Source organism: Pipra filicauda, unplaced genomic scaffold, assembly GCF_003945595.2.
Source record: "Pipra filicauda isolate LSUMZ 115617 unplaced genomic scaffold, ASM394559v2 scaffold144_size1929842_pilon, whole genome shotgun sequence".
Classification (NCBI taxonomy): domain Eukaryota; kingdom Metazoa; phylum Chordata; class Aves; order Passeriformes; family Pipridae; genus Pipra; species Pipra filicauda.
Window position 1 is genome coordinate 2731 of NW_024103929.1, and position 72089 is coordinate 74819.

General features: G+C 40.5%; 1 protein-coding gene across 1 annotated transcript; it reads right to left on the minus strand.

The window, feature by feature from the left end:
• Positions 1–48179: 48179 nt before the first annotated feature.
• Positions 48180–56017, minus strand: OSR1 (odd-skipped related transcription factor 1). The gene is made up of 3 exons (XM_027750416.2): positions 55967–56017; positions 49916–50608; positions 48180–49406 (listed from the first exon to the last, which is right to left on the minus strand). The coding sequence occupies exons 2-3, from the start codon at positions 50560–50562 to the stop codon at positions 49271–49273; spliced, it is 783 nt and encodes a 260-aa protein (XP_027606217.1). The 5' UTR covers positions 50563–50608; positions 55967–56017; the 3' UTR covers positions 48180–49270.
• Between the last annotated feature and the right edge of the window lie 16072 nt (positions 56018–72089).

The following is a 72089-nucleotide window of genomic DNA, read 5'->3' on the forward strand; positions in this document are numbered from 1 at the left end:
AGAGTTTTATAGCTGAATCTCAGTTATAAATCTATCTATTGCTTCTCTTCTCTTCCTCCTGTCTCCTTTTTGCTCTCTTTCATAAAACTGGCTTCATCTGGAGTCTATTTTCATCTCACTGGAAAGGCCTGTCCTGTAAGTTAGAAGTTAATTCTTAGGTTGCAGTTACCCTTAGCGAGTCAACTACTTCTTAAGAGTGACTAAAACACACAGGTTTTTTACATTATTTCCAATATTATACTGTAGTATTTCTAGACACAGTAGCTAAATTAATGCAATCAGTTGAGCTTTACTACCCAAAAGCAGAAATCCTATGGTATACTTACTAGTACTAACATGTCTTTCTCTGCGGTGATGAAAGATCTTCTGAAGACCTAAACTGTCAGGAGATATAGAGATGAATCTGTCATGTGAAGTAGAAATATATGCACCTTCCAGAATAAAAAGAGTAGGTACTTTTCTTTACAATGGATAACTCCACTGTAACTTGCTTTGCATACAGGCAAATGCCTAAGGCTCCTGGGAAATACAAAGACTCTTAAGAAGGCTTTGCCTATACTCTGTCTTCATTACAATAAAATGCATTGTTCAGAATTTTTAATGTTAAACTACTCTGACAAATCCCCTCACACACATTTTGAGACTGAGTGTAATAAGTTGATGACGTTTAACAAGGATGTTTTCTCTCTATTCAGGATGTATGAACATTAGCTCTTGTCTATACATAGAGAGTTTTTTTGGTATAACGGTGTAGGTGTAAATGTGTCAGCAAACCTTTTCACAGTAAAGCTATTTTTTAAGATCTTAACTCATTTTTTTTCTGGTTAACTTAAGCTCAGAGAATAAAATGAAGGGCTTGTCAGAATAACTGCAGATGGAAAGCAAACAAACAAACAAAAAATGTATGTATGCCTGTATCTGACTGTTGTCACTTTTAAGTATACACAAGATCCGCTCATAAAAGCAAAATGATGACTAACTAGGGAACATTTCTGTTCTCAGCTACATCAGTGTAAAATCTCAGCACTTAGTGTTGATATCTGTATCTGAGTCATATTTCCAGAGATTCTGTAACTCTGGTAAGAGGTATCTTTATGAGAGAATTACAGTAACAAACCATTTCTTTCACAAAGAGGTATAGAGGAGGTAGAATAGAACTGGAAAGTGGTCTTTACCATTTTTTTTCCTTAAGATGTTTTAGGCCTCTTAAACTGTAGAGTCAGCATGACTGCAAAGGATTCAGGCATTGATCTCACTTGTGATATTTTGTGAAGAAAAAAAAAAACATCAAAAAATTGTAGGTAGAGTCAAAATTAAAAGGGGCTTGGGTATGTGTGGGGAGTATGTGTGGCCTTGGAGATATCTCCTCATTCCAGATCTATGACTTTCAGAATCTGTTCATAATTCTGATCTTTTTATTGCGTCTTGTACAGTCAAGTAGATGAGAAACATTCAGATATACCAGAAATGGTAAATATAGATTAAAATATTTTCAGAATAGCAATCTCATGAGCACTTGCAACAGACCAGCTAGAAATCTTTCCAGAAAAACAGAGTCTAATCTGTAGCATAACTGACTCTATGTGTGGACAAATCTTGGAAGTTTCAGGTAATATCTGCATCAGTAAACTAAACAGAGCCAAGACCCCTGGGCTGGCCAAGTGGCACAGTTTGGCCACATCTGTGTAATTAAGGACTTTTAGCTTAAATTATAACTCCACATAGACTGCCTCCTGGCAGTGATTCCCCGCCAATGCTAACTCCTGCGTTTTATCTAGGAATGCTTGGGAAGGGGTTAGCTGAAGTGGGTCAAAGCCATTCCAGGAGCTATGCTAACAATTCAATAGTGCAGCTTTGAGTTTCAGTGTCTGAGAAGGTTTCCAAGTAGTCTTTAACTTGCCATTATAGAAGCAGTTTCAGAGCTCCAGAAGATGGGATCCTTAGCCAGATGGTATCTGGCTAAACCTTCCACCATATTTGCTTTTCTAGTATGTTTTTTCTGTACTACTAGAAGGGGAAGAGGAAGGGAGAAGAAATGAAGGGAAGAAGTTATTTCTTAAAATTTATTCACTCTGACATCATTACTCCGTGGACATTAGAGCTGAAGGAATTCTGCTGTTTTCCACCTGTTCATATTACCACTTGAACAGGGAAAGTAAGTGAATAATAGAAAAAAAGACTTTCTTTCTTCAAGGCAGTAAGTATTGTTAAGGTCTTAGGATCACATAAATGAAAACCAGATATCTACACCTACATTTTTGTTAACATTAATCTAAAAATGTTTTATTTGATTGGCTAAAATTAATAACAGAATAGTTTTATGTCAAATATACGTGCATGTATGTAACTGGAACAAGTGTTCCTTGCTTGCTTTAGATGGTAGTAACAATTTCATCTCTATTATTCATAGGAAATATAGGAAGTTCAGCCCTTTAACCAAGAAGTTTTGATGTTGCTGGTGGTGGTGATGATGTGTTTCACTTAGAAATGTTAAGAATACCTTTTTTCTTTAGTTTTATAGATTCCACTGATTCTACCTTCATAGAAGAGTCAAAGCAGAAAACAATCCTAATGTTAGCTATTTAAACATTAACATCGAATAACATTTTTTAATTCTGAATGACTGCTAATGGATTTCTGAGAGAAGAAAGAAGGAATGCAAAGTGACCTATCCAAGACAATCTCTAGCCATGAAGCTTAGTGTGATGGAAAAAACCACTTGTGTATTTCTGAGGACTCCTAGCTTTTAAAGTGGGGTGGCTGTGCCCAAAGCAGTTACTAGGAATAGTCCCTTATATTTGCAAACTCCAAGAGTGTGCCCAGGAATCATTTTGGGAAATATGAAATGACCTAGACCAAATACATCAGGCACCACCCTAGCATTCAAATACGATAGGTGAGGAAATTTCTGTGCTGAAAACATTATCTGTCATTGTTTAATTTACTAGTGAGTCATAGCCAATAAGATTGACATGTTTTAGAATTTTCATAACAGAAGAGTTACGATGCCAAAAAGGAGAGGACTTCAAAGAAGGTATAAATAAGGTGTGAGTATTGGTAATACAAAGAGTATCGTGATACAACACAACAGCCTTCAATCCACTAAGTAATTTCAATACACTTATTTAATCAGCTGATTAATGTTACATCTTGGACTCCTGGTTGGGAATAACTTATACGAAATGCTTAAAAAGACTTCAAATTTTAAATGCCTCTTGTCCTCAGCTTCCTTTTCTCCTCAGTACAAATATTAAGTTTCTTGTGAAATAGCAACTGAACCGATGTAATCTAAATTTTTACAGACAATTAAAATTACAGCTAGTTTACCTTGTAATGTTGCATTCTTAAGTGGAGCAATTCAGGATTTACTTCATAAAAAAATTCTTCTTTCCATACAAGAAGGCAGGATAGACCATTCAATGTTACAGGTTTATAAGATACTGTACTTTTGCCACTTGTGAGTGAAGCCTTAACAGGTGATATATATGGTAGTCATACCAAGTGCTCACTAAGTGATAGGTGGTGACTGACGGGGAATGTGCTCCACTACATGTTACACTGTAAATCTTGTGACCCAAAACTCTGTTCTTGAGTACATAGAACTCACTACTCTATTACCATAGTCACTCTATAGCTTTCACTTATGTTTCCAAAGCTTCAAATGGAAGCTATAGCTTCCATGAGACTTTTAAACAATGAGATAAAGCAATCAAGTCAGAAAAATTGGTTGCAGCCAATCAGAGGGGTGGACATGAGAGGATGGAAAGTCAGACACACAAGAGAAATCCAGGACTGAAATTTCCAAGAGAAAGAGATGCATATTTTCAGTAGTAATCTTAGAAAATCTGACAGATAAACCAGATCTTTGTGACCCCCCTGAAGTATCATCCAGTGCTTCCTGAATACTAACATGACTTGACTTACTCCTATTTCTGAAATAAATCTTCTAATGTTGCTGTATGAAAATGCTTAAAAGCAGAAAAAATCTTGATTTGCTTGATCAGCCTCGCCACAGAGAATTCTGGTAGCTTTTACTGGACTAGGAAGTCCACATCTTAATGAAGCTAAAAGCTATAGGCTTCAGTGATGGGAAACCTGCTTCTGCATGGAGCCATCTGCCTGAGCCATGCTGAGCCGTAGGATTGTTTACCATAGATGGATCTACGATGCACTACACAGTAAGATACTGGCACAGTGTTCACAGTCTGGTATGAACACTAGGAAGCCATAGCAATATTGGTCAGTCCTTCATAACTTCATTTCCCAAACGTTCATAATTAAACAGTTTTTATTTAAGTAATCAGCATGAAATCCTTAGCTTTGTTTTTGCAACCGGTATTGTGTTTATGGAGCCAAATATTGAAAACTTTGATACTGAATACCTTGTATGTGTTAATTTTGGCAACCTTTAAAGATTCTGTAGATGCCTTGCTATGTTACCACCACCCACTCTTCAACCCCCTGGCCATCAGTCCCTGCAAACCACAGAGACATGTTTCTCTTTTAATACTTTCTTACAGTATTTCTCATGAAAATCACAGGGAATCGTGTGTGATTTCAGCAGAGTGAAACTTGATCTCAGAGTGTCTGTAGGACCAGAAGTTTTTAAAGAAAACATTTCTTAAATCTTGTGTTCACTGCTGCTTCAGCAGGCCAATTAGACTTGATGGGAATTCTAGAAAGCTGTCGCCAGGCATTGCAGCAGGAATAGCAAACAAGGCCCAAAGCAAATAAACGAGTGGGTAAAGTGTGGCCATCCTCAGAACCTCCTTGCTGATGACCTTCTTGTCTTTGCAAAGGGATGGTGAAGGTATTGGATGAAGGGAGTCCAGGTTAATTAGGTTTGACATTAGTTAACAGCAGCAATTACTAGAGAGTAATTAATCAGGGAAAGTCTCCAAACAGAAGGAGAATAAATAAACGGGCAGTAACATTCTGATCCATTTACTCCTCTAGATAAGGATGTGCCCCAGGTGTCAGGCTGAGGTGGGACTAATCTGTCTTGCTCAGTTTCTCCCTGGAACTTGGGTGACTCTTTACACATCCATCTTCCTTCACGCGGAGACAAACAAGCATTCACTAAGCCGTTAACAGCACCATTCCTATAAAAAGTCAGGAGATAAAAACATTAAAATTCCTCTGTCCTTCCTACATCTTTTCTTCAATCCCCCTTTTTAAAGAGCTCTTCAACAAAGTCCTGCTCATGCAAATGAAATTACCTTCTATTTTCATTAACTAGAATAATTTTGATGCTCTAGTAGTAGTGGTTTCTACATCCAGAGCCATCAGTTTTCGTTGCAGCCAATACTAAAGAGTTTCAGCTGCCTAATCTGCGAAGAGCATGTTCCCTGGTTTTCCTTTTCATCCAAGCCAACAGGAATAGGTCATGTGAAGTATCCTGAAAAACTACATTGAGCACCACCAACCTATTTGGGAATCAACCATGGCTTTACCAAAAGCACAGGCAGTTGCACTACCCCAGAGGCAGCTCACCAGACTGTGATTCATTTGTAGAGCAGGACCTGCTCCCTCTGCACTGATCCATAGGAGTCCTGTATCTGGCACAGGTTATTTCCACTCCCATGTGCCAGCTCAGTTCTGCTGGCTGGTACAGCATGGGAATCAGGTGCAAATCTCAGAGTGATCTCACTTAAGCAGACCAGGGTTGACACTGCAGAAGGTGCTCTCCCCCACATAGCCAGCCGACACGAATACTGCTTGAGAAAGAGAACTTCCAAGCTTTTTCTGCCTTAGTTGGGTATGAACTGAATTCTAGCATAATATTCAGAGTAATATTGCGTTTGGTTCTTTATTCAATAAGACAGACTTTCTTCAGGTAACGTATTATTAATGATATTGGGTTTTCTCCATGAAGATATCTTCATCTTCACCATAAAAAAACCCAAACCTGAAATATTGATACAGAACAAATATACTGATATAGTAGTCTAATATTATGGGTTATAGAACTTTAATGTAATTCTGAACAATGCTAGGTTTAAATAACTTAACCTAACAAACCCTCCAAAAGAGCTACATAAAATCACAATAAAATAAGTATCACTTGAAGTATGTAAGTAAGTTTGTAAAATTCTGAAGAAGTCACTGAAGCCACCATGTAAAAGAAGAAAGGGAAGAAAGGAAGAAAGAACTTAGCTAAAAATAAACATAACAGACCAAGTTATGAAAATAAAGGGTAATATGTCTAAATCACTGCACTGTAATTTGGTATTAGTTTTTGAACCTATGTTCTACCATCAAATTAAAAAAAAAAAGCAAATAAAAAAGGAATGTGGACTTTTGGAAGATGAGAATATATCACATAGAAAGTCTGAAAATATGGATTTTCTGAAGCCAAAGGCAAAATTCCTATTGACGGTATCAGTGCTGGAGTTTTCTCTATACATTGCAACTGCCACTGACTTGGAGTACAGAAGCTAGTCCATATTCCTTTTTGTCTTTTAGATTTTTTTCTTTTATAATATTTGTCATTATCAAAACTTCTGATTGTATGTTGAACGGTAACTTAGATAATGTGTATCAAAATGGTCTGCAGCACATGAAGATTCAACAGTTGACTAGTGTTCACTGAGTTTACACAACTTCCTGCCAAGAACTGCAATTGGGCAACTCAAGTTTTATCCATGTTCTGAACAAGTAAAAGATTTGATCTGTATGCTGACACCTCTTTATAACCTGGCAGAAGCAAAGAAAGAGAGTGATAATCTGAAGATGGGGCAAGGTATTTGAAGCATTTAATTTGGCGTGACATGCTATTTAAATTATTTGGGCTCTGCTGTTCACTACATCAGTGGAATGAAAATGGGCATCTCGAGGGGTTTGAGTTAGATGGAGTTAGATGCTTCAAGTTACATAAGGTGACTGCACCTTTCCTAGACTTTCTCTATGACCATAGGTACATCACTTAGCCTTTCTTTGCCTCAATTCTTCATTGATAAAATGGACTGATATATTCTCTGCCTAAAGGGGAAGTTGGATTAATGTAAATGCAGAAAAATGTGTGAGATTTTCAAAATCCTCAGTAATAAAGACCATAAAAGTACAACGCATGATAGCTTATTGTAGATGTGAAAGAGTTCCATGCATATTGGTGGAGATGTGGAAAAGTGCAATGCAGTGACAGCCCCACTGCTTTGCAGAGCAGATCACTGCAATTATGCAAGGCTGCATTGAGAGTAAAAGGTCTCAGTTTCAAAGAGATATGGTCACAGCAAGGCATGAACATGGCTGTCCCCTTTTTGGATTCGTGTCAATATGTCTGCAGGATGCTGATACGCACAGAGACTTTACTGACTTCCATTTCTGCGAGCACAAGCATATTTGCCTCCTTCCACTGCAAATGTTGATATGCCCTTAGGTTTAAGGAATGAGTTATCAGAGATTCTAGGTGTAAAGCAGTGTGAAAGAAAGGGATTGGAGAATTTTTGGGGGTATTTGTGGGTACTGTAAGATGATTTTTTTAAACTATTTTAAGTGCACTGTAGCAAAAGAAAAATCAACTTCTCTTTTCCTACAGCAGTACAAGTTGACACAAGGCACAAATACAAAGCTTGGTTTGTTGTTATTTAAACTTCTTTAATCCTGATTACTGGGGCTTGTGGAGAAGGGAGGCATAGTTGGAGAGAAGCCACACTTTTTCAAATTGATTAAAAACACCTTTTGAACAATAAATAACTTTAGCTGGCTGACCTCTAAAGCAAATGATACTGCAAAGTTCTGCAGTATAAAATAAGATTCCTTTTCCCAGCACTTTTGAATGTTGGCTTGTCAAGTGTACCTTTGACAAGCTTCCGGCTTAAAGTTCTGTTGTCAAACAAGTATGCTTCCAATAGACTTTACAGGTTAAAAATATTCAAGAGAAAACAGAGTGTTTTTGCTCTGTGTGGGTAACTACAGTGCTGTTTGATCATATATAGATAACACCGAAGAAATTGCTGGCATTGTTTCATGTCATCTGATAAAACAAGGCAATAAATTTTCCTGCAAGTTGGCAGCAGGAAGAGCTGCTTCAGGTCAGGTCTGAGGTGAGCACTACTTTTATAAGGATTAAAGGAGACAGTGAAATGAAGTCAAATTGCAGGAGCTTTAAAAAGCAAAGAGTATAAAGCCAAGGGTTTGGACCCAGATTTTTTTTGGTTTCTTTCTTTTTATTTTCCCCTGCAGAACTGGCTTATAAACTGGTGCCATCGACATTCAATCCACATCTGTCAGTCATTTTTACAAAAAATAGTTCAGAAAAGCTCAAAAAAGTAGACAGGGTAGCAAGAAAGTGACATAAATGAACAAGGGGAAAGGAATACGATATGAAGGCGCATTAGTTTACACTATGAAAGGATCTCACTCTGCAGGGATCGCACTTGCTTGTACAGCTTGGCTGCCTAAATGAGGAGTCTACAAATGAAAAATATTGTTATTTTCACAAATATCACCAGGCTGTGAGTGCTTGCCTACTGTTAACCCAGTTGACTACCCAGCTCTGCTTGCTCCATTTTTTTTCGGCTAAAAATAAATTGATATAAAAGCTCTCCTCAGAAAAAAGTTTTGATGTTATTTCTCCTCAGACCTAATGTATCAAGTTTCTAATTGTTTTCTCAATGTCCGAGACTACAGTAGAGCTCAGCTCTTCAGCAAAAATTTTGCTGAAGCCTTTGTATTTCTCTTTAGATACTCCTTTAGCAAATAGTTCCCATTCCCAGACCAGATGCAATTTAGGGTGAAGGAAGGAAGGTCCTTTTATGTTTCTTGTGAATTTCAAATTGCATTTGAAAACATCAACCACAAGCTAAGTGTTGAGTTCAGTGTAGCCTTCTCTCTCTAAATTATAGATGAAAACATTGGAGTTGCAAATGTCTTCCATGGGTTACCATGTTCCATTGCAGTTTACAAAGAAAACACAAACATCATTAAAGCAAAGCATTTTCTTCAAAATAGTTTATTCAAGCTCACAAGAGTCCTTTACAAGACGTGGCAGAGGATCTAAGTTTCAAAGACGAAGCATACGAATTCTAACCTAAGCCATCAAGTGCCCCAATAGGCCCATTGCCTCCTGTAAGAAATGTTATTTAACTGATACTGAAGAGTTTAGTTTGCCCTTTGAAAGGATGCAACACTCTTTAAAAGTCAGCTAGAAACTTAAATCTAGTATCAGCCTTTGCCTGTGGTACATGAAGCAGTAATGCACCAAGTCCAGAATGCTTAAGAGCCAATTCGTTATTGTACATATGTTGCATCTTCATACCTTGCAGTGAAAGACGGCATGTACAGAGAAAAAGCAAATAAAAAAAAGGAGGCATATCTGCGATTATGACAAACTTTTTCTGAATATATCTTCTTTTCATGATACCAGAGAAGAAATAACCTCAAGCAAATGCGATGCATCTTGAAGTGCAACATTACAGAAATTGGGGCATCCTTTTACTTACCCCTCATGGTGTTGACACTTAAATTTTCAATACTTCACATAAACACAGGTTTCTTTAAAGTTATATGTCTCCTTTTATCGGTCACTGGAGCATTTGTGCTAGACATTCTGAAATCAGCTTAATTGTGTTAAAAATTAATTAATTTAATTGTACTATTGTATTAATTCTATCAAACTTTAACAGAACAGAATTACCAGCTACAAAAAGGTAACATTTTATACCATCATCATAATTTTTTATGAACAGGTGAGCATTCTAGAAGGTCTAAAAACCACCACAGTCTATGATAATTTTGTCTAGCATTACACAAGCTTCACATCTATTTAATAGAATGCAAAAGACCATGATCCTGGAAGCTCAGATGTACAGTATATTACACTGAGTGTGTCCACTGCAAAAGAACAGTCTTCTGAAAGCTCCTTACAACTACCTTAGATTATGCATTATGAAAAGAAAGGGAAAAAGAAAGGTAAGATATTACTAATTATTTTTTTTTACTGTAATGCTCAAAAGAGAAAGTAATAGTTACTTCTACTTTTTTAATATTACAATTTTAGGTGAATTCGCTGTCTTCTTTAAAGATGTACATTAAAATCCACAATTTTTAAATTCTTGATAGGGTGTTTTTAGTTCTAATTTGATTGTATTTTTTGTCAACTCAGCAAATTTCAATGAAAAATAGGAATACTTTTTTTTTTCCAAATTAAAACATTTCAGACAATTATTTCTAGAAAGTTTGTGTTTCAATAGAAATTCTACTGTCTGAACACTTGCAAAGCTAGTCAAAGTTCTGACATTCTTGTCAATTAAAAATTGAACTTCAATATAGAGGGATTTTTTTAGAAAAATTAATGTAAATCATTGCTATTTAAACCAGCTTAAATCTGCTCCTTCTTGAACTAGAAAGCATTTCATTCTGTTTTATAGTACAGCCATGACTTATGTGTCAACATTAGGATAAAACAAGTTTAATACTTCCTTTGTGGAAGAAAATCACTTTTCTTTATTCTGCAGTGTTAATTTGAGGCAACTCTAATTTGAATGTGAAAAAAATAGTCACTGTAATAGCTGTAAACAGAAGGTATTCACATCCATCTCCACTTGTGTCTTCATCTACAAGGAGATTTGTTCACTTCATCTAGAAGTAAACAAATTATTTATCAAGATAAGTTTATTAGTGGATTTACCCACTTTTCCAGTCTCAAACTGTGACTCAACCACTTTAAAAAAAAGGAGGATGGACTTTTTTATAGTTAGTTTTAATGACTGGAGGTTATTTGTGTAACCCTTGAGAAACTCACACTTTCAGGGTGATCAATCTATTGTCCAGTGACCCCCAAGCGGAGCATTATCCCAAGGTCAGGGAGGACCAGGAGGGTTGCCAAGAGCTCAACCACTTTTTGTGGGATGTGGGTAGCATCCAGAGAGGCAGTCCTACTTCTCAGGAACAGAAAGAGTATGGTTGCCATCGCTGCCTCAGTGTTATTCTAATATTGCCAGTAGCTAAGAAAATAGGGTTGCTTAAGTCTTCTGGGGGCTTCAATTCTTCCTGCTAACAGGTTTTTCTAGGTGACCCAGTGGTGCTTTATATGACACATGACACTCCATTTCTAGCTGATATATAAGCTCAAACTGAAATATTTTTAGACAGTAAAACTGACCTTTCTAGGTTCAAAACAGCCCAGCTTATATAAAAATACTTGTACTGTCCTTCTAGCCATGAATAGTTCTGCCTTTTTAAGTATATACAAAAAAAACCCCTGCTTGGTTAGTTCAAATTACCATCTAATTCACCATATCTCAAATATCAATAGCATGGATATTGTAACTAAAGATAGTGGGAATAAGACATTTACTTTCTTGAAGGAAGGAAGGAAAGAAGGAAGGAAGAATGGAAGAAAGGAAGGAACGAAGGAAAGTCCTTAAAATTAGCTTTCTATGAAATTATATTCCCTGGGAAATTATTTTCTAGGCCGGTTAATATGCCTTACAAAGAATAATTTCTGAAGACTTTATAATTAAAAATAAATTTTAAAATAAGTAACATTAAAAAGACGTATTATTCACCTGGAAATTAACAAAATTAATAGTTTTGAACTTATCAAAATAGTTCTATACTTTCCCTTTTAAAACAATTTCACTAAAAACTGTTTCCCTCTGTGAAACAAGTTGGTTTTGGTGAATCAGTAATTTTCCAGTGCAAATACATTCTTTTGGAAAATTTCCAGAAAAGCTCTGGCTGTGGATATTATGTTTTGAGTTACCTGTACAAAATAGCAAGCAGTAGGTGAGAGTATACATATAAACATAGGTAATATACAATTTACTTGTCTTGTTTTAACAAGACAAGGATTTTGAGAGAAAATGAGTCTTTTGATCTTTTTATTTTTTCCCCTGGAGAATATTCACTGAATTCATGTACATTATATTCTCTTATCTACTAATACTTTTACATGCATCTTTTTTTAATAAAAATTATTGATGCATTTCCGGAACCCACAGGTTTATAGAAGTGTTATCAAAATATTTGTCCACATTTCCTGTGTTATGAGGTTGAGAATCCTCTGTTCACACAAACACACACATGCACAATGGTGAGTTCAGTAGTGAACCTCTGAGAGTAAGCATTTAATGAGAACTGAAAACTCACTGAGATCTACTGAGATGAAGTAGGAATCATAACAAAGTTGATCAAAATAAATAGCTCACAAGCAAATTAAATGAAATTGAAATGTATTTACGTGCCAAATTCTTTTTAAAGTAGTATCTTAACCTGAAGGAAAGAGGCAATGCATCAAGTTTTTCCCCCACAAATAGGTCATCCAGCTGCAAAAAGCACCACCACATTTCTTTCCAAAGGCCCTTGCCTGCCCTGCACAGAGCAGTAAGCAAATTTAGATCTCTACCAAACTGGAAGTACCTGAACTGGCTCCCTCTCACACCTCAAGTCCCATGAGCTTCCAGGTGTCTTAATTTTTTGCATTTTATAAATCCTTTAAACATAAAAATAGAAATGATGAAACAAGCTTAAAGATGTCAGGAGAACATGGGGGGGGAGGGAGGGGTTTTAACAAGTTTTTAAGCTAGAATGTTACCACATGGTTCACATTACAGGCCAGTGTGTTAAGAGTAGACCACCACAACACACAGGTGGAAGTGTGAGTCTGGGAGCCATTGAAGTTGGAACACTGAGAATTTTCCCAGTATATCACAATTACAGGAACATCTGTGCTAAACAACTTCGTGCCAATCTGCTGTGAAAATTTGGTGTTCAACAGCCATCAACATTTCTAATTTCTTACTTGCAGTGGGGTGGTCTCATGTGACACAGTATCATTGATTTCAGAGCCATTTCACACCTTCCTTTTATATGTGTCCTTACCAATTCAGAGCACTGTATGTTTTCTTATAGGGAATGATGTGAAAAAGTTATTGAAAGTAACTGAAAATTAGTTATTAAAACAAAAAAAAAATCTATTCAAGGGAAAGATATTGTACTGGATTAAACATATTTACACCAGCTGAAAATACTAATTCCAGGGTTCAAAGCAAAACCATAGTTCTCATCTGATCTAAATTGGTTAAGGGAGTGAACATGAGATCAAAGATAAAACCTAACTCCTTTTTAAAGACAGTATTCCTTACGTTATAAAATATCAGAAAGTGGCCTCTGTGCCAACTTGGATGCTTCCAGGTATACAATAAATAACACTAACAAGACTGCAGCAATTTCCACCTGCAATGTAGCAGAAGCAAGACAAAAGTTTTTCTGAGAAGCTGCTCCTAGGTGTGTGAAGCATATACAGCTTCCTCACTCATCACCACTCCCATCTCAGGAACACTTCTGGTAAGTGGCATGGCCAAGTCCTGACATTATTTGAAAGGATTGAAAAGGATCATTTAATAAACTGCTGAATTCGAGCAATAGATTATGTCAGCTGATATTAGAGAATCTGCTCTGGGAGTTGTCTCACTGACTTTAGCAGTTTAAGAGTTAGATGCCTGCAACAATGCATGAACATCTCTCCCAATCTCATGGGATCAGAAAGGCACCTTCAAAGGAAAGTCTGTCCTATATCACCACCATTGCCTGAGAGCTGCGATGCATCACCTTCCAAAAAACCTAATATCTATTTCTCCACTGCTTACAGAATGAACTTCAGTAACCAATTTAAGATAAATGTCTAACATGTGAATGGTTAACATCAGGTGTAAAAGATTTTGCTGTCAATAATGTTGATGGGTCAGAATTTATACCAGTGACAATTTTCTTTAAGGCATTGTTCAGCTTCTCTTCCAAGTCTTTGATTTACTGTGCTAGTCAGGTGGTTGGTAAAGCCCACAACCTAAGTTTGGAATTAACCCTGATCTCTTCCTTCTACAGACAACCAGTACAATTTTGCCCAATAATAGATGCATGAAGACAGGAACAGCTTCTCTAAAAAGCTTTATTTTTCTAAAATAAGTGATGCTGAGAATGTATCTGGGGCAAAATCAAACTATTTGGCTTACTTGCTTAACATTCCTCTCAAAAAGGGGATCTGATTATTTGCACTGTATTTACAATTACATGTTTGGTCAAATTGAATCCAGATGTCAATAAATGCACAAGTGTAGAGTTAAGAAGAAAAAGGTAGCAAAATGAAAAATTCTACTAGTGGTGATCACTGATCATTAAATCAATATTTAAGCTAAATTTCTGTTATTAGTTTAGAGTATGTGCAAAATCCACGCAGTAATTAAACTCTGAAAGATCTCAAATGTGACCCACTAAGATGCAGCCATCCGTTCTTTTTAGAGAGGTATTTTAGTGATGTTGGATACTCTGTGTGTCAAAGTCTTGTTTATCTTATAAGTTTTGGAAGGCAAAACTTCTGTTTAACCCAAATTTCCAAACTGTTTCCTGCTCGCTGAACAGTTAGATCACCTGTTCACTGAATGACAGCCCACAGCTACCTTCAAGAAATATACTCCATGCGAAGAGAGCTTAGTTGCCAAAGATTCCCACTCCGGTCAAATGTAGCCAAGGTTTAGCAAACCACTTCCTCTCAAAAGAGGCCATTTTCATAGCAAGTCATGTGCCAAATTTCCTGCACATGAAAATGACCACAAGTCCTGTTTTTCCTATCGACATTTCCCCATTTATAACAACAAAGTATTTGGCTCCTCATCCTCCTCCTCAAGCTATCTTAATGAAAGCTGTTCTTAAAAGACAGACTTTTTTAGTTATTCTTTTTATGGGAAAAATAATGGCTTTGTGGGATTGTTTTGAGTTTTGTTTTGTAGTTCTGTTTTTCTCAAGAATTGCTAGAACATTTTTTACATAGATTTCTACCAAAAAAAATCACTTACAGACAGAAACTCTGAATAAAAACGTTGGGAATGGATAGTGATCAATTAAGAAAGCTATGAACGAATTAAAAGGCGGATAGAATGGAAGAGTTATGCAACTTTAATTATATTTGCCATTGCTCTTCCAGCTATCAGCATCACTAAGGAAAAGTAAATTATTAATCTTTTTAACATTAATTTGTATTATTGTTTCATATTATTCTTGTTTGACTCAATAATATAGAAGATAAATACAGAGGAATCCATTTGTGTTTGAAATATTGATTATTGAAACTAGCATATTACTAATCCAAGAATATCCAGCCAATCAGGAAATTAGTTTGATATTTAACATCAATTAGCTTCACAATATCCATTTTGGCTAATAAGCATTCTGGAAATGTTCTAAAGGGATTGTTAGGATACAATATACAAAAGGGGGCATAATAGCAGCTTGAATGAATGTTGGTAGGAAGATGCACAAAAGGACAAATGAAAACTAACTATGCTTTAGGGCTAACTTTTCATCACCTTGCTTCTTACATTCTAATTTACAGGATTAACTTGAAGAAAAAGATGAGAATGAAATGCACATCCCTATATTCCTGGCCCATGGCAGTGGGGTTGGAACTGGATGACCTTTAAACTTCCTTCTGATCCAAACCATTCTATGCTTCCATGATCATGTAAATGCAAGTTGTAGACAAAGTATGAGAAAAGAAAAACTATTTTGAGAAATACAGAAGCAAAACATCATTACCAAGAAGAGCAAAAAGAAAGGGGTTTTTTATCCCTCTCCTCAATGAGAATGACATTGGTGTTCTTTTTATAGCTCCAAGGACAACAACTTGGAGGAACTCATGAAGAGTACTATAGGGTTTTCCTTCACCTACTTCAGTGTTAGCAAAGAGTCAGTGGAATTCACAGAATATTCTGAGTTGGAAGGCACCCACAAAGATCATCTGTGATTCCAACTCTTAAGTCAATTGCCCATTTGAGGGTTGAACGCAAAACCTTGGCATTAGTAGCACTGTGCTCTAACCAAGAGAGTCAACCCACTCCCCCTTGCTGTAGGGTAAAAATAGAATCTCACACAGACAATAGAAAATCCAAAGTTGCAGAAAGAGGCACTCATGCAATCTTCTTTACAGAATCAGAGCCTAAAACAATAGTAATCTGAGGTGTTCCTGGGCGGGAGGGGGGAGGGAGGAAGAATAAAAAAGCAAAGAAGAAATAAAAAGAAAGAGAAAAAAAAAAAAAAAGAAAAAAAAGATAAAGGGAAAAAAAGGCAGAAGGCAGATAGTGTGATTGCACCTCCTCAAGTAAATAACAGAGGCCAGGACCCCGTCTCTGGCAGGGGGCCAAAAGGACGTGGCATGACTCACACCCTCACCACATCAGCATTGCTGCAGCCAGATTGCTCAGGCAGCTCCCCAGACCTTGCCAGGCACTGTGCCTGAGATCCTTGCTGGCCAGGGCCAAAACTATGCCCAAAAATGTGCCAGGGACCATGCTCAAAATTTAGCAGCATGCCTTGGCAATGTTTCACTCACCAGTACTTACACTGCTACAGGGAACTCATTTGAGGAGGACTGTTGGAGGAAGGCTTGTGCAGAAAAAACCAATGCTGTGACTGTATGGGGAACTTTGTCTGTGAGTTTTTGTTATTCAGCTGAAAGGCCAATTTCCAGGGCAAAGCTGAACACATTTCAATAGAAGATCAAGTCTCACAAAGGGTTGCCCGAGTTCTTACTGTCTAATAAAGAGTCAGCAAATTTATGTTGTAGTAAAAACAATTGGGAGTAAAATTCCTTAAAAAAAATACTCCATTCATCTGACTACAAAGTGAGTTGCAATAAATACAATATTGAGAAACAGAACAGCTTAGCAGGGTTTTAAGTAGTCCCTGCATTCTCACTGCTGCTCCCACACATGCACACACATACGGGCTGCCACACTCTCCTCATCGTGCTGCTAAAAGCAAACAGTGGATATGACAGACAAACATTGTAAGCACAGATGTGTCCATTATAATCAGCATGAACTATGCTCATGAGGAGCACTGTCACTTCTGAAAATCCAAGTGTGTCCGGCTGCGAAAAAGCAGTGGGGTGTGAGAACAAAAGAAAGAGATGTTGTGATTAAGGCAGGGCTAATGGTTCATTAACAATATCCAAGGCCTGGCTTTACAGCTTAGAAGTTAAGGATTTATTTCAAAAATTACCTTTTGGCTTTTTTTCTTCTTGTTGTTGCTGCTCGTTTCTTTTCCCTGACTTTTGAAAAGGATTTGTAGCTTCCTTTCCTACCCTTTTGTCTGATGGTTCCTAAAATATGGAGCAAATGAAAACATAGATCTAGTGAAAACAATATTTTTTTCTTTCTGATCTCTTTTTTTAACTCTCTCTGATGTGTGAGTCTAAGGCAAGGATGGAGGGGAGAGGCAGCATTCCTTGGTTCAACGATGGCCCCTACCAAGTGGGGACCTTTTGGGGTCCCACTTGGCAATCTGAGGGCTTGTGTCTACGCTGATAAATGAATAAAGCCAATGGGGAGATTTGGGTGCAGGAGGGCTGCTGTCAGATGTCCAGGAACAGTTCACAAATTAGCATGTGCCAAAAACTTCTAGGTCAGCTAGGCTTTCGAACAAGTGGCCCAGACAAATTGTGCAGTCTCCATTCTTGGAGGGTTTGAGTCCTGTCGTAGTGATTTGGAAGGGACCTTAAAGATCATCCAGTTTCAACTCCCCTGCCATGGGTAGGTACACCTTTCACTAGACCAGGTTACTAAGAGCCCCATCCAACCTGGCCTTGAACACTTCCAGGGATGGTGCAGTCACAACTTCTCTGGGCAACCTGTGCCAGGGCTTTGCCACCAACAAAGAATTTCTTCTTAATATCTTTACTAAACCTGCCCTTTTTCAGTACGAAGCCATTTCCCCTTGTCCAATCACGGCATGCCCTTGTAAAAAGTCCCTTCTTGTAAGCCCCTTGTAGGTAGTGGAAAGTGATATAAGGTCTTCCTAGAGCCTCTTCTCAAGGCTGAACATCCCCAACTCCTTCAGCCTGTCTTCACAGCAGAGATGTTCCATCCATCCTTCAGATAGTCTTCCTGTGCTCCTCTTCACTTGCTCTGATAGGTCCATGCCCTTGTTTTGCTGAACTCAATACTCCAGGTGGGGCCTCATAAGAGCAAAGGGGAAGAATCACCTTCCTTGACCTACTGGCCACACTTCTTTTGATGTAGCCCGGGATGCAGTTAATGTACATTGCTGGGTCATGTTGAGTTTCTGGTTAACCAACATCCCCAAGTCCTTCTCCTCAGGCTGCTCTCATACCTCTCACATTCTCCACTCAGCCTGTATTTGTGATTGGAATTGCCCTGAATCAGGTGCAGGACCTTGCATTTCTCCTTCTTGAACTTCATGAGGTTGGCATGGACCCACCTTTCAAGACTGTCAAGGTCCCTCTATATGGCATCCCTTTCCTCCAGCATATCGACCACACCTGATACACACTGTCTGATCCGAATTATCCCATAATCTGGAATTTAGACATGTTGAGCCTGTTTCATTGCAGGCTCTCTTCTTAGTGGAGAGAAACAAGCAGCTCTAAAGGGTTATTCTTCTGACCTAACTCAGACATCTAGCTAGACCTGAGATGGCTTTCCTGTGAAAGTTCTTTTTTTCCATCCATAAATAGAACATAAGTTATTTAATCAACTATGTATATATCACTAAAATTTGGTGGGAACTATCTCAGTCTTGTGTCCTGTCCTTTCTTTTACCTGCTGAGATTCAAACTTTCCTCTCTAGTGATAATGTCCTAGGATGTTTCTGGAGGTAAAGGGACATCCAGAAGACACCTTGTGCAGAGAGCTGTTAAAGATACACAGGTAATGCTTGCATTAGCAAATAAAATGAGGAGGTGTTAGCTGAAGCAGTGAACAGCAGTTGCCTGTACTCTTAAGCTGTTAACACCCTCTCTGTCATGGCTGTAGCTCCTGCCAGATACCACTCGCCGACATAAATCTTGGCAACATTTGGGGACTACCTTGTTTGGGCAAAGATAGAAAGCCAAACTGTGTGTTTGTAAGCTGTGTTGTCCCAGGTTGGAGACAATCTCTAGCCCTGTAGGCAGTCCTGCTCCCCTAACCAAAGCCAATGGACAGTCCTGAGCAAAACTGGTAGAAGTGTAATCCTTTCATGACCACTACACTCCAGTTTATAAAACCTATTTTATTTTCCTAATAACTAAATGACCTTCCTGTGCTAGCTTCATGACTGGAGATTAATACACTCTGGGATCACTGCCCAGTCACTTCTGCCAACACAGGAGCCATTCCAGGAGACATGTTCCTCCGACTCCCTGGTTTGATTTCAGTATATTTCAATTTTCCATTTGTAGATTATAATTTTTTCCAGCCCATGGTGTTCTGGTAATGTGCTAGATCTATTGGAAGGTAGAATCAGCAGCACTTTCTCATGCTAATTCATCTGCCACTGTGGCGGTATCTAAATGTCCACTTGAAATCTCTCTGGACAAATAAATCTTCCCCTATTGTAGTGAACTATGCAGTAATTTGTTCTTTACATCATCCTGGTTTAGATTTTTAGCAGTAAGGCTGATTGTTAGAGAAAAAACTGCACAGTGCAGTATTCATCATCAAAAAACTGATCACAAATGTGAACAATGCATCATTATGAATCTGATCCTGCCAATCCTTCATGTATTTCAACTTCAAGTTACTGTGGGAATGCCTACAAGTTTATTTTAAGACATTCCTCCAGAACAAATTAATAACAGATACAGGCAGCAAATCTACAGGCACTTCCCAGGCATGACTGGAGGCCACTGCCACCCTCTCAACTGAGCAGATCCCTTTAAACTGTGAAGATGACACTGCTCAGCTTAAAGCAAGAAAACCACTAAGTGATATAATGGGTTAGAATATCTCTAGGCTTGCCTGGATATGAGGTTGAGGGTTTCTGAGCGTACGTCCCTACCCCTCTTCTACTCCTGATACCTTTTTACTGAATATATGGGTATCCATGTTAGGGGAGTATCAGACAATTTTGGAATGCTACTGGCATAGAAATCTTGCAAAATTAGGATTTTGATCGGCAACTCAGAAACCATGTGCTTCAGTAGCAGTAATGATGCTAATTATAACTAAATTATTCATACAAGTTCATCAATCATGAGACGTGAACCTTTAAAATTTTTTTTGCCAATGTTAGCATACAGTTCTTCCCATGTGTAATATCTTACATAAGTGCCTCACAGATCCTGTGAGAAAGTATAACCCTGCCAGAGTAAGGAGCTGTGACTGACACTGCCTTGGCACGTAAACAAAGCTGGAGCTGACTCTCTTAGGCTGCTGGCACTGATGCATCATTCTAAAGCCTGCAAGAACTACTCCTTTCAGACCTGTGTGAGCATAGGTGTGTAGCAGGATAAGGCACATGAAACGAGGATGGCAGCACTGGCCTGGCCACCAAAAGGACTTCAGGATCCTGGGGTAGTTTGTCATGATCAGTGCAAAGAGCTAAACGTAGAAATATATGTGGGCTAGAACATTAAATGAGCTTGACAGAAAGATCAGACAGGTTAGGTACATGGGATTGGATCCCTTTGGGGAGCATGAAGAAGACATGAAGGTTGGAAGTCAGGCAAATAGGAGCTGCTGCTATGCTGCTTTTGAGGCTAGTCCTCAAACAAACTCAGTTTAAGAAACACCAGGCTTATTTCACAGACTTCCTCCCACCACTGTAAGCAAACCAGAGCACCAATCCTGTGGATGCTCAGCTACAAGTCATGGAGAGATCTTGCTGCCAGAATGGGGATTGACATGAGTGACATTAAAATGGGTGCTACTGTGGTATGCGTAATAAATAATAACAAGCATAAAAGTAGACCTACCTTTTAGCAGCCTTATCTCATGTATATTTGTACATCCACAGCCATAAACATTATAAATTTAGCTGAAATTGTCCAATATATATTGAATGCAGACATACCAGGATGCCATAAAACATATTGAAAAACATGAATTGATTACATAAACAGATTTTTTAATGAATAAGTTCTATAGATTTTATGGTGTTCCTCTCTCTCAAATCTTGTAAAATACATGGAAGTCTTAATTATAGCTGAAGATATCTGAACTATGCTGGCCTTTGATTTTATAATACAATATGTAATTCCTGCTCACATAATAAACCAATAAATTCAGTATTTTTTATAAATGAGTTTAAATTTACAAGACTATCAAAATACCTCCTGGTTCCTGTTAATGCTAATGTTTAGGAAACATTTCAGAAATGTTTCAGGCTCCTGGCTGAAAGAATTGCCTCACTTTTTGCTGAGCTTCAGTTGATCCAATGTCTTGAAGTAATAAACAGTTATATGTACTATACGAGTAACACACATGCAAATGTTGTGTATGTAGGTACGAGAGATACAGAAGGAATGGAAGGAAAGCAGAAGTAGTAGTTTATGGGTAAGTACTTCCTCCAAGAAGATGTTTGTATCCAAGAGATATAACTGAGCCAGTTATAAATCACGTTTTGCTTCAGAAGGTATGAAACAGATGGGCTGCATTTCAAATAGCACCCTCAGATGCCCACAGGTCCTGGCCAGGGACATTGAGTTCTCTAGTATACAACCAGCTGGTGAAATTCATGCAGTACTATTGTCACGTGCCTGACTTTGCAGCTTCATGCTGAGACTTCAACTTTTGCTTTTTGGTCACATTCAATCAGTATTCACGTAAAATGAGTTTCACTTTCTCAACCTGGAGACAATTAATATCTGGGTCACATCAAAAAGTGCCAAGAGTCAGGTGTTGCAGCTGAGTATGGCTTAAAAATGTTGCCTCTCATTCTATGAGGTGGTGCCCTTTGACGTGGCTCCTGCAGCTGCAAAGAACCAAATCCATAGCTGGAAGAAAAGACAGTAAAGGGAGATGTCTTGTTTGCTGGTATTATCAGGCAAAATATTTAAAAGGAAGGAACATCTGATTCTAGTTTTAAAACTCAAATTTAGAGTATGTACTAGCATTGCCTGGTAATGTTTTGTGACAGAAAACCAGTAAAATTTTCTTGTCAAAATACTAAGTACCATATAAAGGAGTTACAGATGCTGTATTTAGGTAGATTAGCTAAAGCATGGCAGAAGCCGTAGTTTTTTGAAATTCTATCCCCAAGGCAAAACTAAAATGTTCAGTGGCTGGGGTTTTTTTGTTGTTGTTTTCCTCAACGAAAAAAAAGAACTTTAAAAATAACTTGCTTATAAAGTGTTATACCTTCTAAATTATGCCAGCTTTTGGCTAGGTACATGCTCTCTGTTGAAGTTCACACCATAACATGAGACACGTTAATTTAGGGTAGGCGTCTACTCAGTCAGCTGTTCAGTAGAACATACAGAAATATCCATTCAAGGCCTTTCATTCCCTGGAAGCCCAAGGAACATTTTCGATATTGCCTTTCAGCACTAAAGCTGGTCAGCTTATGGTAGCATTTTCTCATTTCAGTTTTTGCAGGTCCAAACCACAACGATCCACAAGGGGATTAAAGCATATATTAATGAGCTTTTTAGCCCCTGTAGATTTTTCCTTCTAATTTGCCAGAATTTTATGTACCCCTTTCCTGACCCTAGAAGTGATATTTTCTTCCATCTGGAATGATTGTTTCATGTTAATATGTTGGTTTGAATATAAAACATAAGAATGTTGGTTAGCACAAAAACTAATGAAGGCTCTGGGGTTTTTAGCTGTTTGGCTTTATTTATTTTTTCCTTAAAGAAACATTACTCATTTGTTCAGGCCAAGAATGTAAGGTTTCAGATGTTACTCATGCAAATCTAATGTAAAACACAAATGTCAGGCAGTAAATCCACATTTAGGCACCTAAATAAGCAGCCTGATTTGACACATTAGCATTCTGGTAAAGGCCTATGTTTTGTTTCCTGACCCCTGCCATTTGAAGTCAGTCAGACTTATCAAGCATTCAAACTCCATCTCATAGGAGGCACCTGTGTACTGACTCCTATAACCACCATTACGACAATTGGACTGGATTAAGATCCCAGGGAATGTTAAACTTGGACTAATAGATAACATTCTATTTAGGTGTTTCATCTTCCGAATGGTCATTGTAAAATGGAACCATACCTCCCGTTGGATGAAAATCCAGCTCGTGCAGTTACCAATCCAACTTTCCACATAGAGGTTCTGGTAGCTGAGTATATTTTTGAGGGTAGAATTTGCTTGTAATATTCTCTTGGTGAGAATTTCCATTTCTTCATTTTTTGTTTCAGTTTTTGTTTGTTTGTTTTGTTTTCTTCCATGTGTTCTACTTATTCCAAAGTAAAAGTGTGTGTTTTCTCTTGAATTAATGAAAACTCAACAATCATTAGACCCACTGAATTTTTAACTAAGCAGCTCTGCAAGAATAAGAAGGAAAAAAATACGCAAATGGTAAACACAAAAGTGCTGAAGTAGATACCCATATATGGTAAAACATATGAGTTAAATGCTAACATATTTGGCAGAAACACATGACAAGAATCCCTGTCCAGAGCCAAAGCCTCATAGACAAAGGGCAGAATTTACCACAAGCTTCCCTATCTCAGCTGCACGCAAAGCACGTTTCATTTTTGGATGCATCTGGACCATCATCCATTATGCATTCCATATGACACACATCTCAATGGGGTTTACTTCACCTGCTTTCATGAAACAAACCTTATTCTTCTTGCTCTCATATAATAAGAACGTTTGCTACTGAATATTAAAATGTGTGCAACATGTGGCAGACATCTGTGGTGTACTGCCATTGCACTTGACTTTCACAACAAAGTGAACCATCTCACCTTCCAAAATCAACCCTGCCCCCCTTCAAGATACGTCTTATTTCAGAAACACAGGTGCAGGGCAACACACCTCAGCAAACACTGAACACTTAGAGAGCTTCAAAGAGGTTTTGTTCCACATTTTGCTTAGATGTGTCATGAAACAGCACATGTAGGAATCAGTTTTCACTTGGTCTATTCCAGGAGTTTTCAGTCAGTTGGGCTATGTTTTTTTTCTTTTGTTCTGCTTTCACTCACTTTTTTCCCACCAGAATTTAAAATTATCCCTAAAAATGCAGGTCACTGTTAGTGGAAGGCAGTTTCATGGTTCCAATACACAGTACACTACACCACAGAGGCCCATCATCCAAAACATGGGCATGCTGCATTCTTTAAACTCCAACAGTGAGTGTGACATAAAATGCATATGCTTCATATACAGTAAAAGAGATTTGAATGAATACATCTTACTTCACAGTTCCAATGTCTTAAGTGCATGTACAAGCCAAAATTTTGTAGCTTGTGTTCTTGTAGAAATCAAAGTAAGATAAATGTTGTTGAGATCCTTTCCTTTTGAATTGGTTCCTAAAGCCTTTTAATTATCCTTAACTACTCCACTTTAACATCTGATTCTCACTGGCTCTCCTGAGCATCCTTGTCTCATCAAATTCTGGCTTCCAGATACGGAAAGCGGAAAATCTGCTGCTGCTCTTAGACAGCACCCAGAGAAAATGTATGTGCAAATGTCAAGCACCTCACGCCCAAATGCCAGCATGTGCTGCCTCTATTCACATAACTTTGGAGTAATCATTTACACCTGTGCCCTATGAGTTCAAAACTCAGGGGTTTCACTCTTATTTACTGTATGGCAATGTAAAGACTTAAAATTACAGGGTTTTTAACATCATTCTAATAAACAAGGTAGTATAAAATCATACTAAAGTAATTAATCTCTCTCTCTTCTATCACCTACCTTAGTGGTATACATTTACATTTGCTTTGTACTTGCCTGGTCACCAACTTGAGATGCAAGAATCTGAAAAACTAGACCCATTTTGTGCAGAAGCTGAAAATTTGTCTTATATTACTTTCTTAAGGTTTATTGCATCAGAAGTGCTTCCCCTGATCAGATATTAATGAGTAAATGAAAAGGTATTCAAAATTTATTCATCTTGTGTTAGAATGAGAAAGATCATGAAAGAAATTCAAAACAGACATGATTTTTGGAATAAGTTCAAATAATTCAAAAGGAAACTAAAAAATTTCCAATGCATAAGGAATTTCTAGAAGCAGGTAATGGGTCATTCCCATCTGCTGTCTGGGAATGACAGTAGTGCGTAACTTGGACAAGCACACTGTTTCAGGATAACTGCAGCTACCACATGACTGTAACCCTGTGCAATCTCTGTTACTGCAAGAGGAGGTGATGCTCTGACTGTTCACAGATAGGAATAGGAGCCCCCTCTGTGGGTGTTGTGTGCCACAAGGTCTGTTTCAACACCGGAGTTGGACACACATAGACACATACACAGAAAAACACATATCCTTTGGAAAACTACCGAAGGAATTTCTGGCATTCACCACTATACCTGGCTCTACAAGGGTTACCACTGCAAGATGTGTCATAGGTTTTGCAGACATGGAACACTTGCAGTGGATCAAGAGAGCATATTACCATTATTAAATGATTACAGCAATTCAAAGCAATTTTGACTGGAAAGGCCTTATTTTAATTCAATTAGGGCCCTTCTATCACCCTTGCAGCACAGAAATACCTTAAAATTGGTGCAAGTAATCCAGTAATCCTAATCAATCCCTCTCTAAGGAACATTTATGGTGCTTTAGTGCAAAAATGAAAGTTTAGGCTGCCAATAATTATTTATATAGTGACTATATTGAACCCATTGCTATTATTTCTTTGATGGTAACACGGAATAAAGTGCAGAATCCCAGCTTCACCAAATCAAACTCAATACAGAAACAGGAATATGCTTCCTAGAGAGGTGGTCGATGCCCTAAGCCTGTCAGTGTTTAAGAGGCATTTGGACAATGCCCTTAAAAACGTTTTAATTTTTGGCCAGTCCTGTAGTTCTCAGGCAGTTGGACTAGATGATCATTGTATTCACAGAATGGACTGTGTTTGAAGGGACCTTAAAGGTCATCCATTTCCAACTCTCCTGTTGTGGCCAGGGGCACCTTCCTGTAGACCCGGTTGCTCAAAGCTTCATCCAGCCTGGCCTTGAACATTTCAGGGATGGGCCATCCTCAGCTTCTAGTGGCAACCTCTTCCAATACCTCACCACCTTCACAGAGAAGAATTTTTTCCTAATATCTAATATAAACTCTTTCAGTTTGGAGCCATTCCCCCTAGTCCTGCCACTACATGCTCTTGCGAATAGTCTTTCTCCATCTTGAAGGTTCCATTCAAGTATTGGAAGGCCACAATTAGGTCACCCCAAAGTCTTCTCTTTTCCAGGCTGAACAATTCCAATTCTCTTAGCCTTTCCTCATAGGAGAAGTGTAGTGTTTGAGAGGCAGCTATGTTTGAGAGATGACGTCAGTAAGTGATTGAGACCAAATTCATATTTGCATCCACAGTGAAATCCCTGCTATGGTCACCACGTCATAAGACAGAAACAAAAACCCTGGTTCTGAATTAAGGAAGGAGAATGGGTCAGTGGTCAGGTTGTTGGTACACCTGTGAAGTAAGCCTTTGTCCTCCTCTGTCTCTGTGACACATATCTTAACTCCATTTATTATAATGAAGACAGATATATTTCCACATAAATGGAGAATTATTTATTTTGATTAAATCCAATAAAGAGATTGATGTAAATGCAGATAGGGGTATCTAAGAGGAGGCATCATGTAGACAGGGCACTTCTTTAAGTCCTGGTACTACCACAGATCAAAGCTGAGCAAGGGATGGTAAGGCTTGGCAGGGAAAATTATATGAATGTTGGAAGTAGCAGAGCAGTGTTAGTACATTGCTGCACCTGAACTAATAGTGCTGGCACCTAAACTAACAGTGCCATGCTGAGGTGATCACATCCTGACATGGGTAGAGTTAGCTCAGTAGCTCTGCATTATACTTTGTAGTGTATTTGTGCCACAGGCTGTCCTTCCTCACAAAAGTCATCATAACATGGCCAGCTCCAAGCTTTAAAGAGGGGTACTTTGTTATTTGACTAAGCAAGAAAAATATCACCTGTGTTGAAGTACAGCTGTAGGTGGTGTTACTCACACCAGAATAAGGGAGGAATAGCTTCCCTGGAGACATCAGAGTAAGAGAGAGAAATAGGGGAAGTGAGATGTGAATTCAGTTGCATTCATTTTTTTCTGTCCCAACTGATGTGTGCAGAGAGTGAATGATCCTTGGCAGCAGACCAGGATGAAAGATATTGAGATCAAAGGAGTAACCAGAACACTATTCTGTACTTAACAGAATAGTGTGTATTTGGCACAGAAACACGTCTGATAAGCATTAAAAATATCTTTTTAATGGATATTTTATTCTCTTGACAGAGGCTATTTAAGACTTGAAAGTGACACAAAAGTAATTTATCCTCGCATGTAAAACTGCACTCTCCAGATAGAGATATCACATCAATTTTACTTATTCATGTAACACTCTGAAAACTAATCTTGGGTTCCTCCCTCAACACTGTGGAAAGTAAAAATTAATTGACTTGGATGCAAAGAAAAGAATGGAACTGCACTTGCTTTACTTTGAGATTCTCTTTCAAGGTAATAAACCTAGGTCATCTGCAAACAAGCATGTTTTCTACTACAAATTATGCTTCCTAATTTATGTATTTAACCATTTGCTTATTAGCACATTTGTTCATTAGTTTCTATTTCACAGCACACTCTACATACAGTCCATCACGTTTTTAATTTCTCCAGTCATCTACCATACAGTACATAATGCAGCCATGGTTGCATGAGAACGATTTTATATTTATACACCGCCTTTCAACCAGAAGGATCCCAGAGCAGGTTCATAAACTATCTTCTATGAATAGGCTCATAAACACTGGTTTAGGGCAAATGTAATTATGGACCTGTTATACCTTTGTATACATTTTTCCAGCTGTTCTTTTTTAACTGGATGTGTATTACAAATCTGTCATAATATTGGCCATTTAATACTTATTTTTCTTGCTAATCAGGAAGCTTCTTCTCCTCTTGTCCACTTTGAACTTTCTCTTGGTTACTCCTGGTGTTCTTATCAAAATTCCAAGGCATGGAAAAATTTAGCAAGACATTGCAAAATTAGAAAAACCAATAGTGAAGGCTACAAGAGAGAACACTGTGTGCTTTCTTTGCAAAATTTCATTGCACCAAAACCAAAACGCAGTCCTGTCTTTGAAAACAGAAGACTCCTTGAAGGAAGGAAGTTACAGTTCAGAGGTAGCAAGGGCAGAAGACTATTAGAATTGCATATCTCTCATGGGGCAAATTTCAAGAGCTATTTACACAGCACTGTGAATTACCTAAATCTCTTGGAGCAAAATGAGGAGACCGTAATTTATTCCCTTGCCTTAAAGACAGATAGACCGAGAGCATAAAACAACATCTTTTTTTTTAAGCTCCAGAAAGGACAGTTCTATCATGTGGAGAAAAGACAACATTGCTTAGAAGTGAGATTAACAACTTCAGGTCAGTGTTACATTCATCTATATATAAAGCAATTTAAATAAGTACACTGCCCATATTTTTGCACAGGCGTGTTTAAACATGGGAATGATCTCTCAAGGAGTAGGTCATACAAGATGTGTTCTCTCTGAAATGAACAGGAAAATATTTTGGGGAGAGGATTTCTCTTGGACAATGTTAATGAAAACAAAAATTTTTCATCTATTTTTTTTCAAGAAAATTAAGTAGAATCATAGAATATCCTCAGTTGGAAGACACCCACAAGGATCATTGAAGTTCAACTCCTGGGCCTGCACAGGATAACCCCAAGAATCAAAAACATTTCTTTAACTCCAGAAACAAAACAAAATTTTAGAAACTACTGACTCTGAAATTATTTGGGGCTATCGAAAACCTGCATTTCTGATGCCACCTGCCTTCCACCTCCACAGGTTCCAAAACCAGGCTACATTTTTTGGTACTGCCCCATATTTCTTCTGCTCAGTGAGCTGCAGTATGGCAGTCTTCGAGTTTTTAAATGATGCCTTCATGAGTAATCTGTCTTCCAAAGAAAAGTAAAGTCCTGAGACTCCCAAAAACACCTCAGTAACATTTAATAATATCTTTTTCTGTTTCCTGGGCTATTATTTAAACAAAAATCCATCATTTTATGGGGAAAGCCAACACTTTCTCTTACAGTGCTACATTTAGAGACTGAAGACTTGAAAATATTTGTCTGGGAAGTTTTTGATGAACCATGCATGCTAGTGAAGTCATTGAATTCCTAAGGTGCTCCAAGGTACAGCTTTGGATGCAATGACTCACTGTGCATGAACACAGCTTGCAAAAGCACAAAACGAGCAACACTCCCAACCAGCAGCCTGGACAGAGGGGATTTTTGTACAGGCATCATCCTCTGGCACTTAACTTCAGGGCCAGACAGGCCCTGGCTTATTTTGTTTAAGAGTATGGATGTAGTCGTAGTGGCTAAATGATTGATCCCACAGGAGTATCCTCCCATATCATGTTTTCTTCTGTTCAGATGCTCTGAACACTCTTCAGCAAACACACAGTTGGAAAGTATGATAAATTGATAGCCAAATGACGGACAGTATTTTATGGTTTCCCACAAGTTTTCATGTCACAGCTCAGAGTAATCACCCTGTGAGTCTGACAGATTTTCATTCTTCAAGATAGACTACATGTCTCCATAATACATATTTTGTTGGTGGATGTGATTCTATTATTAACCTGTGCTAGAAATTCTAGGGTCTTCACTTTGTATTTTTAGCTCTGGAGGTCCTCATTTTAATCCACAATGCATCAGCCAGCATCACAGCTGTCACATTAGTATATTAATCTTCAACTGCTGATTTTACACCACTGTTTGTCTGTGACTTTGTCCTGGCTCTCTAATCTTACAAGGACCTGATTTTTCAATAACCATGTTAGGAGATTTTCATACACATATGCATGCTGTAAATAAAAGTATCACAAAGCATTATTTAATTACGCTGCTATTTGAAGTCATTTGGCTATTTTAAATTAGTCATTTGTAAATTACTTCATTGCATATGAAAGCACCCTTTCTACACCAAAAAGCGCTTAGATACAGTAAAGGCCTATGGGCAGAGTAGGGTTAGGTGAGATTCATCATGCATGCATTGAATTCCATAACATACAAACAAGGCACACCATCTTCCATGGCATTTCAATGAAACTTGAACCATTGCTTCAACTTAAACTTGTTCCAAATTGTTTTTCTGAGAAGAAATGGATTTACATGCATCCCCCACTGGTCTGCTGAACCAGCAATTCTAGGAGTAATTAGTATCAGCATTAAAACCCTCACCAAGACATGACACTGAAATTCAGCAAAGGCTGGATAAAATTCTTGCATTCTTTAAATATTTATACAGTACATCAAAACAAATGAAACTGGAGATTCCATTTCCAGCATGAGCTGAAACATTGCTCGAATGGGGTCTCCTGTGTCATGCCACTTATTTTCATTTCTTTGATTTTTTTTTATGACACTTCTACTGAATTACTAATCAGGGACAAGGGACAGAGTCATACTGTTTTAAATCTTCAGTATTCCTAAGAGTAAACAGATATCCAGTGAAGCAAGTTAGAGAGACCTTTAACTCTGAATTATTTTGAGAGCATGAAAGTCCCTTGCACAGTTCAAGTTTATCACAACACTGAAAATATGTAAGTACTGGTATTAAAATTTGTATACATCAAAAAGAAAACCCAAGAAAAATCTGTCCTTTTAATACAAATTCCTCATTTAGTTAATCAGGCCTGAGATACACAGTTTCATTTGGAGGTTAATATATAAATATTAAATATATATATAATATATATAAAAAATGGCTGTAGACTTTAATAGTAAGAACTATTTATCTATTACGTTATTTCTCTCTTTTGGTGCAACATGAATGCAGCAACAGATCAGCTGTAGTGTCAGTGAGTAAAAGTGAGTATGATATTTCCAAATATTTGATAAAGTATTTTAATAAAATGTAGAATAGTAAAGATTACTCCTGCCACTCTGCTCTTCCATAAACTCCTGAACATTGTGGTTACACAGAGTCCTCGAATCCAATCCAAAGCTGTGGTCTACATGGATAAAGTGCTGCACACACACAGGTTTCTGCTGTTGTTATCACTTTTAATACAGATTTTTTCATCACTTACATGATATACGTTTTCTTTTACTAAAAGTAGAATGGAGTGCCTAGAGTAAGGTCTGATCCCAAATGTGAACTAGGACTCGGTCTACAAAATAAAACCCTGGGAGAAGGACATAATAACATATAAAAGACTGCAGCCAAGAAAATAAAAATAATATACTTTCTACTGAGCCTGGACAGACAAAAAAATAGTAAGAAGAAACTGAAACATAGAAAAGTCATGTTGGGTCTCAGGTAATCACATTCAAACAGAAGTGAAGTATCTGGGGAAACTGTAAACTTTCCCCTATAGAAGGTCTCTAAAGTAGATTAGAACTACTTCTGTCAGAAATTACAGAAATACAACACTGTAAGGCAGGAGAAATGTAGGTGATTTCTTGAGATCACACGCAGCTCTGTGATTCTGTAAGCAGTTAGTGTGTTGGTGCTTGGAGGAGGAAATGGGATGCTCTGAGTTTCCATCTTAGAATGGTGTCTGTAAAGTTTGGTTTGTTGCATATTGGAGAAAATGTCACTACCTTTGTTTTCATTAAAGAAACTAACAGTGTTTTGGTCAAGATCTTTTTTTTTCTCGGTTCCCTGAAAGTATCAGAGCAGAGCAATGCCATCCAGCACTTTGAATAGTGATGATTTCTACATGAGAACAACCACAGGACTGAGTCAACAAAACATCCAGCTGGTCCAGTATATGGTCTCCAGTAGTGTCCAGTAGGAAAATGCCCATGAACGACCAGAGAGAGCACAGTGAACCATCATTCCTTGTTACCTTTTTCCTTGCCTCACAAGATTTTATAAACCTTTTCCAACCCATTAAGTTTCTTTTACTGTAATGCACCATACTGCCTCACATTGAAATACATGATGGGGAGAAACTATTGCTCAACTCTTTTATCCTTTTTTTGTAGGAACTGAATATTTTCAATGGCAATAGCATCATTAACTGGTGAGTTAATGAGTTAACATCTCTTATTAAACATTTGAAACCCTTTATACGAAGACCTTGCAGCCCTGTATCTCATTATTTCCTTTCATGGGGAGGGGAGCTTTAGATTATGTCCAAATTCAACATTTCATCTTCTAAATGAAAGTCTGTAATTCATGATATGCCATGGAAGTTGACTACCTACCTTAGAAATCTTACCTATCTTACAAATGCCACAGATGAGATGCCATATTTTAAGGTCTGCATTAAAAAATACTAAATTTTCAGTACTTTATGGCAGTGAAAGCAAATTTCTTCTTGCAATTTTGTTGATACAGTTACACTCTAGACACAAACTATCCTGACCTAGGCTGAGCTGGAAATAAAATTTCAAAATTACCTTCCACATGAACTGTATTTTCCCAACAAGACTGTCTCATTGAAGTCTCATCTCAGTGCACCAGAAGTGAAAACTGTGAACCCCTCAGCTGAACTCAGCTCCAGTGTAGTTCCCATCAAAATGCACTTGTGCCATTCCAGGAATTTATGAACTTGTACAGAATTTCTCCAAGTTCCTGTTAGTTCAGCCATTTATAGGCCTGAGTTTCAGAGTTTCAGCTTCCAGAAGCCTCCCCCTGCAAACTCAGAGCTAAACCAAATTCACCAGCTGAATCTCATCTGTTTTTGTATTTATTTATGTGTGTGTATTATTGATTTATTTATTGGTCCTAGAATAGAAGGGGTATGAAATCCCCTGCCCGCTACTAGATTTTGTTAAACACCATCTGCTGAGCCAGGCTTACTGAAAGAATTGCTAAGGTTCATGTTCTATCTTCCTGCAGTTCTCTACAGTGGTGGCCATTTATTTCTTTTCTCCATTTTCTCTCCCCAGCCTTGCAACAGCACATTACAGTGAACTTGCAGTGTCTCCTTCTGCCCATGATCTGAGCAGTCTCATGAAGTTTTTCAGCTCTCAAGTTCCTAAAGAAAATTCTGATTTGGCACAGCTTCAAGTTCTTCTTTTAAACACAAACACTATCTTCCTTGCTTTGGCACTCTCCTTGTTTTTTCTGTCAGCCTTTTCCCCTCCCTTCCTCCTTGCTATGTCTGCCTTCCCTCTATCTCTCATTCAGTTCCTCAGCAAATAAAACTAACACTAAGAAATATCCATGTTTACATGGTGATTGTCTTAGCTTAGAGCAATGCTACTGGGCAACATCATAAATAAAACACTGTTACAGGGCACTGTCAGACTATCTCTATCTTGCTCTTTCCAAAACTTTTATGGGTTTCTCTCCTTTGGAAAATCATTTTACTTCTTGTCTATATTTCCATGTGTTCTAATTTTGTAAGTTTGCAATGATGTTGCTTAAGGCTTTGCCTCACTTCTGCATTGATTTTAGGGAAACTCTAGAATTTGAGACTGAGCTCTGCAATCTCCAGCAATGGTAAAGTACTTTGGTCTGACTTAAAACTTTCTGTAGTAACTAGGTGCTCAGAAGAAACATCTGTATCAACATCAGGAACATCAGCGCAGAGAGTCCAGAGCTGCGGAATGATACTTCAGGCAGCTCCACTCCTAGCACAACACATTCTGCAGTACATGCCCAGTCTCCCAAGGAACTCAGAACACAGACCTTGCATCTTCAGGCCTCTGGGCGTAACGGAGAGGAGCAAATGATGTAACTGGACTTTGTCAACCTGTTACACAAAAATCCTGACAGGAGGCTCTTTTGAGCTTCCCAGTGTTTCTTAAGTGTACCTGACCATGCATAGTGAACTCTCACCTAATGAAAGAGAACTATTGCAGTCTTTACTCTAAAAAATCTTTGTCTGGTAAAATTAAGGCTGCAAGAAACTGCCACTCTGCTTCTATGGTAACTTTGCAATTGATCTCAACTGTGTGGGCATTTTCCTCTTCGGTTAAGATAAATGAGGTCTGCGGAAAGCTCTCTGAAGGTGACAGATATTTTATGGACAAAATAGAACTTGCGGACTGTATTTGGTCTCTTCAGATATTTTTCTGATGTGTACATTAATCTACTAGATTAAAGAGCATTAACAAAAAATTGCCTATTACTTTTTAAATAGCATATTATCAAATATTAAATTACAACTATAACCTTCTTGTGTCTTTTTTTTTTCCTTAAGGGCTACATCTACTACTTATGATGGTTTCTTTCATCTACATTTGTATTTAGTGACGTTCACAGGAGCAACTGATTGCTGTGTTCATAGTGATTTATGTGTAAAGGGAAGCAAATTCATATTAAGCATGTAATGAGAGCCCTGGAACATTAGTTTACATTTTACTGGCAATCACAGTGACTTTGGCAACAGATTTTAGATGACCTTGACATTCATGTCTAAAATATATACCATAGTTATGTTCAGCCTTCACGCAATCGTTGATCTTTTAAAACAGTGAACATAAGATAAAGATCTGTTGTGGTTCTCTTCTCAGCTTTCCATAACATTTCATAAATAGGTCAGTTTTAGCATGTTTATATAAATTGATTCCCCTTCTGGGAATGCTGGGCTGTGATAAATAGTTCTTTCCAATTAGTTCAGTGGGGTTTTTTTAAATAGTTAAGGATTACTATTACAACTAAAAATATTTTAAATATGAATATCTTCAAAGTCAAGAAAATGTTTTCTGTCTGTTAGTGACAGATGAGCTGCAAATGCCCGCTCCTGTTCCCTTTAAAATCAATATTTTAATCTCTATGCATGTGGATTTCACCTTTTTGACAACACACAGCAAGATGAAGATTTAGTCCTGCAACATAGTGCCCACTACCATGACACATTTTAACCATGAGGAAGCAATGATTGAGGCCACTGAGGTTCTTTGGTTTGTAATTGCTGCACTTAACTTCTACAGGATCAACCATGTTTTGTCATATTTTGTTTAGAAGTCATTCTGTTGCCTTATAGATTTGTACGTTCCTTTAGATGCCAGCCATCTTTTTAATACTAATTAATAACCTTTTTTATTTGATTTTGTTGTCAGGTCCATTTCTAGGAAAAAATTAGCAAGGAAAAATCATGCCAACTGGTGATTCAGTTGTCCAATAACCTCCCTCAGCAACGATTACCATGAGATGTATCAGAAGAAGATGTAAAAAGTGGTAAAAAATCACACAAGACAGAGTGGACTCATAGTTTTTTGGCCATTGTTACTCATGTTGATGATCACATCTTTCTTCAGAATACTTAACAGAATGATGGTGACAAATCCTGTACTTTGACTCCTACTTTATCATATCATTGAAGTTTTAGGGGAGAGACAGAGCATCTGAGTGAGTCTAGATCTGCTGCTCACTTTGTGGTAGGTTATATCTGACAGCAGATGGAATCTCTGAAACATGCCAATTTGATTTTAGGTTGTGCATCTAATGCACATGTTGCCAATTAGGGTGGTGTATGATGTCTTTCTAGGAAGGAGGTTTTTCTCTCTCCCACCAGGTGAACATGCTAACGACAAATTTTGCAAAAGTTTTTAAATCTAGGCTCAGTCATGTCTTAACAGCCTGCATGAGTAGGGGAATATCATCCGAAGATTATTGCTGACTCTCTAGAAACAAGGCATTCTTCTCCCACTACTCTCATATCTAGTCTCTTAGTAGTGCTCTCAGACTCCCAGGGAACAGAGTAAAAGTTCCAGGTTTCAGATGGACTTCAGTGTTCATGTGGTTATACAGCTCTGATCAAGCAAGGAACTTCAAATGTCATTTGCGAGTGCAAATGCTAGGACCACACTTACAAGGAAACCAGAAAATCCCCAAACAAGCTCTCAAACAAGTGTTCAGACACATAAATAGATTCTACCTGGCACATCAGTGGAGAAAAATACAGAAGTGCCAGGGAGCTTAGATTAGTGTCCAAGTGGATCTACTCTTAGATGCAGACACTGTTAGATACTGCCAATGCATTTGCCTAGGAAGGATGAGGAGTTGATGTTTTCCTAATCCAAATCTTCTAGTCAATGGGAGCAGGGAAAGGAAGCTCTGCCTAGCAGAGTGAGGCAAAGCCTTTTCCAGATAAGGTGCAGTGATTATCTAACTGCTGGGTTATTTGTTCATTGAGCAAATCTCACACCTGTTGCTTGTTTTAAGTTCTCTATTCCAAAAATACTTTCCTTGTTTTCCTCTATCTCATCACTTCTGGAAGCCTCCACTCTCGCATACTGCATCAGCCTGGCTCCACAACCACACCAAACCATCACAGATAGGACTCCAAATGAAACTTTCACCAGACTTCCTTTTAGCATGAGGGTGGAAAAGTCAGGATGCTTATCTTTCTAAGGATATATTCATGATATAACACCCGTACTTCCCAGATTTAAATAGTGTCCTGCGGATATCACAAAAGGTTGAAATAATCACATCCCTAGCACTGTTGGTTTTTTAACAGCACGTGAGATAAGATATTTTTATTTTATAAACGCAAATTTAATTGTTAATTTTAACTGTTTATTCATAAGTTCTAGTTGGTCTCAATCAGAGACCAGTCACATGCTGGCACAAACGTAGCTCCAGAATCACGTTATCTAAAGAGCTAACAGTCTATCGGTCACGAGCAAGTTGGAGGTTACCCTAAGCCAATACAAGATATTGAAGCTAGGGTCTCTAGAGCCCAGACCTATCATTTGACCTTTGCCATAGGGAAAAGAAAGAAATTTATGCGTGCAACATATAACTCACACTCTAGCCAGCTTACGCAGACGTTATGTCTACAGAATATCAATAAAAAATTAAGTAAAACTCTTTGTATTTGCATATAATATAGATGAACATTTGAAAATATCTATATATTTAAGTAAAAACTTATATTGAAAATTCCATCAGTTTTAAAGTATTTTATCCCTTATTTTAAAACCAATTTTTGCAACAAAAGCTTGGGTGTGGATATTGACTCAAAAATAAATTCTGAAACATTCTGGCTTGGCTGTAAACCCTTCAGCATGATCATGATTTTTGCTTCTGAATACACGGATATTTGTTTGACCCTTGCAAGACACTCACTGCTCTGTGCCTGGAAATAAAGGAAAAAGAAGTAAGGCATCTGGCCTCTGATTTGCTGACATGAGAGGAGCAACCAAGCACCATCCAGCCACCATATGAATACAATAAGTTAAACTTCACCACTATTGCAAAGTCTAACTCTAAACACTACACTTCTTCCTGCCGAATGACCCCTTTCCACAAGCTCCCAAGTTTCACAAGGAAAAGGGCAACATGCAAACTATGTTCAAGTCCAACTTGAATCTAACCCAGTTGGAATAAGAGAAGAGAATAAACTGCCACCCACACACAGTTTGCAAGCAGGAAATAAAATTCAATTGCTTTATTTATGTATATTTATTTCTTTATAAGTATCTGCGTTCTCTATTACCAGAGAAGGGATGTCTGTGCGTTAGTCTGGGGAAAACACTGCAATTCATTTTGAATAGAAATGTTCCTTTGTTTTTTTCATTAATTAATATATTTAAGCCACAATTTCCATGAATTTTGCTGGCACAGTAAATGCAGACACCACATTTAAAGGATAGATATGTGAGTATTTGTAGAACCAAGAATTGCAAAAATATTAATCTAATCAGGAAAATGGAACACTGCCAGACAGCCAGTCCAGCCAATGATAGTTTGAAAAACAAATATTGTCTGTCCATAAACAATTTACGTAGCAAAAATAATCTGGACAACATAAACACTATAATACTCTCATATAGCAAATATTTGTTCATTAATTTGACTAATTTTGTATTATGCTTTAAACAAATATTCTGCATATATTTTTATTTTCTCAACTTTTGCCAAACTTTGGTTACAGATTGGTGTATCTAAGTTACAGACCTAAACACCAAACAACACAGTCTGTGGCTTGATATGCTGTGCGTATAGAAACATCAGTGCTAAGTAAAAACAGCGGCTGGTTTGATTTAAGGGCTTTGATTAATTTTCTAATTCAAATCCTAGATCACAAATGCTGTTGATTTTGGTGTCTCTTCAAGAGGCACGCTATCTAAAAAAATGAGTTCAAGTAGGCAGATATATGACTGTTAAATTGTCACTGTGAACTCTTTCCATGGCAAAGAGATTAAAAAGAAATGAAAAAAAGAAAAGGTTCTCAATTTGAAACATTATGAAGTAGTCTATACCAGAAAGTGGTCAAGTCTTCGGTACAACCAACTCACTATCTTAACGGTAATTCCCATTTTGTAGTAAATTTCCTTTCAGCAAATCAATCCTCCTTTCATATCAGCAGAAAAGGTAGAAGACTTAAACCTCAAATTACTTCCCTCAATTAGTTTGTCAGCATTTTGAGGGATTAATCCTTCCCAACATCCAAAAACTCATAAAACTCTACCTTAAATAATTGAGAAAAACTGTAAGCACCACCATCTAGACAAGAAGTTCCCCACAGGTCATGAAATGGTACATAACAGCAACCAAGGAGCCATGCATACACCTATTCATACATGCATATTCAGGCAGGAATAAATGCCCTCAGCAGTGCCAATTTCAAGAGTGGCACATATTCTCAACACGATTTGGTAACTCTTGCTTCTGACAGCAACAACATAAAAAAAAAAACAAAACAACAAGATGGATACACAATATTTTGGAATTCAGGAGCCAGACTTAGCATGTCTTAACCACTTTTCAGAGCCCAACAATTATTTTTTTTAATCAAAAGTAGAGAGACAGGTTATGAATTCAGGATAAGTTTTAAAGTTCCTTTGTATGCCTACAATGCAGGCAGAAGAAATACTACTGTTTTAAATACTGTTCAAATATCCCCATAAAGTGAATAATTTCACCCTAAATTTATATTTCTGCATATTTTTTTCATTTATGTATTTTTATGTATATAAATATGCAAATTTTTCTTCTGAAGACTTTTTTCTTCCTTTGTATCTTGACACAAAAAAAAAAAAAAAGAGGGAGCTAGGGAGTGAATTCCCCATGGAGGTTTCCACCCACCACGTGAGAAAAAAATATTATTTGTATGAAGCACTTTTATCAGTTTGTGGGCCACTGAGATCTTTGATAACCAGTTAAAACAATAAATAAACTTTCCTTCCTCAAAACAAGAGACAGCATATGGGGGAAACAGCATCTGAGAGTTTTCTTTAGATTCTACAACATTTCACTATTGAAGTTATTGAAACGTACAAGAAAATATATCAGTATTTAATGACAGTGAGATACAAAACTTTCTATGTCTCAGGTTGACCTCCCAGTACTTTATCAGCATAAGATCCAAATGTAGGAACAAAATGCAGTTTACATCACTTCTCTTACCCCAGCTTGAAAATAGGGCTAATTGACGTTTTGTAATACTGCATCTTGCTTTCTCTATAGCTGGGGATTCATTACAGCAGTTGTGTTACATTGACTCATAGGGCTGAATGTCTGAATTAGGATTAGAGCCAAATAAAGAGTTGCTGTGCCACAGCTCCCTCAGCAGAGCAGCAAATGATGCTGAATGCCTGGACACTTTAACATTAGTGAGTCTATGGTACTTGTTTATTCAAAACCAGACTGGGTTGCTGACCTAGTTTGCTCATTAAAGTAATGGAAGTTGGAGAAACTAAAAAGAAAATCCTAAAGGGGTTTCATTTCTGTGCCTACTTGGTTGGATCAGTAATTCCTTTTATTTTCATTTCTTTTCTCCTGGCTGTATAACTGGATGAATTTGTTTTAGATTATTTTTCTATTAACTAAAATTTCCCAGAGGTTCCTGGTATTTGCATTCAGCTATTTCAGTAGCAGATATAACACTGCATTGAATACACCATCTACTGAAACAATGAAGTTGTAAGGAAATCAGACACATGTTCTCTACAGATGTTTGACCTAAAGCATATTGGAGTTGCCAAATCCACCTTTGGGTCACACTCTTCTCCATCTGGACATCTACAAACACTGGGCCAAATGCAAGGAGTGATTTATAAACTGGGTACCCTACTAAAGTCAACTAGTAATCTTGAATTTAAGTGCCAAAATCAATGCTGTGAGTGCTAAGCACTTGCAACCAACAAAGACTTCAGCTGAGGCTTTCTGGCACTTTGTGTCTCTGAAAACTGAGACACCATGAGTTTGGTGCTTACTTAAGTTTAGAAATTTGACTTTGGAATTCTGACTTTCAAGTCCCTGCTCACACATCCAGGTTTAGCCAAGCCTCTCTTGGTCTTTCGTCTTGCATATTCTCTACAGTGGCAGAAATAGGTCTGAGAAATATGCCAGTGCCAGACAGACTTGTATCCAGCTTTTCTGCCTCTTTGCTTGGCCATGGGATTGCATGCTCACTGGTATGTCCACCAGAGGGACTTGTTCTCTTGTTCACTGTTCAGTCCCTTCTGATGCATCTCATTGCTCTCACAGGACTGCCAGCAGTAATGACAGTTTTATCCTCATGATCAAGTTTATCCATGTTCATTCTACTTTTGCTAGATTGCTGTTGAGGGGAACTTGCCTACTGCATCCCAGAACAGGCCAGTATGTTCCATCCACCTAGGACATGATAACTGTATAATAGATATTTTCCCCAGACTCAGAAGACACAAAATCCCCACCTGGAAGGTAATAGAAGACCTCAGTAAACAAGGCGAGTCTTAAACCTAGTTCAAAACTTGAACTCTGTGTCAGAGGAAAAGAGCAGGAGACTTTGTGGATCACAAGGATTCTGAGTAAGTGACACCAAGCCACTGAGTCTTCCTTGCTGACTCTTTTATACTGAGTGAAGCCTTTGCAGGAACTTAGTTTTGTTTCCATAATGCGATAATCAAGCTGATACCAGCTCAGTAGAAAGGTTCTGTTTTGGGACATTACTGACTCCATCTGATTTCCCCTTCCATTTTCCCTAATAGAGGTAATTTCTATTATTATCTTTTATATAGTTTGCATATTTGATTAAGTACACTGGAAAGTTAAGGAAACCAAGCCATTCATTTAAACATTTCTTTTGAGGTGCATGAAAAAGGGAGTTTGATGAAAACACTGTGTCACTATGAATGTTCCTCCTTCCCCATTTTGAAAATCTAGTTTTCATTTTTGCAGCACTTTGAAATAAACTTATTAATCCACCGAGGGAAATAAACAGCTGGAAATAAACATTTCCCAACTTCTGCAGAGACACTGTTTCCTAAGCCATATCCAAGTGGTCACCAAATAAAAGCGCAAGAGAAAACCAGTCCTTGGCCTGACTCTAATGCCTGTGCTAATGAAGAAATGAACAGTCGAGGGCTGGATGAGTCTTTCTTCTTTAAGGATTATCAAATATCCAGCTTCTTAATTATTTATTGGTTGCTAAGACCAGCAGCCAACACTGTGCTCAGAGCTGTTCAGGGCAGCCTTCACCACAGAGTAAATTTGTCATACCAGTAGTATCCAGTAACTCCCCGGACAGCCAACCGCGCACTTGAGAGCCGGTGAAAGCCAGAGATGTTTCTAAAGTGCTAGAAAAGTCGTTTTCCAAGAGAAGTACATTTTAAGGAAGAACGCAAAAAGAAGTACACAATAGGCACCAAAACAATTGACTGACAGTTTGAAGGGAAGTGGTGGGAAGTGACACATTCTCGATGGTCTGTGATTTCTCCTTCTGCCACAGACAATGTTATTTTTCATGTCCCTTTCAAGAACAATTTCATCAACCATGTTCTATGTGTGCGAAGAAATAGAGGGACAGAAGAACCTGTAAGCCGATGGCCAATATAGTTTCATTCATAATGCAAAATTTCCCATTTGAAGTGGAAAAAAATCATCTTGTGTACAATAAGGAATGTTGGTAAAGTTCAGATCAAGCAAATTCAAAATAAAAATTAGCTGTCCTGTCACCATGTTTAGTTAAAATGAAACTCTACCCACAGGAAAAAAAGTATCCTTAAAGCCTCATGACAGTATGGCCAACCACATTAACCACTGAACATACCCCAGTGAGACCAGCTGAATGCCAGACTGGAAGAGGCACCGGCATGAGGCTGCAGTGCTCACTGCACACAGCAGAGACAACCAGGTAAGAGTAACTTTGAGAGGAACCATGGAGAGCTGTTATTCTTAAGGTTTGAGAATTCAAATAATAAAGGATGGAAGAGCATGAAAAAGAATTTTCCTGAGCAGAGGAAGAGTCCTACAGCCCTGTATAGGTGTTTATTGTTGCCATCCTTCCTCGTTCTCTGGCGTGCAGTGTAGTCCTTCCTCTGGATGTGTCTCTGACCAGCCTCGAGGGCTGCAGCAGGTGAGGAAGGACAGCAGGATCATGAACACACTCATCAGTACGGAGTTACTCCCTAAGGGTGGCATTAAGCATACAGACCTCTCCTATCTAATATAACTTTAGATGAGATCTGCTTTTACCTACTTAAATATTTCCTTAATGGGAAGTTTCTCCTCTGTTCTCTGAAAATGTACCTGAGACATGTTTTTTAGACTGGTACTGAACTCCTGGAGAATGAATAGATAAAGAGCAAGCCTCAAAAGAATTTAAAAGACATATATAAACTGAAATATCTTCACATGCATTTGGAAGAAAGCCATGTTGTGTCTGAACAATTCTTCAATGGAAAAAAATGTTGTTAAATAGACTAATCATTCACCCATAACATGTGATTTGAACAGCCCCAGTTAGAAACCAAAAGACCAGAAAAAGAAGAGGTGTCATGATGAGAGAAGAGTGGAAATTATGAGATTGTTTGAGACAAGTGAAGAAAGCAAGAGGGTGAAGAGATTAATTAATTCAGAAACTTGGAAAAAGACAGGTTTTGTTGAGTTTCATTCTGGAAGACATTAAGTTGAGCTTGATGCAGAAGGCCAAAGGGTAGCAAAAAGAAGTCCAGATTAAAATAGAATGATTAGGTCCATTGATGCGACAAATAAAACAGTTGCAGTATCATGTAGGTAGATTAAAACAGAGATGAATAAGAGGCAGAAACACAAATTGAAAAATGAGATGGGCAGACAAGAACTCTAACAACACTAAGGAAGCAAAAAGATGAGAAGGAGTATTAACAAATGTGATGAGGGAGGAAAAAAGGAAACAACATTACCTGAGAAATAAGGATTGAAGAAGAAAAAACAAAAGAGGAAAACTGAGTATCAAGTCTCTAGTACTGGCTGTTCAAAAATCCATAACAATTTCTTTTTTCTTCTCTCCTCAGTTTATCCTTAGTATGAAATATGGACAAATAGAGACAGAAGACAAATTGATAAAATTAAACTTAGGAAAATTCAATAGTGACAAAATGTGATAGTGGGTCTCAGTAACGTGGATTTTGTAGCTGCAGCAAAACCATCACTAGGTCTAATTCACAACTTCTGCTTTAAAACTAGAATAACTCCACTTGATTCAACCAAGTCAAGTTGCTGTAAAAGAGATGAACAAGCCCATAAATTCACATTTCATTATTCTACACATATAACGAAAAAATACTAAAAATTAAATGTAAGTCCCATCACCCAAAGATCCAGTAAAGACAGAAGGCAAGTTAAAAAACAGGAAAAGAGACATGACATTCATCCCTTGCGAAATAGCTGAGGTTCCTCATATGACCAGAACAGACGTTGTGCTACTCGGACTTAGTAATACAGTTCTCTAGCTGTTCAGGTTAACTTCTTCCTTAGAAGATACAATAAGAATACAGAATGAATAGATGTTGCAAATAATTTAACTGATTAGTGGTGACAAGCTCAGTAGACAAACTTGATAAGCACTGACACTGATCAATCTGTTGATTTGTTTTATTTTTCAATAGCCACTGACTCAGGAACCATAATGTTAATATAAACTTTTGTACATGCTTGGTGCAATATCAGACTCCAATAAAGCACAAGTATAAGGTGCAGGGGGAGTCAGCACCAGCAGTTAAGTCACAGGTGGAGGACAGAATGCACCTCTTTAGTGATTTATCATGCTCTCATCAGGTGTAATTGGCAGTGGAACATTGTAGTCCCAGAGAGCAGTGGTGAGGGAAATGCGGACTGGAAGTGGCAGAGACATATGAGCATGATGGAGACCCTGGAACAGCTAGGTCTGATAAAAGACAGAGCCAAACAGCCCCAGCAGAGCATTGTGTTGAAGCCACTGTTGTGCTCACAAGCCTCCTGCCAGTATACCCACAGGGTGCTGCCCTGTGTCATGTAAACATGTCTTCTGGGTATCCGTGGCGCGATGCTGAATTGAGCCACACAAATACAGTGTGTCATCAAAAGCTATGAACATTTTGGGGCAGCTAGGTTGCTGGTTTTCTGAAGTTCTACTGGATGCTGAGAATACTTCTGCTGCTCCTTGAGTTTAAATAAGGTAAACCTGACTATGCAAAACAATTCAATGGCTTTGCTTGTGTCTCCCAGACTCAGATCAGAAGTGATTCTTCCTAAGTCAGGGGAAGCTTCCTTCACTGCAGCTCTCTGAGCAGTTAAACACATATGTGGCCAAACTCGGTCCTTGTAAAACCCAATTGACTTCATTCAAAAAACTCCTATAAAGATGACTGATGTCATTGGAGTCCCACCAGGGATGAATTTGGCCCATGTCATTCCTCCTGTGTAGTCACTGGATAGGAATGTAGAGAAGAAAAGCATACTGGACTCTAGGACTCCATCTCTCAGCAAAACTGCCAGCGCTGGAAAAGAATTACACGTGAATATAAATTTGTCTTGCACACTCCATTAGATCTCCCAGACCAACCCGTGCTTTCAGCTGCCCAGGTACGAATTAGAGTTTCTCCTTTCACTACTGAGAGTTGAGCAGAAGTTTCTACATCAGTGTGCCTGGTCTTTTGGGAGCAAAATCAGCAGAATTGCCCCCAATTTACAGATGAAGAAACCAGAACAGGGAGCTGAAGTGATTTGCTTCAGATCACATGTGGTGACAGAGGTAGAGAAGGTATTGAAACTTAAGTACTTGCAGCTCCTCACCACTCAGGCCATGTATTCCTGTGATATATCTTTTTAATTTCCCCCTCCTTTACCCGTCTCCCTTTTCCCCTGCCCCCAAACCCATCCACATTGTCTGTAGCCACACAACTGGGAAGCTGGGATTAATCCATCCCTAGGGAAACTGGGATTAATATGCAACTCATACGAAACTTTTAAAAACCTAATGATTTGTGGTTCCCTTTTCAGAGGCACATGCAATCCACAGCTGAAAAGTAACTATTTGCTGTTCCAGTGCACATTCTAAGAGACGCTTTTGCTCTGTTTCACGAGTGTACACTGAAGACCCCATCTGACAGGATTTCTTCCTGCATCCAACAAAAAAATAGGCTGAGTAGGCTGTGCAGAATCAGGCTCTTGTGGAGTAGTAACAGTTTATGGGCAGAAAAAGAATGACTGGAATGCAAAAGGCAGGAAAGAGAGAGAGATGTGCCAACACATCTTTACATTTTCCTTCTGAACTGGAAATGGTTAAAAATATAATTTAAAAAAAAAAATTAAAAAAAAAATAAAAATCTGTGTTTCCCTCATAAATCTTGCAGGAAGAGGCAACTAGAGTCAGGTGTCCAGTTTTTGACTCTTGCAAGTTCCCATTCAGTAATGTTTTTATGATGAAAATGCAAAATTTAAAGCAACTGTGAAAACAGAATCAGCTCTCAGTTGGCAGACAGAGGCCTAAGTAAGTTTTATTCACTGCACAAATGTCAGATTAAAACACATGCAAAGATAGAAAAGAACAAAAAAAAAAAGAAAGGGAAGGTAATTAATCATTTAAATTATTTGTGATCCTGATTCAAAAGGTACATTTCCCATCTAATTCCTTTCATTTATTTTGGGGGTTAGTACGACTTATCTCTTTTGACTGTCATGATTTCATCTCTACTTTGCTTTCCTTGGAATCCCTGGATTGATACTGCCTAGCAAATTTCAAAACAGTGGAGGGAACAGGGGAACTGTTCCCCAGTGCAGCTGAGAGCATGACCAGATAGATAGCCTTTGTTTGCACCAGAGCGAAAGTGGCCTTCTGGGAGGAGGAAATACACACACGTATTAGTGTAGTACAAATGACATTAAGAGGTTGTGTGTGCATCCTGTGCTCCGTATGCCCACGTAGTTTTAATACATCTGTATTTCCAATTATGTAAATTCTGGGGTTTTTTTTCTTTTTAACTGCACATAAAAATGCAGGTCCAAAGAAATTCTTGGCAGTCAGATAACCAGGTTTCAGCCTTACAAATAAAATGCTTCTCATGTCCAGCTGGGAAAAGTGGTTTGTCCACCCTCGCGACCTCGCAGTTATAAAGGTTCCCAGGAACCAGTAACTGACACGGTTTCTTACCTCGCCACGGGTGTTTCAGTATTCCGATGTTAAGGAGACGGTGGAGCGACCGTGGGAAAGCCTCGGTGGAGTGACTCTCCCGGAGTCCCTTCCTCCCTCCCCGTGGACCCGACTCGGATTTCTGCCTCGTAGTTACTACCTCTGAAAACCTACTAATTCCAAGCGACAGAGCCTTTTACTTTCTCTCTCCGCGACAGAACCTCGGAAGCATCCCTGTTCCTTTATTTGGTGCCAGGAGCGACACAAGAGGGACGAGGAAGTTCATCGAGGATATTCTCTCTGAATCTCCCTTTAGAAGTGCATCGTGGAGGATGAACCATCCAGCCCTTGGGCTGCCCGATAACGCCGTGTCAGTGATCGGGTCTGCGGGTCCCCCTCGGCGAGGGGTGGGATGCGGGATGCGGTGCCCCTGGCCCGGTAGCGGGGCACGCCGGGGGCAGCCGAGGGTCTCCCTCCCGCCGCGCGGCCGGAGGCGTTCGGCGTGTTCCACGGAGGGCAAGGCGACGCCTCTGAACCCCCCAATGGAGGAGCGGGGAGGTGAGGAGGACGACACCTTCAAATCTCCTCCGAGAAACGCTGCCGAGCAAGCACATCCCGGCCCGGGTGGGCCGCGGGGAGCTAGTGCCGCGAAGGGATGCTCCTCGTTCCAGGGGGGCTCCCTGCAGGAGGCGCCGGCGGAGCGGCGCGCAGGACTCCGCGTCCTCCTGCGCTATTCCCGCGCTGGGCCAGGCCGGGCTACCTGCAGATTACTGCGGACTTCACCCTGCACTCCTCGCTTGTTGCTTTTCAGGTGCCTTTTTTCAGATGCAAAACCAAACGCATTCTCGCGGTTTGGGAAGTGAGTGGCGGGGTGGGAAGCTAAGCCAAAGCAAGTCGGCTTCAAACGCTGCCCATACTCCCAGCCTCCGGAGCTGGATGTGGGTACAGGCAGAACCTCGTATCCTGTGCTCCCCGAGGGCCTTTTTCATTTTAGAGGTGGGTCTGCAGCCCGTCCTGCAAGTGCTTCTACGTTAGTTACGATGCGCTTGAATGGGTGTCCAACAAATAAGAGGGGAGAGAGGTTTCTCCCCTCCCTCCCCTTACATTAAATGAGCTACAACTGCAACTTTTTCCCCTGTCGTTGATAGGATTCTTTGACCAAATAAAGAAATAATTTCTAAAAGCGGCAAGGGGAAAAGGGGAAAAGACCCGCACTGGACCGAGATGCTGGCGGCAGAACATCCGCGCCCCGGCCCCACAGGAGCAACCAGGCAGCTCCGGCGTCACCCTGGCCTCGTCGCCGCCCTAATTTGCGAATTTTGGAAAGAAGGAGGCTTTCTTATCGCGGGGAGGCACTGACTTGAGGCAGGAGGAAAAAGGTTTAGGGTTTGCCGAGGGGACGAGAAAGGACGGCAAGAGGCGCTTCAAAGGCTCAGGCGGATCCCCCAACACTGAGCGCTCTTTCCCTCGTGTCGATCCAAAGAGGTTTCGCAGTGGAATAAACATCTCTGATCTAAGACAGCTGCCGGGAATCAAAGGCCGCCCCAGTCAGCGCTGAACCGGCTGAAGATGTGACTGAAAAATGCCCGCTCCTGACAAGCGCAGGGAAGGGGGTGCGAAGGCGGCTCTCCCCTCAGCGCCTCCAGACTCCGAGAGCAGCACCAGTTCACCCATTACTCATCTGATTTGTTTTATAACACTTCTGACACCTAATCTTATCAGCTAATACCCAAGATTTAGTTACCCAAGACGATTTTTTTTTCCTCACTAGGAGCAAAATTATTTGACTCTCTGCAGATCTGTTTACTTTTGTCAGCCTAAAAAAAAAAAAAAAAAAGGAAAGGAAAAGAAAATTAGGAGGGGTAAAGCTAATGCATAAAGAAAAGATTCAGACTTTCCAAGACTGGTAGAAACAAGTACTGAAACTTAACTAAAAAAAAAAAAAAATTAAAAAAGAAATAGGTTCTTAATATTGAAGGAGAGAGTTTGCCATAGAAGAGACCAGAAACCAAATGAACACATATGTAGCCCATGAAGATTTGCCTGTAAAATAACAATTTATTTTAATACTTAAAAACCACACACAATCCAGTGATAAATGTCAATTACCAATAATCAGCATAAAGTGCCAAACAGCCATACAACTTTTTTTTTTTTCTTTAATAAACAAAACTTATTGGAATGTCTCTTAATTTGAATACACTGTTCAGAAAGCCAGCATTTAAAAAAATATGCTCTCAAGTTGAGATTTGTTCTCTCACACCAGGACACACGAAGACTTTAAAGTACCACTAAAACCACGTTGTGCATACCGTCAGTCTGATGTACTGCCATCTTTCTTTCTTTCTTCTGTTTTTTTTTAAATAAGTCCACAAGTTACAAACTTCCTTACAGCGCACTAGACCACAAAGTAATTGAAAAGGTCTCCATATCCCATCAACATTGATCTGTCACGAACACCAGGGACCTGTGGGTCTGCATTTTCTACTGCACGATAGGATTCCCCACTTGAGAGAATTAGGTCATTTCCAAACATTAATCTTCCTTCTCCTTTTCTGAAAACAAACCAGCAAAAGAGATTTGCAAGTTGCCCTTCTCCTTGTCCTAATGGTGCTGTGACGAGAAACCACCATTTCAGTTCTTAATTTTCTTCTGGAATTCTCTGTATTTCCTGAAGTGTAAAAATAAGAAGCTTTATACAGTCAAAAAAAAGTATAAAATAAGAGGTTGGATTTTTTTAAGTAATACTTTTGGAAGCTATGATTTTGGGTTTTTTGGGGGGGAGAGGGATTGGGAAGAGGTGTCTTGTGGGGTTTTGTTTGGCTTGAGAGAGATTCCTGTCCAACACATGAGCACCACCTTTTGGCATAAAGTTTATCAAAGCCGCATAAGTCAGCTAGCACTCTCTGTATCATTCATGTATATTTTAAATTCAAAATAATCTTTTTACCCACAACTTAGGAAGTTAATTGCTTGGATGGGGGATTGCAGGGGTGCGGATTTTGCCCTTTTTAAAGTACAAACAACAACAAAGCACAAAGTCCAGTGCTCCCATCCTGAAAGTTTTGTTTCTGCTCTGGTTTTGGTGTAAAGTCTGAAGGGGAAGAATAGTTCATAGAAGTTGGATATTCAACACTTAAGTTTGGCAGGTTTCAGTTCCTTTACTTGCGTGTGCAGTGTCTTGTGGACCGCTAGTGTTCTGGACTGGCAAAATCCTTTCCCACATTCTTGACACTTAAAAGGCTTTTCTTTAGAATGGATATATCTAGAGAGAGAAAAACAATTGAGACGTCAGAAACAGCCGGCCACACTCAGCAATGAGTTACCTAAGGAAGAACATGCTGGAGATGTTTTACACCTACTGCTGAGACAGAGAGTGCTGGCGTGCCGCGCTTGGGTAATTGTCTGTCTGTGTGTATGCAAGAGGAGAGGAGGGTGTCAGAGGCCTATAGGGTACCTTTCTTAGGGATAAAGAGTTTCTCTCTTACTTTGGGATCCTCAGGCTGTGTGTCTTCCTGACACTTCTGGATGAACCCAAAAGCAGAGGGCACAAGACACAAATGGAGCATGAAAACCTCTGTGGAAGCTAAGAAGGAGGCTGTGAGAGTTGTTTTTGTGGAGTGAGTGAGGTATGTCTTCCAAAGTGAGTTACCTAAGCTCCTCCACCAGCAGTGGGCATAGGAAAACTTAGAGGGAACACTGTAGTATGTAGACGGGTAACTGGGAGAGTACAAACACACAAGTTAAAAAGGAAAGGAGAAATAAAATAGTTACCTGTGATCCCTCAGGTGATCCTGTCTTCGGAAGGCCTTGTGACAAATGTCACATGTGTAGGGCCGTTCATCTGTGTGGGTTCTTTCATGGATCAAAAGGTTGTAGGACTTGGTGAAGTGCCTGCCGCAGAATTTACACACAAACTCCTTCTTGGTTTTGGACGGTAACCTTCCCCGCGTGGGTTTCTTCTCTGGAGAGAGTTTAGTCACCTCAAGCAAAGACCCCAGCCCTGCAGGTGAGCCCTGACTGTCTGCCTGTCCCAGTTTAGAGTGGTCCTCTTGTGTGGCAGCCACTGCTAAGTTGGCAAAGTCAAAGCGGGGTTTGGCTTTGAGGGTCACATTGGTAGCCTCTTGCTTGGGCTGGATGACATGTGGAAAGAGTGGGAAGGTTGGCAGCTGGAATCGTGCATCCACCAGGCTTGAGACGCTGGGCACTTTGGAGAAGGAGGAGCGGGGCAGGTGCATGGCTGGGTACCCCAGAGTCCACTGGTGCAGGTGCACAGCGTGCAGGGCACTGAAGCCGTAGAGGTTGGAGAGGTGGTCGGAGGGCACAGCGGGCAGCCCATTGAATGCTTGCAGGAAGGAGTAGTTGGTAAGCTGGAGGGAAGGATGGATAGGCACGGGGGCTGGCAGGGTTTTACTTCCCATGGTGGTCGCTCAGGAGGAGGATCTTGGGAACAGGGGAGGAAAATATCTGCAAAATAAAGAAGGAAGGGGGGAAGAGGGAAAGGTAGATTTATATGAAGATAAATGCAGAGGAAATTTCTGACTTACCCTTCATTAACATCCTTTTCCAAAGTCACAGGGGGGGGCTGTCTGGGACTTACAGAGGTCTGACCAGCTCTTGGCTACAAGCGTATCCCCAAGTTCTCTCTGTCCCAATCTCTCTCTCATGCACAAAAGTTGTACTCCATCCACAATCATCCCTTGTTATGCAGACTCCAATGATCCTCTGCATGGGACCACCAAGAGATGCCATTTTGGCCCACAAAGCCTGGGCTTCTCCCATGTAATTTAAAATCTCTTCCTGGGTCACCTCAGCCTTTAGAAAATAGTGGGATACTGCCCACTATGTCTCTCCACAAAAACTGCCTTTAACCCTGACTCTTGAGGTGATGTAGCTGCCCCTGGGTTGTTTGGCTCCTTGCAGTCTGGCCTCAGCCAAGCCTCTGAGGCGATGGAGGCAATTGGGTACTTGGAACTGCATATCCTTCTTCATTCAAAAAAAGAAAATCATTTTAGGGAAAAAAACATTATGGGGAAAATACCAACCAACAACATTCCCTCTTGTGTACTGCAAAAAGAAATGGGAAAATGCTGAGTTTGGGTGATGAATCTGAAGTGCCGTTTGCTCTCTCCAGGGGGAAGTGCTTGGCTTCAAGCCCACATCCTAATCTAGGCAATTGCTTAATTAGAAGTCTTCAAAAGGCAAAAAGGCAAGGGCTCCAGAGACCCTTCCCATGGGACATCCAGCCCAGCAGCTGCAGGGCCACAGCCCTTTCACTGGGCTGGGTGCCACCCCTTTGCTCTGTGTTTCAGGGTCCTGCCAAGACCCCAGCCTCTCCTCTGGGCCAGATCTCTACCCGTCCCACCCCATAAGGCAGAGGGGAAAATGCTACAAGGCAGCAGCAGCGAGTCATATCTGGCCCTGCCTGAAAATTCAGCCCCTGCTGCTGTCAACTGTTTGGTAGTAAATGCCTCCTGAGGGTTATTGGTGGGGATACAGCTTCCTCTCTTTGAGGCTGAGAGAGAGCACCCATGGTTTTCAGAGACATCCCTTCTCTGCAACCCAGGGAGCCTCCTCCACACTCCACAGCCCACAGGTTATACTCACTTTGTGCCCTGAGGAACTCTGGAATTTGCCTTCAATGGGGCTGTTTTCTGGCAGAATCCCCATGAAGTCCCCACAGGATGCTCACAAGATCCTCACAGATTTGCTGCAGGATTTCTGCAGGATCCACATAGGGTCTTCGTAAGATCCCTATAGGCTTCCTGCTGAGTCACCGTAGGTTCCCCACAAGATCCTGTCGGAGTCCGCACAGTACTCAGACTAGAGTTCATGCCCATGTGGAGAGTAATACCCCTTTGGAGAAATGGAGCCAGCAAAGTACTGCAGAGCAGCAATTGTCCCTCTGGGCTAGAAGTGGGGGGGTGGGGGGTGGAAAGTGGTGGTGGAAGGGGTCTAAAGACCAGGGAAACAAATCTGATTTATATGTAGGCTATTGCCTGGACAGAGGAGCTGGGGCTGGGAGGGTGTGAGATGAGAAGCTTACTCTGAACAGCTCTGTACTCTGGGTCCACCTTTCACACTGCTTTACATAAATCAGCAGCAGGAAGAGATGTTCAAACCTTAGAGGAATTCCATTGCAATGACCCAGAATAAGAGATTTTGTCATTTTTCCTTTTTCAATTGGATGCATTTTGGATAGTGACTGACTGAAAAATGCATACATTATATTCTCAATTCTCCTCCTTTTCCTCTTTCTTTTTCCTTTTTTTTTTTTTTAATAAACGACTTAAGTCTGATGAACCAACCAGACTGTTTTGTTTTTCTACAGGAGATATACTGCTACTTAGTTAGTGCTGCCTATGTGCTAAGTGTGTCCACATCACAGCACAAATGCCTCAGTCAATGACCCCAAGAACAAAGTGCACAGAAAACTCTCTTGTCTGGGTACCTGAAAATGTCTGTTTCTGTCCATCACAGCGGCTCCGTGTCTATTTTCCTATCTAGGTAGCTCTAGATCTCAAGCATGAAACAGGCTATTGCGAATGAAGTAAAGTTCTGGGTTTATACTTCTTTCTTTCTTCATATCCTTAGAAATTATTTAATATAGGATATATAAGCATATAAGCAAAAAATCTGCTATGTTAATGTGGGCAAATTCTTGATCAATAACATTTAAAACATTCTCTTTCAATCAATTCCCCAAACGAAGAGTGGGGCACAAATCAAGAAGAAATACAATTGGGTCATAATAACATCCATTGCACTCACGGAATTTTTTTGTTTGCTGCCTTTTTTTGTTGTTTTTTTTGCTAGAGAAGTTCTGTTAAATCAAGAGGGGGAAAAAAAGATGAAAAAGAAAAAGAAAGCGAACAAGGCAAAAAAATAAAAAAGAGAGAAGAAAAGAAAAAGGAAAGGACGAGGTGGGAGCAGAATTTTCACGTTACTACAAGTTTCTTGGCACTTTTCCAGAAATGTAAACTACACTTTTACGCTGTATGACCGGGATAGTCAAAAATACAGATGAAGAGCAGGGTATTTTATAAAGAAGCCCCCTCACTCCGGGACATCAAAGCAAACGTGTTTCACAGCACAGTAACTCTCTGGTCTCCCGCTTGCCCGCAGAGAGATCAATGTTTCTTTGATTTCGGTGTCACCTCCACCTTTAATTCTGCTTCATGTAAACAGATCGTTATCAGGTCTTTTTTTTTTTTTTTAAAAAAAAAGAAGCAGAAGAACACCCCGAGAGCTCTCTATTTGAATTCTCCTATAGCAAAAAACCGTGAGGGTTTTTCTTTTTTAACACAAAGTAGCTCGGTGAGTAATTAAGAACAAATCACTTGTGTTCTGACTGAAACAAAACCCACTCATGCCAAGATAAATTTACTCTGCAAAATAGGATCATAAACTTGAAAGACTACATCTGTCTCCAGCTTTCTTACCCTTTGTCCTGTTTGAAGATACGGTAATGCTATTGTCCAGTTGCCATTGTTTTAAGACCGTTGTAATCTTAACCTTCTAGATTAAATTCTACCTACTCTATATGCCTAAAAAAAAAATAAAAAAAATAAAAAAAAAATCAACGCAGCTTTCCGTTGGTAGCATAGCAAGAGGTGAAATTAAATGGATTTTTAAGTAATCTTGTGGGTAGTCGGTATTTTTCCTTTTTACATTGAATTATCAATTTCCGATGTGTCCTTTGAAAGGGATATTTGTTACATTAAATACCTGACTCATAAATAATGAGGTTTTCTAATTAGTTCCACATGGAAGAATGGAGGAGGTAAATTACCCTGAAAACTCTGCTTATTTTTACAAACATGACAAAGTAGTGGACATAAAATGATGCATTCTTGCGAGAGCCTCAAACTACAGCAATCAGGTTCATCTGTCAAAAAAGTCCCCCAGTTTTGCCTGAATCTTTTGAAGTCTGGTGCAGCATTTTGCCACTAGGTCGGCTATTTATTTTGTCCCCTTTGAGGGAAGGAAACTTTCCCTTCCTAAAGTTAGAGCGAGGAAATAGAGCTTACAATTTATCTCTGTTTGGGAAACTAATTGGAAAGGGAATAAAACTGCCCTTTCGCTCAGCATTATTCGAGCGTGGTGCTCTTGAGGAATAAAGTGCATTGTTCAGTACCGATTTATTCAAAGTATTAATGAAGTGTGCAAAATCTATTAAAGCAGGTTTATTCGGGGCTAATTGAGCGTGAAAGAGTTAATTGCTAACATTAATGAGGACTGGAAGGATTCAGTCAGCATGTGCCTTGGATATCTCCGCTCAATCCTTATAAAATCATCATTCACATTTTATCACGAAATCGGTGTTGACAAGTCCCCCCAGACCACCATTGCGAGCGCGGGTGAATGCGGTGGATTTTAGTCTCGCAAATAATAATTATAATTAATAACCGGGATCCGACTGCACCAGCGATCACTACACTGCCCGGGGCAGCCTTTATCCAAAACAACAGCAAAAATCCCCGGGTCCAGCCCCTGGAGGGACAGCGGGTTACGAGGCCACGGGCCGCAGGGGCCAAGCTCCTCCACCTTCTCCCTGCACAAGTTTTTCGGTAGGTTTGAGGGTATTGGATATGTGTCTTTGTAACCCCCCTCGGATGCAGAAAGGTCCCTAGCACAGGATTCACCCTCCCTTTCTCCCTAGAGAAACGTCCAGTGGAGGCACAGAGAAACGTCCCGTGAGCAAGAGCAAATCGTCCTCCCTCTCTCTCTCCCGGCGACAGGGAGGATTTCTCCTCTCTGTACTCCTCGCTTCCCACGGTCACATCACGCACGGCTGCGGGTGGGGGTCAAACCTTTGCGGTGACAGCCCCGGGGACAGGCAGCGTACGGCGGCGCATCCGCGGGCCCGGCCGCCCGCAGCCGGGCTCCGCCGCGGAGCTGCCGCAGCCCTGGGGCCCCGAGTCCGACGCTGGCTCAGGAGTCTGTTTCTCAGCTGACCTCGGACTTACTGAACTGGACCCACTGTGCACCTGTCTGAGACTCGGCCCTCATAGTCCTGCCCGGCTCGCGATTTATCGAACAATTCCCGCGGCGCTACGATAATCTCAAAAATGCTAGACTTTTATAGGTTCCCTCCCAAAAGCCAACTATAACAACCATACCCTAATCCTCGGCTTTGCACTGAAACTTTATAGTCTCGGCCTCGAGAGAAGCTTAGTTTCTCCCTGCGCTGAACTTGTTTCGATCCATTCAGACAAATATAAACATCAGGTTCATTTCTGTTATGGCCTTGGGAGGAAACAGAGAAAGTTTTTGGGATCCTAAAACACTGAAAATGGAGTTGTAAGAAGAGAAAAGGGAAAAAAAAAAAAAAAAAAAAAAAAAAAAAAAAAAAAAAAAAAAAAAAAAAGAAAAAAGAAGGAACGTCTCATAAATAAAGAAGGAAGAGAAAGAAAAGGAGAGAAAAGCCGATAATAGAAAGGAGAAAAGCTGGAAGTTCAAGTCCGTAAAGGACGTGCAGGCTTCTGTTTTTCAGTTCGTATGTCATTTTTAGCTAGGGTTAAAAACACAGCTCCTCCGCAAGGGGGGAGAAACAACTATGAAAGGGGAGGACAAATCTTTAAATAGCATCAAAATATCCGAGATCCATGTGAATGCTTACCCCAGCCCTCCACCCGCCCCAAGGAGAACGGTCCTCCTCACGTGAACCACAATTTCCACGCTTCTGCACCATCCAGGAGATGGTGGGAGCGGATGGGGGCAAAGAAATAAAAGAGGTAAAGGAAGTGTTTGGATCGATATCCCCAACCCCCGAGTCCTGGCAAAACAAAAAACCAAACAGAATGAGTTGTTCTTTTTATTTACCTATTCCCGATCTGTGCTCCACCGCTGGCAGCAGTTAAAAGATCCTGGGCTAAATTGGAGCTGGTAAAATAAAATAATGGGGAAAAAAATAGGGGGAAAAAAAAAAGTTGGGCTAGGTCAGTGTCTGCCCTGGCCCTGCGGGGCACAGCTCTCCCCACCCACCCCACTGCTCCTCCGACGGGTACGGACAGATCCGAGCGGGGCCAGGTGTCCAGGTGCTCCGGCCGGCGGAGCTGGAGGTGCTCTCCCTGCTCCTGCTCCCGGTGCCGGCTGCGTGCGCTGGAGTGCGAACGCGTCCGGGAGCAGTCGCGCTCAGACTGAACCGATCCCTTCCCTCCTGCCTCCTCCTTATTTCAACCCCCCCCTTCCAGCTCCCCCCTCAACCTCCCACCGCACTCCGGGCATGCGCACGCGGAGAGAAAACTTCTGGCTGGGAAGAACCAACTTTTCAACCCGCTTCTCCCGGAGGCGCAGCAGCCCGGGGCTCGCAGCCCGCAAACCTCTCACCTCGCCCCCCACCCCGCTCCCGCAGCCTCCCCCGGAGCATCTCCCCAGGGCCCGCTACGCGCGGGTCCCCGCGGCGGAGCGTCTTCCTGGGGTTGCAGGAGTGTTCTCCGTGCAGCTCCGCGGTGGAGGGGACGCTCCCCCGGTCCCGCCGCTCTACACCGCTCCGTCCTGCACCGCTCCGCACCGCACGGCTCCACAACACATCGCTCCCGGTCGGCCTCGCTGCGCCCCCTCCCCGCCGAGCCGAGTCGCGGGATAGGACTCACCGGGACCTGCCCTGGGAGTAGAACGGGGAGAAAGGCTGAGAGAAAGAAAAAAAAAAGTGGGGAGAGGATGGAGGGAGGGATCTGCTCCCGCTGAATGAATTTTGGGGATCGCAAGTTTCTCTGTCTCTCTGAGATCCTCCGAGAGGATTCCGGGAGCCGCTTACCTGTGAGGGGTCCACCCCTGGTTTAGAGTCGCTTCCTCCCCACGCCCCATCATCCCTTCCTGGTCCCCACTTTTCGCCCCAGCACCCCTGACCTCCGTGCTTTCCTCCTGTCCCTCCTCCCACGGACGGGGACGGTCTCTCTCCGCACCCTGGAGGGGTTTCACGGCGAGCGAAACCCCGCGGATTCCCCGCGGCTCGGGAGCCGCAGAGCCTTGCTTAGGTCCGGGGGCGATTACCCGGGCGGCACAGGCAAAGTAAAATAACCCTCGAAAGAAAAAGGTTAAACGTGCTTTATAATTAATCCTGAGGCCATAATCTCCTCGGTTATTTGTTTTTCTATTCATCCATCCATTCACACTCCTTTAGAGTTGTGAAGGGGGAAAAATTGCTTGGGTGTATTACACTGTCCCGAGGAGCCAGGGTAATATAATACGCGAGCGAAGACAGATCCGTCAGGATAACACGGTACCGTGCTCAGGGACACGCATATGTTTTTTTATTGTTCATGTCACTCCCGTTGTTACACTGATTTTTTACCATCTCCAAAGGAAAAACAAGCAAACAAATAAAACCAAAATCGACAAACAATAACTAGAAAACCCTACGTTCATGAACACGATGGTAGCGTGATGAAGTAAGCTCTAGCACTGCCATTTCATCCCCAAATCCTCTCTACTTCTGCGGAGAGTTTGGGGTCCAGAACTGCTCACTGTTCTAGGCAGGCGAAGAGATTTTCGTTCTCTCTTTTTGTAAACAAGTGGCATTTTTATGAGGCAGAGGCGAAGCAAAAACGTTTTCTCATCCAGGCTTCTTCAGTTCTCTCGCATTTCATGATCTTATTTTCTTTCCCTCTTTCTTTCTCATTATCCCCCTCCCCCCAAAACAAAACAAAACAACAAACAAAAAACCCAACCAAACCCCAAACCTCGCATTTTCATTCCGATCAAGAATGTGATCATGTGCTCGATGCTGCAAGTTGACATCTTCGAATAAGTTTGCATTTTCAGATACAGTTTTAAGTGCCGTTGTCAGAACACGAATGTCGGATTCCCAGGTGTCCCCAGACCAAGACACAGACCGCAGATATGCTCTTCAAACTGGACATTTCTCTTTTCCTATAGGAAAAATCTTGGTATAGCCAGGGGTGAGTGCACTAATAAAACAAAAATCGCAATTCTCTTCAGAGAAGTAGCAGATTAGTTGGGACGGTAAACAGAACAACAGCAATGATACCTGCACGTGCTGCCTTTAAGTAAACAAAATAAAAAACATACACTTCTAGTTACAAACCCATCATTCCGAAATAAATACTTAAACATCGAAATAAAGGGCAGTAAATGATCTCATTGTCTACGGGATAAGGAGACAGAGAAAAAAGGTTCCCATGTGAAAATACTTAATAATTAAAGCAGGTTGTTGAGATATTATTCTATTTCAGAGTATTCCTGAAAGCTGTAGCTGAAAGTTGCCTAGATAACCTGTCGTCTGATATTTAAGTATTTGTTAAAAAACAAAATATTTGGACTTGTCAACCCACTGGCGATAGAATTGAAGTTTCGGGTTAACTGTCTTGTTAAGTGCATTTGTTTCAAATATGTGGTGTTTAAGTTACGAAGGGTATGTTGTTCCAAAACCTTTATCCTCGGATGGATTTGTATGACGTCCCTTGTTAATTTGCATTATGTCAACTTGCAACGGTGGGCAACCTGATACCGGGAATGCGATACAAAACAACTATTAGCACTGACACGCGGGGAATACACTGCGCTTTTCCACAGTGGAGATCTGCTGTCAATTAGGAATGTTACAACTTCAAGAGAGTCGTAAAAAGTGAAGGCATCTACTCCCAAAGCTAGCCACGTTTTTAGGATTTAAACGTGACAGCGAAAACCAATTCGTTTCAAGGGAAAACTGTGTCGTGACTGGGGACACCGGAGCCCCCATCCCTATTTCCCACCTGCATCCTCTTCCCAAAACCATCCCCGTCCCTATCCTGTCCCACGTATTTGCAAGTCGAAGGCCACCCTGAGCTATGTCCCGTTTTTTTCGGGGAACAGCATCCCGGACAGCACCAGGCGTCCACCACACGGGGACAGCCTGCCCGGTGCTCGCCCGCAGAGCCGGGGCCGCCGCCGGGCGCTGCCGCCCCGCCCCGGTGCCGTCGGTGCCGGTGCCGGTGCCCGTACAGGGGCGGGTGACTTCGTGAACACTGCGGAGCAGACTCATAGGGTCCGGGGAGAACATCTGAGAGCATTTCTCCGTCCCCCCCCCCGGGGAGCCCGCTGCGCTTGTCGCCTGCTCTCTAACGAGTTCTGGGTTCGGGGGCTAACCCTGCGCAGCGCGGGTATTACTGGGGATCGCGCCTCCTCTGGTTTACGCTCCTGTAGATGCGGGGCATCCCTGGATGCACCTACACGCTTGTTGGGAGAGGGCTGCACAGCCTGACTGCTGTTCCTCTTCCCTTCCGCAGCTGGGGTGCCCTCCTTCACCTTCGGCACCCACTTAACCTTTGCAAGAATAACGATTCCCGGCCCCATCCCGTAGCCACGGACAGGATAAAACTCCCTTTTGCTTCCATGGGACTTTCTCCCCGCCAGGGAACTGCTGTTGTCCCTTAAAAATTCTTTTACGGAGCAGAAACAACCATGCCACTCGCGAAGCATCACCCGCAGGAGCCTCGCTGAGACTGCGGGAATAGCGTGTGCGGTGGGGCGAGAGGGGAGCTTGGTGTGTTCGGCGAGTCCAGGGGCTGCATCGCCCCCGGAGTCCGGCGAACGCAACAGCGATGGGTGGGGGGATGGCTGGTCAAAGCTGTCTCAGCTCGGCAGCCCTGCAGCTACCAACGCTGCCGGGGAAATGAAGCGGGAACAGGACAGAGCAGCCGGCAGAGCTCGGCAGCGGTTCCAAAGCCTCTTCGCTCCCGGAGCTTCACCGGGAGGATGGAGCAGCCCAGGCGGCAGACACGCAGCGGAGAGCAGGCACAAATGCACTGCAGCGTCCCCCTCCTTGTCCTCACGCCTCCCCGGGCAAGGTGTCCCCCCCGACACAGGCCCCCAGTTAGCTATCAGTGTCACCTGGGGGATATATACATATACATATATGTGGGGATATATATATATATAGATATATATAGATATATAGATATATATATGTATCTTTTATGCTTTTCTTCTCTTTGCCAGATTTTTCCTCTTCCTTTGGCTTTGGTGACGACCATGGTGAAGGGTTAGAGTGTGCGAGGTCTGCCCCCGGTAGAATGGCCCGGACTGAGATGAAAAGGTAGAGTCAGAGAGGGGCAGGAAGGGGTACGATCCCGCGGGACCGAGTGCGGAGTGTGTCCTAGGACTGCGGCTGGCGGCGGGCTCTGGGCCGGGCCCGGAGGCAGCGCGGGCGCTCCGGCACACCCTTTCCCAAACTGGTCCTCCCGTCTCTCACGACCCTTCTTCGCTCTTCAGGTCCCATGTAGCCTTGTTATTTTAATAGCTGCTAATGACAAGAAAGGGAAGAACAACGCGGGTGGAAACTGCTCCCGCGGTGAGAGTAAACGCTCTTCAAATAGCAACTCCCGCCTCCATCCCCCCAAAAGAAAATCGGAGCAGAGATGGATATAACGTTATTTTGCCAACTTTTGGGTTGTCCTTTTTTTTTTTTTTCCCCAAACTTCTAGAGCTCCCTGAAAATATAAAACAAACTTTGGAACATCTCCATTTTGTTAGCAAGGGGGAAATCGTTTTTGCTTGATTGCGATGCTGAGATGTGACTCAGCGCTTTAACATATTGCTGCTCTTGTCTAGAGAGCTACTGCTGGAGAGGCCCGCGGGTCCCTAAGTCCCAGCTGACCCTCTGGCGTCCCTGTCCCCCCGCGCCCCGCGCAGCCGGCGGGGACAGCCCTGTGCCAGCAACTTCTGCGGAGTAGGAAAGAAAATTCAGAGCACGGAATAGACCGATAGGGGATTTGTCTTCTTCAAGAATCACAATGGATTTTGCAAGAAACTAATTAAGTGCAAGATCTCCCCCCACCCCCAGCCCCCCGGCCCACACACCCCTTGTTTGCAAAGTGGTGCGAAGTCGGTTGTGTAAATGATTCCACTTTAACTTCCAGCCTCTTTAGATCACTAATAATGCCGTGGTGGTGCTGCTTACACTGGTGCAGTGAGAGTCAGCATTTCCATTATAATTTCCTATTTTCAGGAGTTTTTACAGTGGTCATAAAAATTCAATCCAGGCTCTAACTTGGCATCCCAGGGCTCCTCCCAGGAGTCATTTCTTTTTGTTGTATTTGAAAGAGGAAACCATTTATCTGTTTTTACATTGCAAGAGAGCAACAAAGGGAAGCAAAAGCAAGGTTCACAGAACATTTTTATATTTCATATTTCTTGCTTTTCCTCATCTTTACAGTTATCTGCCATAGATGTTAAAGGAGTATGGTACATAATAATTAATAACACATGAACAACCAGCAGGTTATAGAGAAACCAGAGTCCACAATCAGAACTGGTTGTATAAAATACTCTTTATCATTCTGAAATCCTTTGCTTTTCTAAACTGATAATTTGTTAGTAATACATCCAAAATGTAATTTGATGCTAGGGGTCACTTTAATTTAAAATGAACCAATCATTTTGGAAATCTGAGACAGTTTCTGTATGGGCTCATTTTTAAGGAAAAATTCTTGAAAGTACAGATGTTTTCACTGCAGATTTGAGGGGTCTATCCTCCAGCCCCCTTTGAGCAAGTATATGTATAACAGTCAAATAATCTTTGGATTTAGGTGTCCCTAAGTATTCATTTATATGATGGATTGTAATGGCTATATGGTTCCCTTGAAACCATTATATTCTATCAGGTCAAAACCAGCTTCTTAAAAAAAGTTCATTTAATACAAGGGTGGCTGGAATGATTTGTGTACATTACATTCACTCACATCCAATTCCCATATCTGCTGGAAATTGAGTAAGGATTTAATGATCCCACAGGAACTGAAGGCTTTGGTGACATGAATTCCAAAGAGGCCTATGAGACAAAGACCTGTGTGAATTGGGACACTGAAGCAGAATGCCAGTGAAGCCTGGACATCACATCATTTTGCTGTGGATTATGCCTATGCCACATGTTTTAAAGAGAAATCCTTTCTCTACTGCTATAAAATATACATTTCTGCAAGCCTGGAAACTCAGTAGGGGTATCCTCCAACTCATCCAGCTCAGGTTTGGCAAGGAAAAAGGATCACCAAGACCAATATCTCATAGAGGTGAAAGAGTTACTTCTAGGTGGTAACAAAAGGTATGTAAAGATTTAGAGTTACATATGTATGCAGAAGTATACGTGCACACTAGAAAAGGAAATAGCCTTTGTATGTACATGTAGATATAGAGATAGATTAACACAGACAACCTTACAGTATGCCCAATAGAAGTAGGGGGACATGTATTCAAGGGATGTCAGTCAACTTTATATTTTGAAATTTTTTGAATAACATGTAATTTTATACAGCTTGTATTTACTATAGATAACAGTTAAAGGAGGACTCCATAACTTTCAGTGAATAAAGGCAACATTTGCTTGCCATGGTCTGTCAATCACATGACAGGATTCCACAAGATTTGTCTTCCCTGGAGTGATTTCATCACAGTGACATTGGGCTAGTAACCTCCAGTGGATTCAGCACTTCCTGAAACCAGGGGAAACTCATTCTCTGACGTCACTTATACCTGTAACTTAGTCCAGATGTGTTACTCTTCTAATTAAAGTGTTGCACCTGATTTAGGAGTGTTAGCTCCCAGATTCTTCAGATAGTGAAGGTAAAACCAACCCCTGTTGAGATCTGATTCACATTTCAGAGAAATCTTCATTTTCTTTTGATTGATCATATGCTGGCACATACACAGAGCCAATGGTCCCTATTTTAGGCATCTCCTGAAGGCTAGCGGATTGGTATAAGTATTTTCTATTTCTATATTTTTATCAGTCTTCATCTTCAGCAGTTAATAAAGTACATACCTGCAGCAGTTGATGGATCTTACACCTATGCAACAAGAATCTTATTACAATTAAAAACCCCCCAAAACCTTTTCTGTGCAAGAAGTGGCTGGAAAAGCTTTTCCTAAGACTTAATCACTTAATCAACAATGTTTCATGGCAACAGTTCAGCATCTCCTTTACGATTAGCAAGACTGAATATAGCAATACAAACAGGACAGGACTCCAGGTTTTATATCCTAATTATCTGGGATATTATTCTGCCTTTGTCCACTCCATAGATCCTGGGAAACAATGATGTAAGTTCAGTCAGTTGCCAATACTTGTATCCCCTCACCCTAACAGACTGGACACTTGTCCTAGTTAGGACAGCTGAGATCAGTTCATCATGGTATGGGTGTAACCCAAAACTGTGTATTCTATAGCCTTCCATGCCATTTCCCAGAAACTGTTGTCAATAGACTATTCGCACCCTCTGCCCATAGAACCTGACTCCTCAGGCTATAAACTAGGTGTTAAGAGGCCTGTGAGGTAGGAGGATGCTCTTGTCCTCACACCCTTTGTGGAACTCCCTGCCCTGAGGGAAGTACTGAACATTCCTGCCTGAACTGGAGGATATATAATCTTGGAGTCTCGGAACATTTTTTACCCACTACTGGGATCCAGAGGAAGACTGCAGCTCATCGCTCTCAACCAGACTTAGACCACCACTGGACTGCAATCACCACTTTTGACCAGACTGCAACAGCTCTCCCACCAGCAGGTTTTTCCCTCTCCCTTTACTTTGGACTCAAGCGGGGCCCAAGGAACACCACTTTGTTCATGCCCCAGGGTGCTGGGTTATACATTTGGGTTTTGTGAGTTAAGACCAATTGTTTGTTGTATGATTGTACTTACTGTATTATTTTAATAAATTGTTATTCTGACTTATAATCTCTCCTTTGAGTTGAGTTCATTTCCCCTGCTGGTTAACTTTTAAACCAGCACAACACTGGAGCCCAAAGGCACATTCAATCCATGTGCAGTAGCATGAAGGGAGATTCAACCAGCATTTGTGCCGCAGAACTCTGATGATCTTCCCAGTACTGTGACCTTTCCATGCCTTTGATACGTCAGCTGCCACAAGTGTCCAGCACAGCAAACAGGGAGAAGAGGTGCTGAAGGTTGGCTAGCTCCTGTGCAAACACACTCTGCAGACTTGGACAGGCTCCTGGGGCAGCTCTGCTGGGTCAGGCCTAAGGAGTCACAGCCTATATCTCAGAAACATGGGTGGTATTTTAAATATCCTGGACCAGGGCCTTGGAAAGCCATCCAAGAAGGGCAGAACCTGGCCCAGTAGCCAATGGGAGTCAATTTTAAAAACAGGTTTGGGTCATTCACTGTTTCAGCAAATATTTGGAACTGCCTCTATTTCAGCTTGTGTATAGTGATGGGAATCCACTGAGAGGCACATGGGCTGGGGTCACCTTCCACACTACAAACAAATATGTTGTCCAAAGCTGCTGATCCCCACTCCACTGCCCACTCCCTTGGCTGCAGCTCTGCAGCTCATCTGCCAACGCTGCTGGCAGGGGCAATGGCCAGCTCTCCACAGGGAACAAGGACATTTTTAATTCAATTACTTCAGCCCTCGGTCCTCTAAACCGCATCTGTGCCACCTCTCTTCTATATCAGGGTGATTGCCAGAGGCCAGTTTGTCCGTAGCCACATGTACTCTGCTGACATGACAGTGTGATGCTGAAGCAGCCATGGAGTTCCAGTATTCTTTCTCCCGCAGAAAACTACATGACTTTTTATGACTGACTTCGGTGATATTAATATCTAACAACTGCAGTACTGTGTCACTGCAGATTCAATTTCTTGGCTTGTACTCAGTGGAAAGGTGTTATTTTAACACAAAGTATTTGTTTTAATAGTACAGAACTGGTTTCTGGCTAAAATATGTAGGAATACTGATTTGGTGAGAATTTTATTATTTAGAACAACCCTAAAATGGTTTATTTAGGATAATATAAAAGAAACCAGAATTTTAGTTGCATAATCACTCACAATAGCTTTGCTGTTTTTATCAGCTTCTAAATATATAGTAGCACTATAGAAAAAAATGGCATTTCTTTTTAGCTTTAACTTTCAAAAAGGGTATAAATTGCCTTTGAAACTACATAGAAATAAAGCTGAGATCAACTAAAAGTCACAAAAGCAAGGGAAGTTAAGAGTCAAGTCAGAAAGACAATTTTTTTGTCATACACAGTCATGCTGAAGTGCTATAGGTAAAGGTCATCTAACAGGGGGAGTTTTGTGCCATCAGGCAATCCTAAAGACCAAATAAGCTGCAATACCTTGGTCCAAGGGGAATATTAAGTAGTGACAGAGTTTCAATCCTAACCGAGAACTTCCTGCTATTTGTGATTTGAGGTCCGAACTTTAAGGTTATTTTGAGACAAGCTTTTTTATGTAAAACTGTAGGGATAATACACCGAAGAGACAGGACCATAAAAATCTCTTCTTGGAAGTGCAATCCTGAAGAAAACTCGCCACCTGCTGGCCGAACCCCTCCTCGTGCTGTCCTTCTCCAACCAGCATTTGCTAAAGTGGTTATTTACCAGTTCACAGCAGCTGAAATCATCCACAGTTCATGCTCTCATCAGTTAAAGCCTTGATTTTGTGACTTTCTGCCTTGAAGCAAAAATTAATTTTCATGTCTGTGTGACACTTTTTTGCACTGATGTTTGAAAATAACACTAATCAAGTGTTTCAGCATGAATAATAATCCCTTGAGTCTGAAATGTTTTTGTATGAATGAGTTTTTTTAAATGCTATTTTAAAATGTATATATCCTCTTTCTTTCCCTTATGAGTACATCAGGAATCTTTGTGGTTTCTTTTATGATATTTGTGTTGCCACAGAGTCTTTTATTTGCTGTTACTACTTTTATTTACTGTTACTAAATAGTAACTGGAGATTTTGACATTTCACTAGAAATAGTTCTCATTCCTGTAATGGGGAAGGGAACACCTCTCAATGCTAAAGCTCCCCGTCTTATGACTTACCTTTGTTTTATGATGACATTTTTGTAAGCAACACTAGGCTATTTAGTAGAGATAATAGATTTTTTTTTTTGTCAATTGTATAAGTCAAGTATATAATGTCTCCTTTTTTCCTTACTCCCTGCCCTAAAGTCAGATAAACTAGATAACAGTTTCTGTTGATTCCAATCTACTTTGGGTAGATCATTAGACAATAACCCAAAACACAATGTGAACATTCTTCAGAGCTAACATTGGGTTTACAATTTCTTGATGGGGGTTGTGAATGCACAAGTCACAGTAAAACCAAAAAATATTCACAGTCAGCAGGTTCTAGATCCAGCAAGGGAGAAAGCAGTGAAGGCTGGGTTCATCCAGAGTTGGTGACCAAGTGTCCCAGGAAAGGAGGCAGCACTCAGTGTGAGGCTGACATGTAGCAAGGTACAGGAATTCATCTATCAATACAGCCAACAAAGTGGAGAAGGAAAGAAAAACATGGATAGCTCTCCAAAATGGAAGAGAGCAATAGAGAAACAGGTGAGATTTAAACCCCATTACTTCCAATTTACATTACATTTAAATTTCAATTCAACACTCTACATCACAAAAATGACAAAACTATTGAAGTTCAAAAAAACTGTAGGAAGCAGGAATAATGGAAGAGTTAAAAAAACATGTATATAACAAAATCTAAACATTATACTGAGAAGCCAAAATAGAAATATTGGCTACAAGAGCCAAAAGAATTAAAAGAGGTTCCTCTGAATTCATTTAGAAAACAATGGGAAAGTAGTCTAATAAAAAGGTGATCTCCAAAATAACAATTTCTACTCAGTGTGTGGTAATAAGGATGATCAGAGAGCAGCAGCAGAATAAACAAATGCAATGGAAGCAACTAAAGAGAGTTACGTTACCAGTGTAATGGTGAACGTGAATGCTAAAACCATGCTTTTCTACTGAAGAAAGGGGCAAAAGAGACGAAAGCATCTATGAACGAAGAGGGGTGGAATTAGGTCAACTGCTTCTACCAAACTTATCTATAGCTTTGTTCAAAGCACTTGATCACTTCTCTGCTCTGGCATATCCATGTGTAAAAGGGGGCTAAGAATGCTCACCTAATTGGCAGGGATTATGTAAAGAAAAATATTAGATATCATATTTCACAGAGGGGAAAATAGCTGCTGGCAGCCTGCATTTTCTTCAACTTGGCCTTGTCTCAGCTACTGTTATATTTTGTCCTGGTTTAGTCACAATGCAATTTTTCAGCCATTTGGGGAACTATTGTTTGGAACTGTCAGCTTGCCAAAATTACTTCCTAAATTGTGAATGTTTTCAAAGAACCTTGCTCACATAAAGCAGTGGTAAGCTTCTAAACTACTAGCATCTCTTTGGGGGCAGATTTACGGTAGGACCAGAGTCATGGGTTTCTGAGTTTAAGCATAAATAAACGAGGGAAAAGAACTGAAGAAAAGCAGAGGTCTCATGTCAAGCTCAATACAGCAATCTGCCTTTTGAGCAGGTGGCAGTGGTGCCCAGAGAACAGGGATGGTTGACAGTGATAGCTGGCTATGACTTTTACGTCCTTCCACATTTGAACTAACTCCATCAGGGTCCTGAATTAAAGTGTTTCAGGGTTTGGATGAGAAGACAGAACACAGAAATCAGTTATTCTGGCACAAATTCGGTTGTTGTCTTTTGAACAGTTGCTCTGTAGCAATTGTATACATGCTTTAATTTTCTGCATAGGAAAAACTTGACTTTGATTTCTGACTTTCATGCTTTTACTTGCAGAATACCCATCTATGTCATAGAGCACAAGAAGAGCACACTGAAGCGGAGCTACAAAACAGCAGAGGCAGCAGCTGCTGTTTGCTCATATCCTGGAGGTAACTTATCCATATCTTCATCCCATCTACATTCAAATGCCAGAGAAAGAAATCCAAGAATAAACAGTAATATAGGTGCTACAACATTTGTGGTTGGCCAAGAATGCTTTAGATAAATTCTGTCAGAATAAGATGAATAAGAATAACTTTCTCTACTCTTTCTAAATCTGACGGAAAACACTCAGTTGAGGACATATGTCTTGGAGATGGGAGTGGAGCCTCAAAATTGAATCTTACCTCTTCTCTAAGAGCTCTTCTCTGGTCAGACATCATGACTACTTCTGACTGGTTACTACCCTGTTATGATTACTACCCTCTCCCAAAGAAGAAAGGGAAAGCTGGAACCAGATAATAACTACACCTGTGGATAGTTATCCAAGACAGGTAAATACTTAAATTTCTTGATGCTCTTTAGAGGTTGTGGAGGCTGCCTTTTGAATAACGACTCAACATTATCCTTACAGAAGGAAAATAACTTAAAGGTACAATTGAGACCTATAGTTAAAGGAATGAACTGAGGCTAGAAACTGAACTTGAGTGGTTTTCCTGAGTCAAGGCAGTTTGGTCCTCTGCTCTCTGGACAGTTTTGTATCTTTGTTATGATTTAGTCTCCGTCAGCAACTCAGACCCCCACAGCAGCTTTCTCACTCCTTGCCAGTAGAATGAGGGAGAGAACTGGAAGGGTAAAAGTGAAAAAACTCACAGGATGAGATAAACACAGGTAATAAGTGTAATAGGTAAAGTAAAAGCCTAAAAAATAACAAGTGCACAAGAAAAGTAAAACAAGGAATTAATTCCCCAATTCAATGGGCAGGCAGGTGGTCAACCATCCCTGAGAAAGTTGAGCTCCATCACACGTAATAGTGATTAGGAAGATAAAACACCATCACTCTGAACGCCATCACATCCCCTTCTTCTTCCCCTTTATATATACTGCCCTTCTTCACTTTATATTCAGAGCATGATGCCATATGGTATGGGACATCCCTTGGGTCTCCTGGGGTCAACTGTCACAGCTATGTCCACTCCCAACTCCTTTTGCACCCACAACCTCCTTGCTAATAGGATGGGGTGAGGAGCAGAAAATGCCTTGGCTCTGGGCAACTATTGCTCTGCAATAACAAAAACATCTCTGCATTATCAACAGTGCTTCCAGCACAAATCTAAAACACAGACCCATGCTAGCTTCTATGAGGAGAATTAACCCTATCCCAGTCAAAACCAGATCAATTGCCTTCTGGTGGATTTCTTCTGCATAATTGTAAAGTTGTTGAGAATTGTTGTGGGGTTTTATTCATGTTTTTATCCCAATTAGAAAGCCACTTCAGATTCTAACATCCCACATCTTACATCTCATGGGCAGTTTATTATACTTGTATGTTCTGTGCTAATTTAAACTGTTTATCTTCATTGATATTCCTCTTTCTTGGCTTTTGTATTCCAAGGTAAACAAACTCTGTTCAGAAAGATGGGTGCTCCATGTCCAACTTCCTTTTGGTGAACTTTCTCTGGACTCCCTCATTTTAAATTTGTGGTCTTAATGGCAGCTTCTACAGCAATATAAGTGCCAAAGGTATTGGTACACAAGATATACGGGCATGCATATATGGTCACATTTATCCATACAAATAGGCTTGGTTAACATGTATCATCTGAAATATAGTCCCCTTTGAAGTAAGACTGTGCTATTCACAAATCAGACAGTTGTACAATTTAGCTACTTTTCCAATTCAGTTGACCTGAACAATGTTGGTTACAAATCTGCTTTCTGAACAGATACATCCTGTCAGTGCACACCTCAGTACTTGTAGCCTTGCCAGCTTGTGCACAGGCCAGCTGAGTGTCTTTCCTCTCAACAGAGATCTTCTTGAAGCTCTCTCATCTCTCTCTTGGCTCAAGGGAGAGGGTTTACCAAGGAAATAGAGTATGGATAAGGTTATAATTTTCAAATATGAGATCCTTTTTGTGGCTGACTGTACCTAAGCTCCTTCTCTTCCGTTGAAATCCAGACAGTCCCATCCATGCATTGGGACTGGTCATGTTTCCATCTGGGGGCCATTAGCCTCTTCCAGTAATGTTTGCCATGGATGCTGTAACGCTAGTTCAAACCAAGAGGACAACTGCACCTGCTTCCTCTCATCCAACAGGGCAGCTGATCATCCAGATGTTTGTAGCTGTGGTTGAGTTTAGATGTTTTCCATCTACTTCTCACAGGAACTAACGGTATTGCATTGCAGTGACCATACAGTCCTGACTTCCTGTCTTACAGGACTCCAGTATCATTTTTGCCTTTATTGTCATTGTCAAAGATCTTCCCATTATATATCTTTTTTTTTAAAATAAAGATTACATCTGTACTTTTTTTTTTTGTTTGTTTGTTTGTTTTTTTTACTTAGTACTTTAGACTTTTAAAGCCAGTGTTTAAGTCAACTGCTTCTAGATTTAGTGGAACTACTGTACTGCTAAAGGAGATGCTTGGGAATAATTGACTGAGCTTAACTTTTCATATCAGATGAAACTCTTATATCTCACACTTCATGACAGTTTACATGTGGATTTTGAATGGAAGCTCTTCCTAATCTGGCTTTATTTTAAATTATTTGATGGATGGCATATTAAGTTTTTCATCTGGCAATGAATTGCACACAAGCTGTTTGCAGTGGAGACTGCTTTGTGTTTTCACATGTTCATTAACTTTCTGATCATATATTATTGTTCTACTTTGACTCAATACATTGTGTTAGAGCTCTCAGCATGGGCATGTAAGCTGTAGACATTTTTATAGGACCCCTACTTTCCCCAGATTTCCATGAAAACAGAATCTCAATCTCTAAAACATTCTTACAGAATATAACATAAAAAATGAATAAGAATCCTTAGATAAATGCTTCTTCTCAGATATTATTTTTACGTTACTTGCACAGCCTGATTTTGACTGTCAGGCTGAAGGTTCACTACGAAGCAATCTTCTACAGTGTTTTCCTTCGGTCTCTACAACTTTGTAAGGGTAGTCATCACTGTATTACACTGGACTTAAATTTCATGTGTAATGGAGTCTGTAGATACACAGTGAGCATTTCCCACTCTGATATATGTATAGGATTTAGTATGATCTAACAAAGTAGATCATATGGGGAAATTAGCTAAAAGATTATTTTTTTTCCCAGTTTATATTTATTTGGTTGTTTTCTTTCTTGAGTTGAGTACCAAGACAGTCATCCCTGGTAATCACCAGTAATTATAAGTAAAATAATTCTATTTTCTGAGGAGAAAGTGTGAAAAGCAACAGGGAAGAGCACTGTCTTATCCAGTTTTAAAAATCTGCAATATAGGAGTTTGCCTCTGGAGTAAGCTGCCTTAGAATCAGTGGGAAGAAGCAGGCAATCACAGAGTGTTATTCATCTAACCAGTTTTAAACCCCATTCCTTTAGCATCTGCTGCACAGGAATACACTCCTGCTATATTTGGCACAGAGTCACTTTCTCACATTGCTTGTGGCCTTTGGGCCTCAGGATACAAGATAGTAAAAAACATAGACCTATCCTTTCCTCATTTGATCTATAACTCCTCGGTCGATGCTTCCAGCAAGCTTTGCCAAGTAATACCAGCGGGTAGAGTGTAGCCTTTGCAATGCACAGTCCTATCTGGTAAGACTTGGCCTGAACCCACCAAATCTGTTGATTCATGTATAGTTTAGTGAGGGTGACGTTATGACTTGATGACTTCTGTTAACCATATTTTTCCAAATAACGTATGAACATGCTTGAGCCTTTTAAGTTTTATTAAAGATTAATGATTTGAAGGGGTTTTCTTTTTGAAAAGGATCACCACCACCACCATTCATTCATCATGAAAACAGAACTAATCAGTGTAAGGGCAGAATGTGTAGAATTCATTCTTGAAAGGGTTATGTGTTGGGGATGGCAGAATGAATGGTTCTGGTCAACCTTCTTTGCCAGGCCTCATAACCAAAAAGAAAAATTGTGCAAGTTCAATTTCCTTCCTGTGCCATCTGTTCATTGATTATGCTGTTGTCTTTTAAGCAGGTAGAGACTTCCTGGAGGGATGGATTTAGAGGCTTTCTTGATAGGAGACATTAATTCCTATCTCCTATTCCCTCCTGGAATAGGTGTTTCTCACATTACAAAAGCAGCGGGAACAGGAGTTTTGCCACCACCACATCACAGGAAAGGAAACAAGGTGTCAGAGGGAGGGGGAATCTCATACTGCATTCATGGCAGGTGAGAACAACCTGAATGTATAGACTGTAGCCATGACTGAGGTTTGGAGCTGAG

Bases quoted from the DNA above. Each gene is read 5' to 3' on its own strand.
- OSR1 (XM_027750416.2), bottom strand. From the start codon at position 50,562: ATGGGAAGTAAAACCCTGCCAGCCCCCGTGCCTATCCATCCTTCCCTC. The intron at 49,407-49,915 runs GTAACTATTTTA...TTCTCTCTCTAG, and splicing joins GATCACCTGAGGGATCACAG to ATATATCCATTCTAAAGAAA.